The 51615-nt window shown below is 33.7% G+C and overlaps 1 protein-coding gene across 1 annotated transcript; it reads left to right on the top strand.

The window, feature by feature from the left end:
• Nucleotides 1-26086: 26086 nt before the first annotated feature.
• LOC134708585 (uncharacterized) lies at nt 26087-42756 on the top strand. Its single transcript, XM_063569234.1, has 7 exons — nt 26087-26229; nt 30459-30530; nt 31231-31467; nt 36442-36549; nt 37177-39566; nt 40957-41090; nt 42418-42756. Exons 2-7 carry the CDS (start codon nt 30473-30475, stop codon nt 42524-42526), a joined length of 3036 nt encoding a protein of 1011 aa, XP_063425304.1. The 5' UTR covers nt 26087-26229; nt 30459-30472; the 3' UTR covers nt 42527-42756.
• The last annotated feature ends 8859 nt before the right edge of the window (nt 42757-51615 follow it).

Here is a 51615-nt window from a genome sequence, read left to right as displayed (position 1 = left end):
TTAAAAATAGTCTTAAGGTGGCATGGTAGTATTTGCATTCCATAATTTAGGTTGCTCTTTTGTGTACAAATGCAACTTTGCATGGTACCTGATAGGACACAGAGGCATGATGATTTAATTTAATTTAATTTATTGTGGAAGCAGGAGAAACGACACACAAAATGAGGTCTTCTCATTTAATAGTATAGAAGATTACGATGTCAATGGAAGCAGTCCCCGCGCAAATGTCATATGTTAAACGGGATACACTGAAAAAGATATATGTTTACTACAGTTATCTATATTAGATACCAATTGAGATACTTTATCAAATAAATAATATACATTAACTCGACACTGAATCTGAACACTCCTAAAGCAAAACGATATATGCATTCTACCAAACAGATTTTCCTAATATTGATAAGGGTGAAATGCGTAGAATAAGAATCGTGCACACTGAAATATTTTTTCTTGCATAATAACCTTGAAGTTGAAACTAAAAACGATTACGTGTATCCTGTCAACCCCTGATAAAAATGATACTGCATGTCTCCTTGATTACTTCCGCGCGACACGGACTTATAAAATGATAAATTGTGATAGTGTATGTTAAAATACCTTGTAAACATCAAAAGAATGCTGATCCAATTCCATCATCAGGTGGAGTCCTCCTTCCTTGGCTGTTTCGGCGCTATTCCACAACAACCTCCAGAGGTGCGCCGGCTCAGGAGATCAATCTGAACCTGGAACTGGATGGCCTACACGGCTCTGATGTCTCAGCTGATGTCATTGCTGTTCTTCTGTAACTGAATGCTGTTCTGTATATCTATATCTGTCCATTATCTACACAATAAATGTTCATTGTTCTAACACTTTGTACTTTTCCACACTTCGTCTCTTTTCCTCCAAATCCACTGTGATGCCACTTCTGCTTCTCTACACATTTCTGTAATCAGTTTCTTCCTCTCTGCTCCTACCACTCCCAAGGTCCTAAGTTCCCGCCACATTGACTGTCCTGCAAAGCCCCTGCATCCGACTTCTATTGCCAAACACCACGTCCTCCATCCCCGCTGTTTGCAATCCTCTACTAGCTGCTGGTATTTTGCCATCTTTCTTTCATAAGCTTCCTCTATTCTGTCTTCCCATGGGACTGTCAGTTCCAGCAAGACCGCCTGCCTAGTTCCCTGTGACCAAATGACTATATCTGGTCTTTGCGATGTTGCTGCTATTTCTGCTGTGAAACTCATGCGTTGATGTACGTCTGCTGTCATCTGCCAGTCTGATGCTGTTCCAAGTATCCCTAAACCTTCTGCCTGGTTGTCTTTCTTTTCTCCAGCCCTCACAAAATTTACAAATATGATGTTCTTCTGCATCTTTCTCTTCTTTCTCCTGGTGGTATCCAACTTTGCTGCTATTGTTTTCAATACACTATCATGCCTCCATGTATATCTTCCATCTTTCAATGCGACTGGACATGCTGACAACACATGCTGTAGAGATGCTGGTTTGTCTTTGCATAAGGTGCATGTTGGGTCTTCTATCAACCCCCAGGTATAGAGGTTTGTTGGGCTTGGTAAAACATCATACACTGATCTTAGGAGAAAACTCAATCTGTATCCCTCCATACTCCAAATCTCGCTCCAGGTCAAAGCCCTGCTTCTAGCTCCTTGCCAATTCAACCAACTACCCTGCTGTTTCATTCCTACTGCCTTAACATTCCTACTCTCTTCTTCCATCTGTCGTATTTCCTGTTGCACCAGTTCCCTCCGTCCCTTCTCATTTGCTGTATCCCACCTTGGTTTTGTTGTCATACCAAATCCCTGTCTACCAACTGCGGTTACACCAACGATGACACTGTGCTTTAGTCTAGTCTCAGCTTCCTTAACTGCTTCCTCTGCTTTCCATTTCCTTCCTGTCCTGATCTTTACTTTGGCTCCTCTCACTTTAGCATCTTTGCTGTCTCTCAACGTCATAACCTGTCTTGTCTCTGTAACTTTATACTCTTCTGTCAATGCCTTCATTGGTAATTGTAGCTTTGTTCCTGTGCTGTACAATCCAATGCTGCTGAAACTTCTTGGCACACCCAACCATCTTCTTAGGCATGCACTGATCTTTCTCTCTAAGGCCTCCACTTTGGACAATGGGAACTCGTAAACTAGTAATGGCCACAATATCCTTGGTAAGACCCCATGTTGATATATCCAGGCCTTATATCTTCCTGGGAGCCCACTTTTGTCTATCTTCGTCAGCCATTCTACCAATTGCTCTTGAACTTCACCCATGTTTACCATATCTGCTAGTGTTGCATCAAACTTTTTACCTAGGCATTTCACTGGTTTCTCTCCAACTGTTGGTATCTTTTCACCTGCTAACAAAAATGTCTCATCTTGCACTTTGCCTTTCCTCACTATCAAACTTCTAGATTTACTTGGTTTGAACTTCATTCTGGCCCACTTAATCATCCTTTCCAATTCCTCTAAAGTCCATCTTCCCTCTATGACTGTTTTTGCTGTCACTGTCATATCATCCATAAAAGCTCTTATTGGTGGTTGCCTGACCCCTGATGACAATAATGGTCCTCTACTTGGTTTTTCTACTGATTTTACAATTAAGTTCATTGCTGCTGCAAACAGGACTACTGATACTGTACACCCCGTTAGTATTCCAACTTCAAGTCTCTGCCAAGCTGTGGTGAAGTCTCCAGCTGTGAACCTCATTTCAATCTTGTCAAAATACTCTCGCAGCATAGTTCTGATAGTTGATGGAACATGATACCTCTCCAATGTCAGGTCTACTAGTTTGTGAGGTATGGACCCATAAGCATTAGCCAGATCTAGCCAAAACACTGCTAAGTCACTTTTCTTCTCCTTTGCTTCTCTTAAAATCTGTGTAATAACGCTGGTGTGTTCGATGCAACCAGAAACTTCAGGCATGCCTCCTTTCTGGACTGCGATGTCTATATATTCATTGCCAAGCAGGTACCTCGTCGTTCTCCTTGCTAAAACTGCCAGGAATATCTTCCCCTCAATGTTCAATAGGGAGATGGTTCTAAACTGTTCAACTTTCTTGGAGTTCTCTTCTTTTGGTATAAAACATCCTTCTGCCTTGTACCATGACTCTGTCATCTTTCTCCTTCTCCAAATTACTTTTAATAGCTTCCACAACCTTCTGATCAGTCTGGGACAGTTCTTATATACCCTATATGAAATACCATTTGGTCCTGGTGCTGACCCTGCTCTTGCCTCTCTCACTACGTCCTGTACTTCTTGGAACTTGAAGTCTGACTCATCAAACTGTTCTTTTGGCTCCTCTGGTCTTAACAATTTCTCGCATTCTTCCAGGTCTTCTCCTCGTCTCTCATCACTGTGGGTCTTACTGAGATGTTCTTCCACTTCTTCCCTCGAGTTTTCCAGTTTACCAGATCCTCTCGCTCCAAATAATCGCTTCATATACTGAAATGGGTTTGCTGTAAATGTTGTTCTCTCCTTTGCCTTTTTCTTTCTATCTCTTCTATGAGTTTCTGCTCTTGTAAGTGTTTTAAGTTTCTCCCTAGTTTCCTTTCTTAACTGCTGTAATGGTAACCTTTCATTCTCGTTGGCGACTTTGTACCTCTTCTTTAACCTTCTCAAGTCTCCTCTCAATTCCTTGATCTTCTTCTGTCTTCGGTTACTATGGCCTTGTTTTGTTGGTTGTTTCCCCTGTGGTACCACTCCAAATCTGTCCTTTCCTACGCTGTAAATAATGGACGTCATTGCTGTTATCTTTCTGTCTACACTGCCTGCTAATGTTACCTCTAAGATGTTTTCCAAATCTTCATCAAGCGCTTTCCAAGCTGCTTTGTCTGCATTCGTTGGCCATTTGATCTTCTCTTTGCGTGGCTCATTCTCTTCTCTACAGGTTGTTGGTTCTATCCTGTCTTCTCTACGAACTGTTGTTTCTATCCCGTTTTCTCTATGGACTGTTGGTTCTATCCTCTCTACCTCTTCTGCCTCGTCAAGTTGTTCTACCTCTGTAGGCTGTTCCTCGTGCTCATCCTCACCCTGGGTCACAGGGAGGCTATCATCACTGTGGTTTGCTTCCTGGATGGTCTCCTCCTCCGTCTGACCAGATCTCTCTGTGCGTTGATTGCCAGAATGGGGTTGCACACATTTCATTCTACTTTGATGGATCTTCAAACCTCTAGAATTCTTACAGACTTTACCACAAAAACATTTACATCCGTTGTTCTTGTTCGTTGTCCTTGTCGGTTCCATAGTCGTTTCCTGGTCCTGTCCTATGGGCTGTTCATCCTCCCTCGCTCTCGCACAGCCCCGAGGGTGTCTTAGTATATATCGTTCCATAGCGTGTAAAATGGGTTCCCCTTCACAGGAAATGCACTTTGACTTGCCAAGCCTAATGCCTCGGTTACCAGTCTCTCCTGGCTGCCTCCTGTCTCTCCAGGTTGCCACTGTTCTCTTCACAGTCGTCAACCAGACTTTCCTGGTGGTCACTGGGTTTCCAGAAGTTGATTACCTTGTAAACATCAAAAGAATGCTGATCCAATTCCATCATCAGGTGGAGTCCTCCTTCCTTGGCTGTTTCGGCGCTATTCCACAACAACCTCCAGAGGTGCGCCGGCTCAGGTGATCAATCTGAACCTGGAACTGGATGGCCTACACGGCTCTGATGTCTCAGCTGATGTCATTGCTGTTCTTCTGTAACTGAATGCTGTTCTGTATATCTATATCTGTCCATTATCTACACAATAAATGTTCATTGTTCTAACACTTTGTACTTAATAGTAAATACATTAATAAAAAAACAAAACTTCAATGAAAATTGAAAAAGGAGATTACCATATCAAATGACGAAATCAAAGCTTCAAACACAACAAACGAATAGAAAGTACTCTCATACATGTACATTTCTGACTTGTTGATCGAAATAAATAATATTTTTACTTCCCCTTAAATCGTACCTCAAGCATATTCTTAAGTTTTGATGTCATGATTTATTTTTGTGTATAAATTAACTATTGCTGGGCCAGCTTTCCTGACTCCTTTACCCGCTATATTCGATCAGGGTTTACAGTTAGATGTTCAACGACTTACAACTTTAGATGACAGAAACCAATCCAAGCCGTACAGTAGACGTTGTAGTTGGCGTGCCCGCGTTAACATGCACTCCAAAACCATTGTATTATGGGGAGTGTTATGCCGATTAACGTCCGAGGGTTGTATCCTATGTGTTGGGTGATTGCCCTACAATTCACTGCCTCGCGGCTTTGGTCCTGATAACGCTTCCTGTCATCTATAATACTACGTCCGAGACTCATCTACCAGTACTCAATCATCGAGGTTAGCGGGCTACCAAGCTGACCAAACTGGCCCTGAAAGCAGCCGTTAGTGAAGAAATAACAACAAAATAGTAAACAAAGAAAAACATCTCACCAAAACCAAGATGGCAGCCTACATATGGCGTCCTCAACTACCTGTTCCTGACCCACAGCATAACATATGTTAAAGCTCAACAAACCGGCACCGAACAGACCGTGCGAGGGCTGAAAAGCCAGTCAAGGTCGTTAAACACTTCATTATATATATTTGGGCGAACGAACGTACGGTGCGGACGAATGGTTATGACGTTAAATTCACGTGATATCCCCGCACGTCTTATCATAAAAGATAAATTTGTGTTGGCCTTAATGTAAGGCTAATTTATACTGCCCAAATTTATATAGACTGTTTTGTGTTCTCCTAGTAAACGTATAACCGAAAGTCAAACTTATGTAATATTAAATATTTGGAAAACAAAAGAGCCTGGAATGGAGTGATTTCTTGTTAGTTCATCAATAGCTACCAACAGACCAAATTTCAAGAAAATCTGAGACTATGTGTGCCTCACCTTGGTTGGTGGTTACAGAGAATTGCTTTTAATCAAAATCATTGTCCCGTATTAGTTTTAAATTACGTTGAATTCTTCAATTCGCCGTTTTTTCGTCATGTCGGCTAACAAGTTGGAAAACTGTACCTTCGCCTTACTTTAATTCCTGATTTTCGTATTGTGATTTTAGAAAGTCATGCTACAATAAATAAGAAACAATGCAACGATGATTGAATTTAGTAGTGTCAACCCTTTCACTATGACCTGTGTATATATAGCAAATCCTTAATACACCGTTTGGTGATGCGCTTGACAGATGCGGAACGTACAGATAAGATATGTCAAGTGTGACATATATATGGCACGCCGTTTTTATATTTATTCAAATTTGAAGATATCTTATTTATTTAACAAGATATCTTATTAAGTATTAAGATATCTTTAATTTTTATAAGATATCTTATTTAATTTGAAAGTAAATAAGATATCTCTATTAGTTTATAAGATATCTCTATAAGTTAATAAGATATATCTATTAATAAATAAGATATCTTATAAAGTATATAAGATATTTTACTTCTTTATAAAGATATCTTTTAAATACATACTTTATAAGATATCTTATTAATTAATAGAGATATCTTATTAACTCTTTGAGATATCTTATTAACTTATGGAGATATCTTATATATTAAATAAGATATCTTTATAACCAATTAAATAAGATATCTCTATAAGTTAATAAGATATCTCTATAAGTTTATAAGATATCTACGGAAGCCTGGAGCTGCCTTGTGTAATTGTTTATAACTAAACCATATTTGATAATTATTGCGATAATGTTTTGTATATTGCAAAATGACGCCTTATTTATCGCAATAACTCGCTGTATCTAACAACAAGGCACTTTATTTAGCGCAATGATTTGTTAATTTTAACACTAAGAAGACTTAATTATCGCAATATTTGCTATATATATACCACAAGTCGCCTTATTTATGGCAATTTTTTGTTATATCTAACAACAAGACGTCTTTGTTATTGCGATGATTTTATTGTGTAAAAACAGTACCACTTATTTAACGCGATTTACAATTTTTTTCGCTTAAAATTTCGGAAGTTAAAGCTAAGTCATCATAATTATGGCGATAGCACATTTCAATTTACATATGTAGCGTGAGCAGCCATTCAGCGGCCATTTTCGTTATGATCAACACCCGATCAACCAGACCATTTTCTCCCGTATGAATCATTTGTTTAATAATTTCTTCATTTTACTAGAGAAGACTAAGTGGACCTACATTCAAAGGAAGCTACCCTCATTCTGAACAATGCTTTTGGTAAGTAAATATTTCATGGTATCAACATAATAGCTACTGTTTGTTCTTTTTATACCACCCACTTGAAACGTGGGGGTCATGATATAGTAATCGTTACCCCCGTCCGTCTTTCCGTCCGTTATGGTAGCCATGCAGGAGGTACCAATCTTTTATCTGCAACTCCGAGATCATCCTTGTCCATTGAACAAAACTTAATAAAACTTTCACAAATTCTTTATAATATAATGCCTCTGTGCACCTTTTATTTCATATATTGATTGAAATATATATTTTTTGGGGTTTGCCATAGCAAAACATGGACTTTGCCATCCCTTATCAACGGGTATTCATTTCTTATTCGCAACTGCAAGATCAACCTAAACCACTGAACAAAACGGACGGACAGACGACAAATTTTGACAGGCGTATAAAAAACAGTTCAACTTCTTTTACAAGGCGAAAAGGAAAATAGAATCGTGAAGCCATTAAACAATTCTTATTTTAATCTGAACATGCAAATTGAATATTATGTTATGTATTTTACATTAGACATATTCACAGAACAACACCATCTATTATGAGAGTCCGAGAAACTATAATAGTGGACAGTTTTCCTACTTATTCCACGTGTTTCCGAGTCATAGTAAACTCGAAGTAGCCTACAATGCATTGTAGTTCATTGACAAACTCCCCGGCAGTTCCAGTTCCGATCCGCATACGGGCCCGAATACTACTCTACACTAATGTCATATCAAAATGAGCAAAAATACAGTTTCTTTACATTTGAACTACTAAGAGCATGAATTATTTGAAATAGATTTGTATTGCTCATGACTTTCCGTGGTTTAATTTAAAATGTTTTTAATTATTACTTTTATGTCAAAAAACCTACCACAGAGAAAGTTGGAAATAAGCAAAAATAAAAAGGGGCGGATGTTAGTCTGGTCAACAAGGTAACTGTGATTAAGAAACGGTTGAAAGTACAATCCAAATTTTCCACACAAACCTTTCTTTAATCAACATTAACATCGTGATAGAATTTCAATATGATCTGTTTGGTAGAACAAATTAACCTCAAGTCATTTGAATATTTCAACATTCATACACATAGTCCAACATTAACCTCAAAATAAGCATTGAAGAAAAAAACAGTTTTTAGAAAGCTCGTACGAGTTCGCTAGCAACCCGTTGCGGGTTTTTAATTTGATAGGTGACTTTTGTTAAATATTTGTTTGTTTTGAGATTGTGACACAAGTATGACTGCTATACCCATATTGTGACTATTTGACCTATTATGTCTGTTTTGTTCATACATGTACATCGTTTTATATATAATGGAATTTGATACGACTGTCACACAAGTGAGAGGTTTGGCGCTATAAAACCAGGTTCAATCCTACATTTTCTTCATTTGAATATGCCTGTACCAAGTCAGGAATATGACAGTCGTTGTCCATCCGTTTGATTTGTTTTTTCATTTGATTTTGCCATTTGATAAGGGACTTTCCGTCTTGAATTTTCATCGGAGTTCAGTATTTTAGTTCCATTTGATAGGATAACGTCATTAATTTTCATGGCATCAATTGACAATTGATGTTATGATAATGTACACACAAGCGCATACGATGCATGGCAGATTTTATATTTATGATTTGAGTTTTCTCTCAGTTTCATAAGAATGAAGATAACAATATTTATTTTAAGCTCCACGGCATCAATTGGTGATTTGAAGATCGCAAATACCCGTTTACTGGCTCTGCAAACGCGTTGCCAGTAAAGTTAGTTTGCGACCATCCAATCGCGAATTGCTGCCGTCGCAGCTTAAAATATAATACAGTTATCTACTGATAGATATCTTTGCATACCTTCATTTTGATCCAATCTTTAAAGCTATCTGAACATCTTCCCCAAGTTTATTATACATCGGATAAGACCATTTCAGTGGAACAAATGCAATAAAATAACAGTCTAATGTTCTAAGTTGTACACTTTTATGTTTCAGATGGTACTTGCTCTTCTCCTGTTCTGCAAGGCCAGTGCTATTCCATATCCAGACATAGAAGCATCATTAGACGAACTAGTTGTATACTATACAAGTTTTTCATTTACAACAATAGAAGTACTCGGGTATTTACTAAACATTCATCATATAATGCTGAGCGAAAGATCATTTTATAGAATTAAAAAACGTTTGAGATTGCAAAAAAGAGGAGTTGAAAGTGCTATTGCTGATATTGTTACAAAAATTTTACAGTTAAGAAATGCAGGATATACCAATATAGGTTATCGATCTTTATGGAATGTACTTCGCTGCCTAGGCGTAAGAGCTTCACAACACATGGTTAGGCTAGTTTTGAAAGCTATTGACGGAGACGGCGTTTTAAGGAGACAAAGACATAGGCTTACAAGAAGACGATACACAAGTAACGGACCGAGCTTTTGCATCCACGTCGATGGATATGATAAGTTAAAGCCGTTTGGAATATCTGTCCATGGTGGAATCGACGGTTTTTCAAGAAAGATACTTTGGCTGAAAGCTACAAGTTCAAATAAAAATCCCCGTATAGTTGCAGGACATTTTCTTGAGTATTTGAAGACAAGCAAAAGGGTTCCAAGGGTAGTACGCATGGATGCAGGAACTGAAAATGTTATAGTTGAACGTACTCAAATAGCTCTGAGATCATTTCATACTGATAGCATGGCAGGACATAGAAGTGTTTCAATAGGAAGATCAACGGCCAACCAAAAGATCGAAATGCTATGGAGTTTTCTGATGCGAAATTTCACAACATTTTGGAGGAATTTGTTTAAAGATATGGTAGATGAAGGTATACTTAACAATGCCGACCCTGTGCATCTTTAATGCAGACGGTTTTGTTTCCTACCACTTATTCAGAGACATTTAGACATGTTTCTACAATCATTGAATTCACACAGAATAAGATCTCAAAGAAATGTTGAATGTCCACATGGTATACCTGACGTTATGTACTACCAACCTTTTATTTACGATAAATATGACTGCTCTTATGAATTGCCGTGCTACATAGTTGTATTGGATTACTTAACTGATATATACACGGATGCTGTTCTACCTAGAGGCACTAAAGAAGAATTTAGACAATTAATAAATACTCTCACGTTTTTAGATATCGGAGAATTCGATGTCATTGAAACGCCAACACAGGCCAAAGAATTGTTCAACTTATTATCTGGCGTAATATCACAACATTTGTTAAATCGATAGACATTTACAGATTTAACATTTATTATTCATGATAGTTATCTGTTATGTCACCATGTTGTCGAATATATGGACCCGAATATATACGCGCATAAGATGTTTGATCTGTTGATGCAAAGAACAACATTAGAGTGCATAATGTGTACATATTAATTTTCTTGTTTTTCGTTGATTATGCTTCTTTTTTGTCAGAATCGATGTAAGTATTGAATAAAAATGTTCTGTTGTATTTAGTATTATATTAATAGTAAAGAATAAATGCTTACTGTTTCTTTTAACAAGTCTTTCCTATGCCCGAGTCATCATTAAATTGATAACAGTTCGACACATTTAAATATGCCATATTGGTCTATTCCTTCATGATCATTCAGTCATTTTTCATATTTGTTACAAAAACCAAACACTTTTCCATAAAAATGACCATCGAGTTTAACGTGTCATACATTAACAAAATATTACGTACAATCAAATCTTATTTGCTGTCAACTCAACCAATCCGTTTCATTCGTAATGAACTGGACAGAGTGTAGCTAAATTATGATATAGTATGTCTCTCGCTCACGTCACTGAGTATAAAAGGGGGCATGGTTTCACATAAACCACGATATTTGGAAGGTATATAACGTCACAGTACCCAAATTGCACCGAGTACCAAAATTGCCTCTACTAGTATTCAACAAAAATACTGGGGAAAATTCAAATCTTACTTGTTTTCTTTGAGTCTAAACCCTTGGTATTTTTCGAGGTATTTATATGATCTGATACAATACACGTCATTTAACATTGCTGAACATATAAAAACCAGTAAAAATCAACAGATTTGTTTTTAACCGACCCTCATTGTCAATTAAAGATGTAAGTTATGATATAAGACAGACTTAATTGTATATATGTTTTATCCATTTATTTCCTGATCGATGGGATCAATGCGTTCAACGAAACATAGTCACCAAACTTTGACTTATTAAGTGAGATACAAATATCTGTATAGCTGCTTTTCATTCGTCTTTAGAAGCTAATGTAAACAGGTAAATGCATGAACAAGTCGAGAAGAAGAGAAACACGTTTGTTTCTCATTACAATGCCGATTGGTTACTGCAGTATTGAAAAACACATCTTTCGAACGTAACAAAAATTAAGAAACCTTTATAGCATCAGCCGTCTATAGACTTATTAAAGAAAACATGTCAAGTTTTACTAGGGAAACAAGTGTGGACACAGTTCAGAGTGGATAGATTGTTTGAATGTTTGCCTATGTTTTCTGAGAAAAAGAGTTCTCTCCTTTATTCACCATTAAACTGTTCTATGTTCAACTGTAGCAAAGCGACACTCTACCTTTGGCCTTTGTTAGTCTTGTATGATTTTAAATTTTAGTTTCTTGTGTATAATTTGGAGTTTAGTATGACGTCCATTATCACTGTACTACTATACATATTTTTTAAGGGGCCAGCTGAAGGACGCCTACAGGTGTGGAAGTTTCTCGCTACATTGAAGACCAATTGATGGCCTTCGGCTGGTGTCTGCTCTATGGTCGGGTTGTTAACACTTTGACACATTCCCCATTCCTTTCTCAATTTTACCTGTACCAAACCCAATAATGTATTAGTGTGTTTTTGTTTCTAATAGTAAGTTATACTGTTAAAGACTGTCACGTAGGAGACGCTAATGGCATGCATTACCAAATGATTCTTATAAAATACCTGAAATTAAATGTCAGTTAAAACAAAAAAAAGGAGGAGAGTAACACATTAGGTGCTTTTCAGAATGATATGGTTTAAATTTACGAGATGGTATCTGATAGTATCTGAGAACCTACATGCATGAACTATTTTTGGGAGAAATTTTATTTGCTTATACAGGAAATGAATGAATTATGACCGGAGCGGGCCCCCACTTAGGCATTCAATTGGCCGCCATTCATGAAAATTTCTGGATCTGCCACTGAGTTTGTCAAATTTTGTTTAAAAAAAAAAATACATTTGCATAATAATGGACTAATTATGAGCTTAAAGCAACGCACTTTACTAATACATTTACAGAAAGAACTCATGATCAATACAGTGATATACTAAGTACTGAAAATACACGACATTCATGTACATTAGTTCTTCCTATTTAAACCACAACTATGATTTAGGTAGCACTCCATAGTTCGGTGTGTAGATTCGCATTTTGGTCACTTTTCAAATATAACAGGTAGTGTTCAATAAGATTCTTTTTTGGATAGCTGATGATTAAGATGATTAAAAATGCCTTCATAGTGAGCATCAAGAGTATTTAATGTATGAAATATGGCTGTTTTCTGTATGAAAGTCTGTCTTTGCATATCCAAACCAGGCAATGGTTTGTCAATTATTGTAATATTTTTTACAACTTTTTGTTGCACGAACTTTGTGATTAATTTTGCCACAAAATTGGGGCGAGAGACACTCTTTTTTTATTTGATCATTGGGTAGATTATTGTCAATAGTTTGTGAAAAGGTATCACTCAAAGGCATTAAACTTCTAGTTTGATTCAAATTTCGGGGGAATGTGTGACATTTTCACCCTTCTTTTTGCAATTTAATACGTAAATTAATGCAAAATGTTCCCATGGATACACAAAACAGGAATTATATTTCACTCTTTTAACTTTTGAAAATAAAATCTATGAAAGATACATTTGAACGCGTATAACACAAACAGTTAGGTTGATGTATTTGAAAAATAGGAATAGAGGATGATGAAACATTTTGTGGTTCAATTTTAATTAATGTTTTTTTAACTGTACAGTGCTACCTTGACATAAATGTAAAACTACGTACATCAGAAGTCCAGCAAAAGACATGTACTTATCATATTATAGGTTCGTACTATGGATAAACATTCGATTCACAGCAAGTAATTGTTCAATAGGAAAAATACTGGTCAGTCCAATCGTACTAGTTAATGGGACTTGGTATGGTGACCTGTGTCCTTCTGCACGAAAACCTTTCGGAGTATCAAGTTACAATAAAGATCAGTGTTGCTTAGTTTCAAAGCGGGTTTAAATCACATCACATCATGCTCATGATTGTGTTCGCTGCCATATCGTATATACTTGATTGTAAATAGTAAACATATGAAAAGCAATAACTTTCCTTTGCATACCTTTAAAACTCAATCCTTGTCACTAAATAATTTACTATTACGTTTACCCTCCTCTTTTCCCCTTATACGATTTCAAAGTTGTAACACTTCATTGTTTTGGTCCCACTTGAGAGTTTGACTGTGTCATTGGCAATCATACCACATGTTCTACTTGTTTTTGTTATACGTAGACATTATCTAACAACAACATACATCATTTACGGAACGCATCTTGCAACCCAAGAAACCAAATACAGAGTGAGACTGTGCCTAATAACCACATACATCCTATACAGACCGTATCTAACACCACAGACACCATATACAGACTTCATCTAATAACCCAAAACACCATATACAGACTGTAACTAACAAACAGAGACACCATATATACACAGACTTCTAACTACCACAGAAACCATATAAAAACTGTATCCAACTACCACAGAAACCATATATAGACCACATCTAACAACAACAGATACCATAATTAGACTACATTTAACAACCACAGTTGGATGGAGAGTTGTCTCATTGGCACTCACACCAAATCTTCCTATATCTACATACACAATATATATATATATAGACTTTATCTACATACCACAGACACCATATCAATACAGACTTTATCTAACTACCACAGACACCATTTATAGGCTACATCTAACAACAATAGATGTATACCATGTAAAAACTACATCTAACAACAATAGATGTATACCATGTAAAAACTACATCTAACAACTACAGACATCATATAAAAACTAAATCTAACCGCAGACACCATATCTATACAGACTTTATCTAAATACAACAGACACCATATAAAAACTAAATCTAACAATCACAGACACCATATACAAATGTAAAGACTACATCTAACAACAACAGATACCATGTGAAGACTAAATCTAACAACCGCAGACGTCATATATATATATACAGACTTTAACTAACTGTCACATACATCATTATATATATATGAAGACTACATATTACAACCACAGACAACATGCATATATAGACAACATCTTATAACCACACACAACATCTTATAACCACAGACACCATATATACAGACTGCATAAATGTGTTAGTAGAATAGCCTGGTGGTTTAGGCAAACATGTACTTCTAGCGCCCCCATAGACTTTTTTTGAGCGAAGGGTGTCACCTAAGGTCACCTCTCATAATCCCCTTAAAACCCATGTGCATTCATGCGGAACCAATAATTTAATTCTTGAATTCTTGATATTTTTTTCGTTCTTTAGTTCTTTTCGCTGCAAGCAGTTCTTGGGAGACAAATGTCTTCCGCATCTTCCTTTTTAGCTCACCTTGCCCACAGGGCCAAGTGAGCTTTTCTTATCACTTGGCGTCGTCCGTCGTCCGAAAACTTTTACAAAAATCTTCTCCTCTGAAACTACTAGGCCAAATTTAACCAAACTAGGTCACAATCATCATAAGGGTATCTTGTTTAAAAAATGTGTCCAATGACCCAGCCAAACAACCAAGATGGCCGCCATGGATAAAAATAGAACATAGGGGTAAAATGTATATTTTGGCTTATATCTCTGAAACCAGAGAGTTAAATTGTTTATCAGGTGAAGATCTTTCTGCTCTTTATAGTCAATTTTTATCAATTTTCATATTTTTTTGTAAATTTTTACAAAATATCTTCCAATGTTATTAATGGGCCAAGTTCATTATAGATAGAGATAATTGTAGCACACAAATGTTCAGTAAAGTAAGATCTACAAACACATCACCATCACCAAACCAACAATTTTGTCATGCATTTATCTGTGTCCATTGTTTAATATGCACATAGACCAAGGTGAGCGACACAGGCTCTTGAGAGCCTCTAGTTTATTATGTCTACTTTTCAGCTCTTACAAGGCAACCATATATGAAATCTCCTATCTTCCAACCTAACAAATGAATAAATTTAAAATGGTTTTCCTCTTTATTAACAAAAGTGTATTTGATTGACTGTTTGTTTCAAAATTTACCCCCCAGTCAAAAATATGTCATGCTTGTTCAGGAAAACAAGACTTTAAAGTCAGATTTATAATTTAAAAACAAAGAGATGTGATATATGTTAATTTAAATATAGAGTGGATTCAAACAATAAACTTTCACAATGGCAAAACACGATACAGTAAAGTGACTAGTCGTCTATAAAAGGCTTGACATGAAAAGTGGGAAACAATTTACACACAAACAACTGGCCAAATTAAACATAAAAAAACATTTACAAAATATTAACTGTGGGTCGAGACATGAACCACCGACAACCACTAAACTACAGGTTCCTGGCTTGTGCCAATACATACAGATACATGATACAAGGGATTTATAAAAAAAAAAGTGAGAGAGAGGGAGAAAAAAAATCAATCTAAGAAATAAGAAATGTCTGGTATACGTTGTATACTTGCATATAGATCCATGATATACAATGAAAGATTTTATTCAAAGTATTGAAGTACTGAACATCGCATGTCATAGAAGACTATATCTCTATATTTGAAATTGAGGTTAATGTACACAGGAGTTGATAGACAGTCTGAAGTGTGGGAATATATATTAAAATCAAAATCTTGCGATAACTAAGTCGTCTTGTTAGTATGGCGATATATAAGGTGTCTAGATCAAATCATTGCGATAACTAAGTTGTCTTGTTGTTAGATATAGCGAAATATTGCGATAAATAAGGCGTCTTGTTATTTATAGCAAATAATAACGAGAAGTAAGGCTTCTTCTTTTCAAATATAGCAATGCATTGCTCTAAATATGGTGCCTTGTTGTTAGATATAGCGAAACTATTGCAATAAATAAGTCGTCTTATTACATAAAGCAAATTCTTGCGATAATTAAGTCTTCTTACTGTTTAATATAAAAAATCATTGCGCTAAATAAAGTGCCTTGTTGTTAAATATAGCGAAATATTGCGATAAATAAGGCGTCGTATTGCAATATTCAAAACATTATCGCGATGATTATCATATATGGTTTAGTTATAAACAATAATACAAGGCAGCTCCAGGCTTCCGTAGATATCTCTATTAGTTAATAAGATATCTCTATAAGTTAATAAGATATCTCTATTAATTAATAAGATATCTTATAAAGTATATAAGATATCTTATAAAGTATATAAGATATCTTATAAAGTATATAAGATATCTTATAAAGTATATAAGATATCTTACTTCTTTATAAAGATATCTTTGAAATACATATTTTATAAGATATGTTATTAATTAATAGAGATATCTTATAAACTAATAGAGATATTTTATTAATTAATAGAGATATCTTATAAACTAATAGAGATATCTTATTAACTGATGGAGATATCTTATTAAGTAAATAAGATATCTCTATTATGAACTATATAAAAGATATCTTATATAAATAATAAGATATGTTATAAATTAAAAGAGATATCTTATATTTTAAATAAGATATCTTATATATTTAATAAGATATCTTTATAAACATTTTAATAAGATATCTTATTTAATATACAACTACAGGTCACTTTACGGCCATAAACAATGAGCAAAGCCAATACCGCATGATCAGCTATAAAATGCCCTGAAATGACAATGTAAAACAATTCAAGCGAGAAAACAAATGGCCTTATTTTTATTGAAAAAAATAAACAAAAAACTAATATGTAACACATAAACAAACGACAACAACTGAATTACAGGGTCCTTATATCATGCTCTTAAAACTAGATATCATCTCCCATTAAGAAAAAAAAACACATGAAAAAAGAACCTAGTATGTGTTGCTCTCCTAGCTACAAAATGTATCCAACATCAAAGATGTAGAACATATTCTATCATAATCATTTGGTAACTAATGTAATTACTGTCTCCTCCGTGTTGTCTTGAACATAAAAAAATACAAAAATGTGTCCAAAGTACACGGATGCCCCACTCAATCCTTATCCATGTTCCATGGATGGTGAAATAGGGTAAAAATTTAATTGGCATTAAAATAAGGAGGATTATACTTTAGGGAACATGTGTATTAAGTTTCAAGATGATATGATTACAATTTCATCAAAAACTACCTTGACCAAAAACTTTAACCTGAAACTCCCACTTTCATTTTCTATGTTCAATGGACCGTGAAATTGGGGTCAAAAGTCTAATTTGGCTTTAAAATTAAAAAGATCATATCATAATGAACATGTGTACTAAGTTTCAAGTTGATTGGACTTCAGCTTCATCAAAAACTACCTTGACCAAAAACTTTAACCTAAAGCAGGACAAACGTACGAACGGACCCACAGACCAGAAAACATAATGCCCCTCTAATATCGTAGTTGGGGGTATAAACAATTTAATAAATAACACTCATAATGCTCAGATTGTTTGTCATCGTGCAACATAGTTAATGACACCATATAGGAAAAACATAGAACTCATTTTGTCATAAGACACTGTCAAACATCCATACATACTATCCACACTCATCTGTGTCCACACTTATTTAATAAATCAGATATCTCAATTAATATATAAGATATCTCATTTTGTTATTAAGATATCTCAATTAGTTTATAAGATATCTTATTTAACTAAAGAAGATATCTCGAAATTGAATAGATATAATAACGGCGTGCCATACATATAATGACATGACTAAAAGGAAATCGCATCGGATAGTTCCAGAACTTTTTAATTTGTCTAATTGCTTATTGCATTGTTTGAAACATTAATGGATGAAACGGGTAAAATTTTTAGTAAACCCTATCAAGTAAAGTTAAGTGGAGAGGGATTAATATAAGTTGCAAAACTTGTTTCCCAATCCACTATAAATAAATATGTTTAAACTAAGTAAAGTTACCCTACTATAAGTTTGACGTTTAGCTATCTTCGGTTATACGCTTATTAGGTAAACACAAAAACGGCCTTTTGATTTAGTGGTATAGATCCGGATTTTTAGTATTCGTAAATGTGGTTTTAGAAAGTTATGCTGATTAAAATACTACAATAGGAATAATAGTAATATTATTTCCAATATTCTATGTGTATATGTAATAACTTTAGATATATTTAGTTACTTTTCAAAGCTGTGTATGTAGTCAAAGAGGGTGGTAAAGGGGACCCTAAACACGGAAACACGCGAAATTAAAATTGCAAAAACGTAGCACGCAAAATAAAAATCGTGAAAAACGAAGCACGAGAAATAAAATCGTAAATTTTAATGGAAAAAGTAAAACAATTTATTAATCAGCCGTTATTGGAGATTATGTAGTCAATATATGATGGACATGATGACCCCTACGGTCAATCTTACGCGTCCGCTAGTTGCAACTGATTTGAAAGAAAAATATTATTCATAATAATTAATTTGATAACAATTTTAAATATTTTGGGAACACACAATTTAAAACGATCTCCGGACTGACTTTGAATTTAGTCCCGGTTTACTTTAAAAAAAATGCGGGACAAGCACGATAAATAAGGAGTACCGACACGAAACACGGAAAATAAATAAAGTAGAACATGTGCCCTACCAAACACGAGAAACGAGAAATAAAACGTCCAAACACGAAAACACGTGAAATAACGAAAACACGTGAAATATAAAGGCCCAAAACGTTGCACGAAAAGGTCCGAGACCACATTTATTTCGTAGCACTGCATTTCTTTTAGAACATAAATGAACATTTCAAAAATCCCACCAGCGCTTTCTCAATGAAATTTTTACAGTGTGTTGTACTACTTTTGTGACAAATTATAGAAAAATTATGAAAAAATTCATCGGCTCTAAATCAAAATATGGACAATTTTATGCTTAGGACGTCTTGAAATCTTTTGACAGCTTCCGAAGTGCTAATTTTCAACCTTTTTCAGCTGCACCAAATCACTACTTTCCTTTAAAATTCTCGACCCAAATTGCTTTACAGTGTAATTTCACCCCGAACCATATGGACAACGAAAATCAAGGGACGACAATTGTGGTCTCGGACCAAAATAACCCATTATCATCCTCGTCAAACTGTGTTTTTCGGGAAATAATTCAAAAACGCTTCCAAGAAACTTTTGTAATTTTTTTTTATCGCTATGGACGATACCTTCCTTTTGATGTTGATAAATTTGAGATTTTAAGTTCTCCAGATGTGGATACTTAAAAATTCCAAAGATCTTTTAGAGTACATACAATCTAACTCTCTTTCATCTTGTAACAGTATTAAAACATTTGACTTTTTTACTCTTTACACAAGTATTCCACATTCCAAACTAAAAGACAAATTTAAAGAGTTGGTATTACTTTGCTTCATAAAAAAGAATAGCCAACGTAGATACAAGTATCTTGTCTTAGGGAGGGATAAATCCTACTTTGTAAAGAATCCTTCTGATTCAAACAAAAAATTCTCTGAAACCGATATTATCAAGATGCTTGATTTCTCGATTGACAACATATTTGTTACGTTCAGATGGCGTGTTTTTCAACAGACTGTCGGCATCCCAATGAGAACAAACTGTGCCCCTCTACTTGCTGACTTGTTTCTTTATCATTATGAGGCTGACTTCATGCAGGACCTTCTTAGGAAGAAAGATAAGAAGTTAGTAATATCCTTTAACTCTACTTTCCGCTATAGATGACGTTCTTTCACTAAACAATTCAAAAAATTTGGTGACTATGTGGATCGCATCTATCCCATCGAATTGGAGATAAAGGATACTACAGATACAGTTAAGTCGGCTTCATATCTTGACTAACATCTAGAAATTGACAATGAGGGTCGGTTGAAGACAAAACTTTACGACAAAAGAGATGATTTCAGCTTTCTAATTGTGAACTTTCCATTTCTAAGTAGCAACATTCCAGCAGCACCTGCATACGGGGTATATATCTTCTTATTGATACGATATTCCCGTGCTTGCATTTCCTATCATGATTTTCTTGATAGAGGGTTACTGCTCACAAAGAAGCTATTAAACCAAGAGTTCCAAATGGTGAAGTTGAAATCATCCCTTCGTAAGTTTTACGGACGCCATCACGAGTTGGTTGACCGTTATGGAATAACCGTTTCACAAAAGATATCGGATATGTTCCTTACGTCGTAACTACAATCACCTTCCCTTTCATGAATTTGACCTACCGAATTAGACTATTTACCGGATTTGTAATCACATAAGCAACACGACGGGTGCCGCATGTGGAGCAGGATCTGCTTACCCTTCCGGAGCACCTGAGATCACCCCTGGTTTTTGGTGGGGTTCGTGTTGTTTATTCTTTAGTGTTCTACGTTGTGTCAAGTGTACTATTGTTTTTTCTCTTTGTCTTTTTCATTTTTAGCCATGGTGTTGTCAGTTTGTTTTAGATTTACGAATTTGACTGTCCCTTTGGTATCTTTCGTCCCTCTTTTATGGGTTTTTTTATTCATAAAGAAAGGGGGATTTCAAGTTTTATGACTTTAACTAAAAATATTTTCATGAACATTTTGTGACTTGATTATATATATTGATATAACTTCATATTCAATTTAAAACAAATAATGAACTTTTAAGAGTTATTGGATTGTTTTCTTAAAAAGGGACCTTTCAGTATTTTAGATAATATTTCAAAAACTCTCTTAGCATTTATCATGAAACTTTGGGGTCTTGTCCATGTCTATTAAAATAAGCTCCCTTTTGTTTTCATTATAAATTTTTGATATGACATTGGGAAGCAATGAAACTTTTTTAGATGAAAAATTGAAGTTTGATTCTAAACAATATACCTCTTGCCAGTGATTTTCCATACAACTGACACCCGTTTACCTGTTACTACAAAGTATTATACACTTTAAAGCGAAAACAAACAATATTTGAAGAAAATGTAAATTTTGTATTTATTCAACTGTAAAAAGAAATAAGATCCCACGCACCCGCAGCATAGTAACATCAGTGCATGGCATGTTATCATCATTATGTTGATGGAGTGCATGCTGATTAGGAAGAAGAAAGGAGACGAATAAACATATATCTTTGATGCAAAAAAACTTTTACTAAAAGCAAATGTATCACACAAAAAATCTATTTATCTAACTAATCAGTCTCTATCATACTTTAAACTAAAAACCTTTAATTAAAGGACTTGTATGCATGCATTGACTTTATAGTTTATGACCTACGAAATTAGATGTATTTTATGTACGTCTACATGTATAATAAATAAGATCGTTATATTTGGTGTATTGTTTTTTTAACTGATTGGGCAGAGTTTCGATTCTGATTTCCTTTGGGACAGTCTATTTAAGATGTGAATGATACGGATAATTCTCGTTATATTAATTTTTTCTTATTTCTATACACAATCCGTGTCATCAAATGAATTGTATAATAAGTATAAAACAGTTTGAGTTTAAAGTATTAATATTTACTATAGCTGTATTTTAAAGTATCGGCTATTATATATTGTTATTCAGTTTAAAACCTTTAAACTGTGCGATTGATATCTTAAACACGATTTTAAAAATTATAAATAAAAAATAGATTATCTACACCAAAAGTTTTCTTCCTTTATTATGATCATATTATATTAAACAGCTTTAAAAATATCATTCTCTATTTACCCGTGTATGCTTTATCGCTTATAATATCAATTATTTAAGAACATCTGCTAGTTCGAGTAAATCATTCTGTATCACGAATAATGACAAAATGTAAGAAGGTACTTTCGTCTCAGTCAAACGGAATACTAGTAGTTTAAAATTCATAGGTTGGTTCGAGTCGCATATTCATCAACCGACGGTCACTCTAGTAAACTCAACTGCAGAGAAAGCTGCAGAAGATCATACCTTGATTTGCGCGGCTACTTAACGGATAACCCCCCTAAAAAAAAATACTGAACAATCTCCTTGTTTGTGCAGTAAAACTACCATAATGATTACAGATATATCCTATCGAATGCTGTAGACATGGTATTCATTATAACATCGATAGTGCAATAAATCAGATTTTGGATTTTAAAAAAAAGCATTCGGAATAAAAGGAAGAAAAATCTACATGGACATGTTTTAGAGTAACGACATGCATATTTTGCAACAACCGTCGTCAAAGTAGTACTTACAAATTCACAATCTCGGTTTTTAAAAAAGTTCAACGTCTGTGCCTCACTAGACACTATTTATTTTGCGAATACACGGATACAGTTTACATGATAACCGGATCAAAGACAATAAATGGACACGTTATTGATGAGGTTATCCCTAAACACCTTTCTAAAGATGGACTAGTCTACATTAGCAAACATGTTAAACCCCACCTATAATGTGAAAATAAACCAAGTAGTACATATATCTGCTGTTGTTTTTTTTATATGGTCGGGTTGTTCTCTCTTTGACACGTTGCCCATTTCCATTCTCAATTGTATTTAATTAAACTCTAACAAAGTCTTGTGTACAATTTGGAAATTAGTATGACGTTTATTATCACTGAACTAGTATATATTTGTTTAGGGGTCAGCTGAAGGACGCCTCCGAGTGCGGGAATTTCTCGCTACATTGAAGACCTATTTGGTGACCTTCTGCTGTTGTTTTTTTCTATGGTCGGGTTGTTGTCTCTTTGACACATTCCCCATTTCCATTCTCAATTTCAATAATGTTAGTACAACTCTATCCGATACTTTTGTTTACCTCAAGCATACATTGTCTCATTGGCACTCACACCACATCTTCCTATATCTATGTTAAAAAAAGCATAAAATTTTTAGTTTTGTTATTGATTGTGCTTTGATTCAAAGGGCGGTGATGAGTCAGACTTTGCGTATATAAAACGTACATTACGCAAGCATACAAACTGACTGTGATGATTTTATCTACAATTTGGTTTAAGTCCTTTTACTTTAAATTCCTTCTTATTTTTCCAACAGTGGCTGAAAAAATATACGATCTTCACGTATTTAGTGAAATTTAAGCAAAACTTCACATAGAGTGTTTTTTTTTTATAAAAATCACTAGTAATACAAGTTTGCGCACTAAACATACCAAAAACATATTCATCTATCTGTGATACTATATAAAAAGGCAACAGTTGAGGCAACAGTAGTATACCGATGTTCAATAGTTATATAAATATGCGATAATAATTTTTTTAGCAGCCATCTGCAATTTGTAATATTTCAGTTGTGTTGATTTTGTCTTTTAAATTGTCTCAACTTTAAAGAAACAAACAGAAACATAAACATAATTGAAGTAAAATACATCGCTTATCGTAATATTCATTATTAATTTTGAGAAAAAATCAATAGAAATCGACTCTAACATTATTTCAAAATCTTTGACGAGCTTCTATTTTACACCGTCGTTGATTTTTATATTGCTGAGTAGAATATGTTCAACAACGGCATATTTGTTTGTGTGTGGATTTTTTATGACCCTAAAAAGAGAGAAAAACTGAAAAATATATATGTACTGATAGAATTTTACAACTATTCTTCTAGTAAATAAAAAACCAAGACCACACATTTCTAATGTCAGGAGTTGCATCTTTACACGATTAAATAAAAAGTTGAAGGCAAATGTACTTTCAAGTGTATCATTCAGTTGTATATACCTAACTTCTGAGCGTTTGTTCCCAAATCTCTGACCTTTTGGGGTTCGTTCGATTCACTCAGTTTTTGTTACCTTGATATGTACATCCCTAGATGATGTGTGACATTGACACATTAGTAAGCTTCTGTTGCCTCAAAATTCAATCAGTTATGGACAGGTTAAATAAGTCTTTAAACACAAGGAACGGAGTGGAAATCTAGTAATTAAGTTAATTATGTAGATCGCTCTTCAAAAAAAGATCTTTTCATTTCATTTTTAAGCTAGAGATATCAACTCACGAATACTGTATAATAAATTGTAATTGTTTAAATTGTATAAAAAATGTGTCTTTTTTTTTTCAATCATTAATGAAAGTGAGAAAGTGAGATAACATTTCGCTTTGAAAAGCAAGCTTGTTTCTATTTTGTCAAAATAAGCTACGAAACAGCGCTGATGAATTATCCACTTGCAAGTGAGTTAGTCGACTCTTTGAATCCGTATTCATATGAACTTCAATTCAACTTTTTAGCTAGAAATGGGTTAACCTTGTTTTTGACATTTTTGCAGATCATGACTGTTTGTTTTGTAAACACATCGTTGTTAATATAATGAAATTTTATGAGAATGTCATACAAGTGAGAGGTTAAGCTAACTATAAAAGAAGGTTTGCTCCACCATTTTCTATATAAGATCATGTTTGTACCAAGTCAGGAATAAGACAGTTGTTATCCAATCGTTTGATGTGGTTGGGCTTTTGAATTTTGCCATTTGATAATGGACTTTCCGTTTTTTAATTTTGCTCAGATTCGGTATTTTTATTATCTTACTTTTACGCAAGAAATAGGCGTTTTTAGTTATAAAATGAAAAGAATTTCAACATTGAAAGTTGTAAAAGGGTAAACAATTTATTTGAATGATTCCATCTTCAAAAACTAATTCTAATACAAGTCAAACGATGATTAAGATATATTTTGTACCTATACTAGAAAAATTCAATTGCATGACTTTGCTATCTATTTATATCCGCGTGGAAGGTTATACTTATGTGGTTATATGACCATTGACATTCTTCGGAGGTCACAACAATAGTAAGATGGCGTCTAGACTAAAATACACATGAAATATTGATTCATATTATCGAGTCCGTGCATCTAAGATTTAAGACTTTCTATAAATTGGATATACATTTTAGAATTGAGAATGAAAATAGGGAATGTGCCAAAGAGGCAAACATTCGATTAAAGAGTAGATTATAGGTGATGGCCACCATGGGTCTTCAATAGTATGTTATAAACTAAATATGAGTATATGAGTCATATCAGCTGTGAACATGAATTTGACAGCTAGTGCTTCTTCATTGATTTCTTTTGTATAATGTGAACGTTATACTTCGTTGGCAGTTAAATGTAAGAAATATACCCGTTTTAAATACTAGTTTAATAGATACTTCTTTTAGTTCATTTTAACAGCGAAAAATGATAACGACATGCAACATGCCTTATTATAATGGAAATGAAATGAAATCAAATCACAGTAGTATACAATTTGTTATGAAATATGAATCATTTCAGTTTTTCAATTTTTTCTTGGAGTTTTTTTTTCATTTTTATTTATAACGTGACTAATATATTTATTGCACAGTATTGCTGCTAAAAATTTACTTTGTGGGCAGCACTATGCCGAAAGCTGATTGACTCACCCTCTTTAAATACAGTCATTACTTACTTACTTACTTTCTTGGAATCCAGGGAGAATATCTTATAAAAGTAAATTGATATTATATTATAATATTACACTTTGTTACATGATTTCATGTTTACCAAAATAATAGATATAATAAAAATAAGAAGATGTGGTATGGCTGCCAATGAGACAAATATCCACGAAAAAAAGGACAATGGTGTGCACAAGTTATCTTATACTCTATACACATTTATACATTTCATCATTCTTATTGTCCGTAGCCCGTAACCGAGTTATCGATATAAATAATTTTGTATTGAAAAAAGTAATCGAAACCTTATAGATAAAGTATGACGTAAATGAAAATTCCCACAAACTTAAATTTAGGTATGAAAAAATAAAAGTAAGTTGGATTTAAAAACGTATGGTAAATAAACTCATCAATATGTACCAGGAATAAGATTGTGTATGTCTACAAAGGATACAGGTAAGTTTTTTAATTAGAATTAAAATTAATGTGAATTTACATATGCATATTTTATATATGTATGTGTTTGTCCGTGTGTGTGTGTGTGTGTGTATGTTTGGACAGGCTGTCATATTAAAAGTAATACTAGAAACATACATTTATTCATTAATAGATGTTTATGCTATCCTATTCTTGAACGGTAACTATTGAATGCACATTATTGTTGTGATTTCTCTCTTCTCAAAAGTATTTCTAAACACCTAACCTGTTTGTTTGCTTGCATCCACGTCGTATGTCAATAGTGAACAGTTGCCTAACAATCCATGTCCTAACTTTTTTAATTGGTGTAATCGCGTATTGCTGCAACAATATAAATATTTACTTGATAAACTAGAAGTGAAGAGAAATTAAGTAGTATGCAGAGGAAGTAGCAGTTTAACTATTCAAAGCTCGTAAATTCATTTTTGAAAGAAAGAAAAAACAACAAAAAAACCTAATAAATTTAAAATCACATCATGCACATGATGATGAAGAAATAACTGTAAAGCACAAATTGCATGACAATTGATTTATTAATACAATAATTGTATTGTTTGGTAATATTCCAAAAATTCAAACGGAAAGTCCCTTAACAAATAGCATAAACATATCTAAAACACATAAATCGAATGAAAAACAACCGTCTGCATACTACTGACTAGGGACAGGCATTTTCTTATGTACAAAATAGTGGTCCGGATTAAACCTGGTTCTATAGGTGGCTTAACATCTTACTAGTATGAAAGTTTGCTATTATAAAGCAGACTCTAGAGTATGATTTTATAATTAAATTCTTAATACTTATTAGAACGAATGGAAATGCACTCAAATGAAATTGTGACAAAGCTTTATTTTTAAGGAAAACGTTTAATGTTTTTTGTTCTTTCTCCATGAATTCTGTGCCTTGCTCCATCATTTAAATAAAAAGGGTAAACTGTGCTAATGTAAACAAATATTTTGTTTCTATTATTTGGTATGTTCTAAATGAAGTTATAATTTAGAATTTATTCACATTAGATTACTTGTAACTTATCAAGTTGTGATACGTTCATTCTACACAGCGATTGATTTTTGGATCCTTATTATAATGTTTGATAATGATATCACACATGTATAAACCATGTATATTGTCATTGATTTTGCTTTTTATAACGTTGTCAGAACAAATTAGTCTCCTCGTCATCTGTTTGAAAATGCTTAATTTGAAAAAAAACTACCTAAATAGTTTGATTTTGCTTTCTAAAAACTTTATAAGTAAAATTTAGCGCAGCAATTATTGAGATATTTTAAATCTTTCATTTCAATATGTTTTGCTTCGGATGGCATATTTAATACGCCCTAAATTGCATGAGTAATATGATTCAAATATGTGTATTGTAAAATGTGTTTAAAATATAATTATTAAAATAGACCAAGGTAAACTTTTTACTGATATTAATAAACAACAATATGACCTACAAACCGAAATTTGGTTTTTAAAGGCAAGTCAAAAGAATCATGTGTACGTAATTTGAAATTACACAATACAGGCTCCTCAATCTAAACCATTTGTTTAATAAATTAACTTAAGAGAATATATTGATGATACATCTCAAAATCGGCTTGTATATGCTCTTTGGTCAGGTTGTTGTCTCTTTGAAATACAATCCATTTCCATTCTTAATTTTAAAACGCATTTTCAATCTATAGAATGTATAAAATTTTAAATGAATAGACTGTATTACCTTTAACTTTTGAGAGGTTCTTTGGTGCAATAAAATTTTTGAATTTTTGAAATAATAAAATGAAGAACAGATATCAATTATTTTTGTATCGTATATAATGTATAATAGAGAAAGGCTTCACGAAAATATAAGTTTGAACTTTTTGCACCAGTAGTAATTGATCTAAAAGTCAAATGATAAAGGTAGTTTTATATCTACCGCAAACACAGTTTTGGATATTATAGAAATCAACATGCCTGTCTGTCTGTCTAAGTCATGTCCGCCCGTCCAGCATCATGTCTGGTGCATAATTTGTATACTAAACTAGTCGACAAAAAAAGCGATACCCGAAGATGAAGTTTTCATTATATATGACCAATATTGAAGATGGTAATACCAAATGACCACGGAATTATAAATCCGTTTACAAAAAACATTTTTTTTGCGTCCATGACGTCATTTGACGAAATATTTTTATAATATACGTAATATGATGTGGACCTTCAATCACCCCAATAGATATACATTTATAGATCAATATAGTGGCTTCTGTTCTGTTTGGTTGTCAACGTAAATACTTCTTAAACTTATATTTCGGCAATAAATTTGACATAAAAAACCAATATCAGGTAACACCAATTGTTGAAATTGCGATGGAAGTCATGTAGTTGATATATCAGATAGTATATGTTTTGTGGTTTTATATTCGAAACAATAATTATGTATTCATTGTGTTTCATTGTTAAGGAAAAAGGCTTGATACATTCTGATCAAACTTTTTAAAGTTTTGTGAAATATTTTACCGTCTTTGGTAAGTCATATTCAAATGTATTTTAATTTTCATCACAACATAGTACATTGAAGTAATAATAAAAACTACTGATTGACTGGAGTGGTTTTTTTTTGTCATGTTCACTGCAGTTTGTTTTTATAATTTTTGTATCGCATGAGAGAGTAATCGTAGAATGTGACACATGTGGCGATGGAGATTGCAAACAGTTATTTAAAAAAAAAAGATATGTTTAAGCAGTTTAAAGTTCTTGGTGCTACTTACCTTTTTGCAAAATTTATCACAGCTGTGAACATGGTGTTTGACCTCTTTTTCATGGTTCAGCGATTGCTTAGATAACAAGAGTAAATTTTGTTACTTGCATATCTTTCGAATAAGTAAATGGATAACTATGTATACGATAAAGGAGAACATTGGAAGGTCTTCGTGTCAGTCAGCGATCTTTCACCGGATCTTGATCTCGTTTTATAAATACGTGATCAAGGGTAAGCTTCCTTAATACATTTGTTTCTCAAATACTAAAAGCATAAACCCAACTATATTTGATGCGCTGGATGTTTTTAGGGTTTAAATTTTAAGGTGTCAGGTTTAATCTGATTTCATGTTAATGGCTTTTTTCATGATTATATATGTTTCTAGGAAGGTTACCAAAAGTAGTCTGTCAACTATATTTGGTGTTGAATAATTTAAATTTGTATATGTCTAGATCATTGACTATTGAACAACAGCGGTATACTACGATGTTGCCCTTAATTTATAGGGTTAATCTCCACCTGACCTCATTGTCATAGTTCATTAATGTAAGTTAGATTTTTCTCAGACACTATAAGGATAAGGTCATTGTTTCTATGAAATGAAAACAACGAATTATAATTTTCATGCTTCCAAATCGCTTTTCTGGATTTGCAGTCCTCAGCAATTACATATTTGATAGCAACGAATGTTTGAGAACCGAAAAAGTTCAAGATCTATATAACCAAAAAGGACATCAACGACTTTAAATATAAGATGTAACTGTCTTTCTTGCAGGGTTCATAGTACGTAGATCCCATTGCCAGCAAGAATTGGTCAGTTTTGGTACGTTTATCCGTGTCCCAAATATAAAAAGCAGTAAGTCGACCATATTCAATGTATTGGACGATTATAATGTGCACATGTCTGTAACAAATGGTTCATATCACCTTTATTTTGATTTCATTGATCTTATTATGTTAACTCTATGGGATAAACATAATAAAACCTTGATCTTCGAGATTTTTTAACATAAAATGTAAGCATGCCCAGTACAGCACGCTAGACTTCTCTGAAAGTAAATAACGATCAATACGTCATTTGTATTATTTTAATTTTTTTAACTTATTTTTAATACAAAATGCAAATCAGATCATAATTTGATATAAATACGCAATATACTGACACATGATTTCAAGTATCCTGTCAGATATACAACAATACAAAAATGGGAATTATCTTCAGTTGACTAATTTGGTTGTTGATCTGTTTAAAAACAGATAAGAACATCTTTTTCTTGAATTTGACTTTTATACAAATTCGATGTTTTTATGTACCCACGCATCAATTGCCAGCTATTACATTCTCGGTCAAGGTAAATGAATATTTGATTTTAATTTCAATTTAAATGATACGATATACACCTTATTATTTATTAGAATAGCAAAGAATAATAAATGTCAAACTTAGTATTTTCCCTTTAGGTTGAAGAACGAACATGGATTTCGACAGCTATGATAACGTTATGAAAGGGGTTGCAGATAGTCTTGATGCAGGTATATTCTATTTCTGTTCTGAAACATTTTGTACGATACATAAAAAATAACAAGTGAAATCTTAAATATTGATTACATTGAAACATGGCGTAAATAAAACTAGAGGCTCCGAGGAGCCTGTGTCGTTCACTTGATGTTTTTGTGTACATTTGATGCATGATAAAGTGGAACCGTTACATTTTGGTTTAGTTTCAGAAATATAAGTCAAAAACTACATCCACCCCTTAGTTCTATTTTTTGGCCATTTCTTCCATGCTGGGTGGCAGACACGGTCGTTGGACACATTTTATTAAAGTAAATACCCTAATGCTGAGTGTGGCCAAGTTTGGTTATATTTGTCTCAGTTGTTTCATAAGAAAACTTTTGTAAAAAATTGAAGATTGATTTTTTTAATTTGACTCTAAAGTGCAATAACTCCTTAAACATGTTTTAAAAGGGTCAATTGACCTTTAAACAAATATTGTTGTTCACGAAATAACTTGATTGATGATTTACGACAAATTCAATGGATATAATTCCTAATGGTCTGTTGAAAGTTGAAAAGGAAATTAGAAAGGTAAGGCAAAAAATGGCATTAACAATTATAGAATTTAACATTTTTTCCCAATTTCTTTGTTTTTAAACTCCTGCAATTCTTTTTATTATATGTAGTATTTTATATAGTTGAATTAAATCCTATGATTTTTTCCATGTTGTAAAGGAAATATAAGAGGTCTGAAGTTCCTTTTGAGGGACAAGCCGAATATTTCCCAAAAGGAACTTGTCAACGTAAATGAAGGCAGTGATTTGATACAACTACTTGAGAGGAAAGAACTGTTATCAAGAACAAAGGTTTTGGAATTCATAAACTTACTGCAGTTAGAGGGTAGAATAGACCTGTCTAAGAAAGTCCAAATATACATGGAAACCAATCTTCCTGTGAACCTATCTAATCATGGTTAGTAGATAATATTGATATTATTTACCCCAAATGAAGATTATGTACATATCAAAGTACAAAGAATAGAACCAACTGATTCTCTCTCTTTCTAAGACAAGTTTAAAGTTAACATCATATGAATAAACGGAACAAGTCGGCAAGAAGATGAGCAAATTAAATTGATTGTGTGAATTGCAACAATTAGGAATCTATGAAAATTGTTTGACTTTTAATAATTATAATCGAAACAAAGCAGAACATGCTTATTTCTGAAATAACTCTAAAATTAGATTTGTGTATTCAAATCTATCTTGTTTATTCGCCACCTTCATTTGATCTCTCGTGGAAAGGTATTTGATCGGAAATCATATAACTTCCAAATTCTTATATTAGCTGTGATGAAAAAGAGAGGCGAAGGTGGCTTAGAATATCTAACTTTATTCGTCAAACACAAACTCAAAACTCCATAAAAAAAACGAACAACACCGAAAAGGAATATAACAATCTACAAAAAACCCATAGAAAACTAAAGACAGAACAACAAAACATCTGCCGTTAGGTACTCCCAAAAGGAGAGCGAATCCTTCTTGTGAAACACATCTGTCATAAAACATTTATATGACAGAACTGTCATCTAACAAATTGTTTGAAAAGTTTAAGTATGATTATTTCATTTTGTAACTTTTCACAACTTTTCAAAACTTGTTATACATGTAATTAGTTTTTGGCGATATCAATATGTTTTTTTTGGTTTTTTTTTTGTAATATAGATTTTATATTACATTATAGTACACGCGATAGCTTTAGAAATAGAAACAAATGTATACAGTAAATCTGTTAAGCCTTGGTCACTTATTAAAACAGGGACGAAAGATACCAAAGGGTCAGTCAAACTCATCTATACTATTAAACGAGAAGACCTCATTTTTGGTGTCGCTTCTCCTCCTTCCACAATACATTGATCATTGTGACTGTATGTTCTATAGGTACCATGCATAGTCGCATTTGTCATCCATTCTTATGATTATTCAGTTTCGGTTATTTTGGGAGAAAAACGGAAAAAAAGAAGTCCGGATATGTGTCCGTCATCACCCCGGCTTTTATTCATAGACAACTTCCTCTTCCGTTTATTTTTTCCAGAAGTTTTGTAAATTTACATTACATACCATATATTATCATGTTTTATTTAAGATTCATTGACTGAATCGTTATATTAGAATGTTGTCCCAAGTAGAACAACAACCCAGGCCGTGTGAAAATAAACACAATCATTTGTGTAATTCACTTATCGTCACGGAAATAACGACACATGCATAGCCTATATTATCATGTTTTATTTAAGATTCATGCAAGCCATTTTCACATTGACGTTGTCCCAAGTGTAAGGCTGTGTGAAAATAAACACAATCATTTTTTTCATTCACTTATCGTCACGTAAATAACGACACAGGCATAGCCTAAATTATCATGTTTTATTTGTCACGTAAATAACGACACAGGCCAAGGATTTGTATAGTGAGACTATACAAATCCTTGCACAGGCATAGCCTATATTATCATGTTTTATTTAAGATTCATGAAGGCCATTTTCACATTGCCTGAATGGTTATATGTTGTCCCAAGTGTAAGCAACGACCCAGGCCGTGTGGAAATAGACACAATCATTTTTGTCATTCACTTATCGTCACGTAAATAACGACACAGGCATATTATCATGTTTTGTTTAAGATTTAACGACACAGGCCCTATGAAAAACAAGAATGTGTCCATAGTAAACAGATGCCACATCCGATCGGCACTATCATTTGCTATGTATCGACCGTGAAATGGGGTAAAATCTCTAATTTGGCATTAAAATAAGAAAGATCATATCATAGAGAACATATTTACTAAGTTTCGAGTTGGTTGAACTTCAACTTCATTATAAACTACCTCGACAAAAACTTTAACCTGAAGCGGGACAGACGGACGGAAGAACAAACTAGAAAATATAATTCCCATAAATGGAGCATAAAAATTTATTGTTTAAAGTAAAAACTTTAACCTGAAGCCGGACAGAAGGACAGACTTACGGAGGAATGGGGCATACACATTTATTGTTGAAAGTGAAAGTAGTGATTTGGTCAAAATGAAGGTAGGGTAGAGATTAGCGGAAGGCAAGACTTATTAGGAACGTCGGGATCTGGTGCTTTTAAGCTCCGGATTTCGGAACTGATTTTTACGGGATGCGGGAATATTTTTTTTTATTTCGGGATGTAGGGATATGAATTTCGTTAAAATACGCATCTCGGAATTTCATGTTTTAAGCCCGAGATTTCAGAATCAGGGCCCCTCAGACAACCCCTCAAATGAGCGTTAGTCACTTATACGAGATTCAAATCCTACCATTGGCATGTTAATAGGGCTTTCAAATGGAAAAGCACTCATGAATTGTTCTACAAGCACATGTTATTATCTTATTATAATGGTATATAAGCAATTTCATTTGTTTCATGTTTGAAGCGGTGCAAATTTTTAATTTAATTTGACTTTTACCAAAAAATGCATTGTACCAAAGAGGAAGAATAATTGTGGCATAAGGTCAGAAACACAAAAAAATAATCGAACAGAAAGGAAACACATAACGGAGGGCTTTTTGATACCTTATATGGAATTCTCCAGTCAAAATGTCTTTTACAAAAAATCATCGTACAACAGTTTACAAGCTGTATATACCCGCGATTTCGCGGGTGTGTTCTAGTAAATCTAAAACGAACTGACAACGCCGTGGCTAAAAATACAAAAGACAAACAGACCAACAATAGTAAAAAGTAAAATCACAAAAATACTGAACTCAGAGGAAAATCAATTTGGAAAGTCCATAATCACATGGCAAAATCAAAAAACAAAACGCATCAAAAACGAATGGACAAGAACTGTCATATTCCTGACTTGGTATAGGCATTTTCAAATGTAGAAAATGGTGGATTAAACCTGGTTCTATAGCGCTAACCCTCTCACTTTAATAAGTCACGGTCACACCTTAATGTCTAGGTCAAATCTGAACGGATAGCTCAAACGGATGGCTAACGGATAACTTTTTTTTAATCCGTTCATGTCCGTTGGACGTTCATTCTTATCCCTTAGACATCCGTCCATATCCGTTGCATGTCCGTTTAGCGTATGTTTTATCCGTCGAAGTCCGCTCTGTCCGGTCGAAAATTGTGAGCATGTTCAAAACATTAAACGGACGTCCAACGGATGAAATGTCGTCCCTTTTGTACAGTACTCGTCCGTTTCGTTTCCATTTTGTATCAGTTACGTGTCCGTTGTACAACTTTTACCGGACGTTGAACGAATATGGAGTTGAACGAATGCGAAACTGGCTTCTACAGGACGTATACAGATAAAACGGATGATGAACGGACCTGAAACGGATAAATGCCTATTGAAAATTTCGTGTCAGAAATGCTAATTATTGGTATGTCAGATATCTCAAGGTTCATGAATTCTTATCATTCATAATCGATACGTCTAGTACGTTTCCGTTTATCGTACGTTGCATACCCGGTGTGTGTTCGTTATGCATTCGTTACGCATCGGTTTTATTCGGTCAGTACATCAATGGACTCCCAACGGATATTAATTTTGTCAACGGACAACTTTTATTTTCATCCGTTAGACTCCGTTCGTGCTATCCGGTAAGGTATGACCGAGGCTTTAAATATCTACTCTGAAATAAATTTATAGTCAAGGAAGTCGACATGTTTTACCTAATTGGGAAAAATATCAACATCGTCGTTAGGCTATTATCTACTTATAGACATTTTATTATTTTAAAACTTCACATTCCTAAACTTCTACAATAAAAGGTTTTAAAAAACATTAAAAAGTATACTTCCTGATCATAGGTAAAGGTAAGCCCTTATGTTTTGTGACAATATCAGAAATCATTTACCTGGGACTTTCTTACCCCCGCAATGGATTACTTTAATAGAGGTTTTTGTCAAAAGTTTTCGGAACTTTTTTTGAGCGTCACGGATTACGAAGTGCACGTATGGCGTAAGCCTGGTATCTTTAATGAGTTATTCTGACTAGAATGAAACAGTTCTACGAAATATTCTCCCCTTTCTGAAAAATAAGAAACAACTTGCAGTTCTTTGTAATTGCTAATTCAACTTGTTGTCATTTATTGCGGTATATATAATTTCTCCGTTGTAGAACATATAGTTCAATACAAATGCAGCACTAAAGTTGCTGATTTCTATATCTTGATAGATGTAAACAGATTGAGTTGAAATAATATTATATCAATAGTTTTTATTTTCTCCTAAAAAATGATCTTATCAAGGTTTTAATAGCTTTAATTAATTAAACACACTCGTCTGTTAGATAACAACCCATTAGTCAACACTTCGGTGTTTACATGAAAATCAATAATGTGGTCGTTTTTACAAATTTCCTGCTGTTTACATAGCCTTCAATTTTTCGAGAGGCTAAATGTTTTCTTATCCCAGGCATAGATTACAATACTTTTCTATCCCAAATTCATGTATTTGGTTTTGATGTTATATTTGTTATTCTCATCGGATTTTGTCTGATGCTTGGTCCGTTTCTGTGTGTGTAGTACATTTTAATGTTGTGTCGTTGTTCTCCTCTTATATTTAATGCGTTTCCCTCAGTTTTAGTTTGTTATCCCGATTTTGTTTTTGTCCATCGATTTACCAGTTTTGAATAACGGTATACTACTGTTGCCTTTATTTACCTTAGCCGTATTTGGCACAACATTTTTGAATTTTTGTTTCTCATTTCTTTTCGGTTTTTTACTTGTTTGGCTTTAAAAATATTTTGACATGGGCGTCACTGATGAGTTTTGTGTGGATGATACGTGGTCTAGCGCTCTAAATTATAATTCTAGTACATTTGATAACTATATACTTAGAAATCAAGATTCATATGCAGTTTGTTTTGAATTGTGAATTGATATGCCAAACAAAACATTTCTCAATGTAGATTATTATGGAATAAACGGTATGCCAGTAGTTGAGAATTATATTGAAACAGATGAGTACAGATTATTTGAGAAGAAAATTAACACTTGTAAAGCTGCTCTTATTAAAGGTAAGATTAAATTACACATTAATCGGTGTACTCTTTATTTGTCTTTATAACGATATCACATGCAAATGATCAAATGTAAATCATTCAAAATGTTTAAATCCGTAGATTTGATAAATAAAGGCAGCAGTAATATACCACTGTTTAATAGTCATAATTCGATAAGACAAAACAATATCCAGGTAGCAATCTATTGATAGTCATTTGTTGGCTCATTGAATTAGTAAATCAATTTTGACAAAAGGAAGACAACTTTAATGCTTTAATTAAAATAAAGGTGCGAACGATACCAGAGGGACAGTCCATACATACACAAAAAAATGCATTTCAGACAATTCGCATTTGTAATTGTCAGTGCAAACTCTCATCCAGACTTTTTTGACACTTATTGTCGTCAAAAAAGAAAATACCCTTAATAAATTGAATAAGTCCTCAGCGCTTTTTTGGATTTATCCTCATCAGCAACGCTCTATGTCGAGTATTTAAAAGCCAAGGATATAGAAGAACCGAAACCGTTAAAGTGCTTTATGAGGGGCGAAAGGTATCAGAGGGTAAATGTATAATGTTTTGAAATCTTAATGAATCACATGCAAAGAGTATGTATAAATTCTGTAAAGAATGATATTTTAGGTCACCATGGATCTGGAAAAACTCAACATGCCTACTCTTATGCCAGACGGTTTCCTGGTAGAAGTAAACAGTCCCTAATTTGGAGAATAGACTGTAAAACATTATCACAGATATATAGATCCCTATCAGCAATGGTGACCTATCTTAAACTTCAATGTATATTTTTTGATCACGTGACATATACACAGTCTGATCGCCAATTGAAGGCGTCGATAGATAAGATGACAAAGCGAATCCAGCAGAAGTTGCGTTGTGATGGTATAAATAACGTAAACCATTTGGTTCTGCTTGATGGCGTGGAGGATACGCACGACGATACTTTTAAGACCATGTTAAAGGATTTCCTAGATACCGAAAATATATATGTTATTGCCACATCAAGGGTAACTTATCCACACGAATTCCACAACCTGTGTATAGAAGTTACAGGAATGACAGAAGAAGAAGCTGTTCTTTACTTTAAAGTGGAAAATAATGACGAACTTGGACAGGTCAAAGAACTGGCAAGACAACTAAGTTATCTTCCCCTTGCTTTATCGTTTGCTTTTGCTTTTATTTCAAACACGGGATCTAGCATCGAAACCTATGTTAAAAGTTTAGCAGAAACCGAGGCAAATGACCAGTTAAGATCCCTTACCGTTTCATGCGAAGTTGCACTAGAGATAGTGAAGAAGGATCTCACAGAACATGGTAGAAATCTACTGGCATATATTCCATACCTGCATCCAGAAAACATTCCAGATTTTTTGCTGAAAAGTTTACTGCCAGTAAACATGACGGAGGACTTTAAAAAAAGAGAGATAAATAAGCTTATTCTTTGTCTGAGAAATAATTCTTTGGCAACTTTGAAATCAAGAGGTAATAACCGTGTAATTGCTGTACATCGATTTACTTTCAGAGTCATGATGAATATGAAGACCGAACAGGAGAAGAAAACTGAAGCAAACACGCTCCTCCGACATTTTTGTAATAACATTTATCTTGATACTAGTCTAATTGAAGCCGTTAAACAAAATGTTCTGTTTCTGGATCATGCAGTTGAACTGCTTAAGTTATATGAGAACTGTAATCGTCGACCAGAACTAGAGGATAAAGTGCTGTGTAGTGTACTTTTATGTGGTGTAGCCGTTACCTACCGACTTTACGGAAACACAGAGTTGTCCGCTAATGAGTATTTTGAAAAAGCAAAAGATGCAGTTTGCGAACTTGTATCTATCGACAAAGCAGATTTTGCTGTAACTGTCTGTGGATTTACTGCAATGAATGACATACATATCTCAATAAACGGCATTGAATTAATCCAAGAAAATTCAAAAAATCTGTTCAAAAAGCTTATTCTCAAGGGAACGAGTCTTAGTGACTCCTTTAGTCTGACAACTATAACCAATACCATAAGAAACAAAGAACAGCTTTGTTATTTACATGAAGTGACAAGTGGCATATGTTATACCAATAACCAAATACCGAAAGTTTCGATTGGAGAATTAATTGAAAAACAAATTATTATCCCTGTTCAGGAGTTTAAGGAATCTTTCTTGGTGGAACTAATGATACACATACTTTATAACAGTAGTAAAAACAAACGTCTTATGAAATTAGCCACTGACGACTTTACTATACAGAACCCAGAAAGAAGAAACAATTTTATGGCACGTTTGTCAAGTGATAATCTTTGTCCTACAGATGAGAGTCTTGTTGAGTTACAGTACTCCATCAATCTAGCGGAATTACTGGATAACCATTATAAACATAACTGTCCAACGTTTCGCCTTGGATTAAAAATAGCAGCAAAACGGGGAGCCATTTCATACTTTATCAGTTCACTGGAGTCAAACAAATCTACTAAATGCATTGAAGAGGCGGTTAAGATTCTAGAAGAAAATTCTGTTTCAAATATCCGATTTGTAGAATTTGGTGTTGTTAAGCACGATTCTAGGCCGATAAATTATCAAATGGTATCCAATAAGAAACTCCTAATGGAATGTTACATCATGCTTTCAAAGGAAGATACTAACTATCTGATTAGAGCGTTAACACTCGCACAAGAGTTGGAGTCCCTTATTCCAAGATTACATCACTGGAAGGTCATATCTGATATCCATATAAAGATCGCACATGTATTCGAGCTTCAAAATACTGAACCATTCATTACAAAAGCAAAGCAACATTACAAGGAGGCATACCGTCGTGAATATGAAAGTAACAATATTCGACTTACAAGGTATCACTTACGTGCACTTCTACAGTATGTTAATTGCTGTATTAATCATTCGACAAAGGAAGATCTAGAGATGGCTAAGACTATATGCAACGACATAAAAGAAAGATTTCAGCACAAAAGTACTGATGAGATGTTTGATGCCGCCCTTCAAACAATAGAAGAACAACTGGTATTTACTTTTGTATATATTTGTATTTCAAAAACATCAAATCAGAAATATTACCACAAGGTGCTCCAGTGTTGTACTCTTCCTGAAAAAGTTTTAAAAAAAAAAAATCCGAGGAAAATTCAAAACAAAAATCCCTAATCAAATGACAAAATAAAATATGCCCAAACACATCAAACGAATAGATAAAAACTCATATTCCTTGCTAGCTGGTACAGACATTTTTCATTAAGAAAGTGTATTCTTGATAATAGCACATTTTTACACCTTAGCAAACTAAAACAAAAAAACAAAATATAAAAGTTTGTTAGAAAACATACACACAAAAATAAATCATCACTATTTAAGTGCTTAATAAAACCGAGCGCAAACCCCAATTTTTTTTTTAAGAAATAATTCATGGAGGCTTGAATGTATCGTGATTTTACCACGGGTTGGTCTTTTATGAAAAATATTTTACCCTGAGCGTTAGCGAGTGGAAAAATATCGGCAAAAATGGACGAACCGTTGTAAAATCTTGATATGTTCAAGCCCCCATGTATTATTTCGATTTAATAGGACAAATACGGCAATTCTTTTGGATAGAAGCGCTCTAGGTGGATGACAATATTTGCCGTTCCCGTATATAAACGCACACTTAAATTGACGAAAAAGAACGAAGCAAGTTGAAGTAGTGACATGATGCTTAATCTATTTTCAATAACGTATTTAGATAGTTTTGGATGAATTTAATGATAATTTACTCAAATGTATTATATTATATGTATAAAAAAAATTGGCTTGTACGGTGTACCAGATTTTAGCATCGTTTGTCTACGTTTCTTTGTTGTGATAATTTTCAGTCGCACAAGCGTGTATTTTCTCGTAAATTGCTTATACTCTTACGTCATTCTTCTATGGCGTCGGGTATTTCATTCATAAAAAAACATATGACGTGGGAGTACAATCGGACCAGCCCTGGCAATATATTCATATTTTACCACGGTTGTGTACTCAAAGCGTTTGAATGCGTCATGTTAGAATAAGTTACAACTAGTTCATTAACTTATTAACACTATAAGCAGTAAAAAAAAACTTGATGAAGGAATTTTTCATTAAAAGATACAATTGGTTTTTATACTTGTATGGTTTCATTCAGGTCTTAACGTGACCATAACACGCATAATAGGTGTATTTCAGAAAGAGAAAAAAAAACAAATGTCAATCTTGACTTTATTTACACAAATGTGTTGAACGTCATATTTGTTAAGAGCTGGTGTGATTCATATAAAGATTAAGGTTTATCGAAACGACAGTTATCTCTCTTTGCATGTAAAGATAATGGCACATGATTCAGAAAGCCTCAGTTACATCCCAATACTAAATTTAATAATCTAGATCTGCAACCTTTCAGAACTCATTGACTACTCCAAAAGAGGTCAACGATAGCTTGCTAATTGTTCACTGCAGCGGTGTAGATATTGGCACACAAACAGACAACGTATTCACACATCCGTTAACTGAAAGCCATGCAAGAAACCATCAAAGGTTTGTTTTCTTCTCTCAGTGTCCCTTAAGTGTTACCAATTTCTCATTTTGTATAAAATAAGCTTAAATATTTAAGAAAATCTTAATACACGATATTTTTTTATCTGTTATTGAGTAAGCCAAAAAAAAGCCACATTCATGCATAAGAAATGTTGAATCTCACATAATTGTTTTTACAGTGGAATCATGAATCATGGATTCGTTGTCAGAAAGGAAATGTTTTTCTCTTAAATAATGTAGCAGAAAAAAAAATTAAGAATATTTATATAAAAACAATAATGATTTTTGATTTTAACATTTCTCCAATACAAGATTATTTGTATAAGAGAAAGACGAAAGGAACAATCAAACTGATAAGTCAAAAATAAACTGACAGTCAACGCCATAAACGTTCTTAATAAACTGACAACGCCATAAACGTTCTTAATAAACTGACAACGCCATAAACGTTCTTAATAAACTGACAACGCCATAAACGTTCTTATTCCTATATAACTAAGAGAAAAGAAACTTTTCTTTTCTGAAAATAAAAATATCTCTTTATTAGTTAATTGCGTCCGATTCTGTTTTCTTCATTTAAAAAGTAAAAGCTATGTTAAGAAATTGAAAACAACACGTCAAATTGGCATTGTAACCATGAATTGAATCATGTTGTTATACACTTATTCATTCAGGACAATTGTGTGATACATCGAGAGAGACTTCTTAGTTTATATCTTAGTCTTTGTATCAAAATATGTGGTATGAGTGCCAATGAAACAACTTTCGATCCAATTCACAATTTGTAAAAGTAAACAATTATAGGTCAAAGTACGATTTTCAACATGGATCCTTAGCTTAAACAGAAAAGCAAGCTATGAAGGGCCCCAAAATGAGATTCAAACGGCAAATACAACTGTCTGTTCTATAATATAAAAAAACCTATATCATGATTTCATCTTAATATAAAGTATTCTCCATACTTGAATAGTAGATTTTTATGCGTACATAACGTGTCGTTAAACTGTTTCAATAACTTTTCTGAACAATAGCATGTGTTAAACTGTTGCGCACACGTACTTTACTCAAAATATTATAATCCAAATACAGTATTTATAATGCTGTAATGTTGGGTATTTTCGCGACCGATTTAATTTAACTAATTTCAGGTTTAAGATTAAAAACGACAAACAATTCCTGCGCATCAAAACAATAATAGATAATCAGAGACATTGAAAAGGTTAAAGGCATAATATGTAACCTCGCAATATGGTTGTATCAGAAAATGAAGAAATTCAGATTCACACGATTCGTTAGAGTATCTTTTAGTTATTCTTTAATTTTTCAGTGGAATTTTACCATCAAAGAAGGAGCTTCAGAGGCAAAAGCTTCATCTGCAGATTGAACTAAACGAAATTGACAATGAAATGATGCGTTTAGAATTGAACAACATGTAGGAAATAATGCATATAATTGATATTTGTGTAACTGTTAAAATTTGAAAACAATATTATTTTGATGGCAGTAGATTTTAAATTCGATCTTTGTCGTATTGTTTAAGACTTGGATATGTCGCATATAATGTGTTACAAAAAAATACAAAGATTATATATCAATATTCATATTTAGAATTTTTCTGATATAGTAGGTCGAAATGTTTCGCATGTAATAAAAGGCTGAAGACAAATTTCGACGTTCATGTTTTAATATATGAGCCACAGCCATACTAAAAAAACCACAAGCTGTCCTACATAGAAATATGAGTAAGGATAAAATATTTTTTGTTATTTTATTGGTCATATTTCATTTTACCAAAATACTATATATAAAAAATAGTATGTCGAATATGTCGTTTGATACTCTGACATGGTAACGACGATACAGTGATATCTTTAAGTACCAAAATATTACAATAATTTTAAAGTAAAAAAATAGTGCTAAACATTAAAAGTAAATTTCCAGTACTACATATTCTTAGTACAGAAATAGTACCTATGCAAAAGTAGCTGTGTATCAAAGGAAAGGTAAAATTGATTTTAACTAAACACTTCGAAAATATTGGTTCGCATTGCACCTCATCTCCTTGTTTGTTTTTTCCGTTTATCTTTTTTAATTCGAGCGTCCCTGGTGAGTCTTTTAAAGACGAAACGCGCGTCAGGTGTAAATCAGTATAGTTGATGAGCTTTTTTAACATGTATTAAATAACTCTTTGATTATTTTGGATAAAGAAACTAAAAAACAAAAAAATCCTCAGAATAAGATTATTCTGGTGTTTTTAGTGATATGACCGTGAAAATGTGTCTAGTGAGTTAAGCCGATGACAAAGTCACATTAGTGATGATTTACTAGCTCAATCAATTACTGTCAAATTTATAATACAATATCTCCCTCTGATTTCTTTAACGGATTTTGCTATACTTTTTGGACCTTTTGGATTATAGCTCTTCATCTTTTATATCAGCTTTGGATTTCAAATATTTTGGCCACCAGCATCACTGGAGAGAAAAAAGTAAAAACACAAAAATACTGAACTCCGAGGAAAATTCAAAAAGGAAAATCAAAAATCAAAAGGCAAAATCAAAAGTCCAAACACATCAAACGAATGGATAACAACTGTCATATTCCTGACTTGGTACAGGCATTTATTGTCGAAATGTGCATCTGGTGCAAGAAAATTGGTACCGTTAATTTTATGACAATATCTGTAGCGATATTAACCCAAAATACTGGGTAACTCAATATTCATGTTATTGTTATTTACCATTTAACAATGTTGATACCATTAGATTATTGGTTGTCCGTTTTGAAATTCATATAAAGGTTTATTTTCTATTGTACTATTGATTACCTTGATCACTGAACGGGTCTTTGCCCATAGTTGCCCACTATATATCGTTTTGCTATTTGGTCCGAGTAAACAGTTATCGTCCCTTAACGAATATAGTCCCTAGTGTGGACAGTGTGTTACTTGCCAATCTTTTTTATACCCTTCAAAATGTATTTCTTCATGTTTTATGCCTCAAATAACAAGATGGGGATAAAATTACACTGTGAAAAAAATTGATTCATCAATTTCAAAGTAAAGTAGTGATTTAGTCCAGCTGAAAAAAGTTAAATAGAAATCAAAGGTACCAGGATTATAATTTTGTACGCCAGACGCGCGTTTCGTCTACATAAGACTCATCAATGACGCTCATATCAAAATATTTATAAAGCCAAACAAGTACAGAGTTGAAAAACATTGCGGATTCAAAATTCCGAAAAGTTGTGCCAAATACGGCTAAGGTAATCTATGCCTGGGATAAGAAAATCCTTAGTTTTTCGGTAAATTAAAAATCTTGTAAACAGGAAATTTATAAAAATGACCACATTATTGATATTCGTGTCAACACCGAAGTGTTGACTACTGGGCTGGTGATAAAATTAACGGTACCAATTTTCTTGCACCAGATGAGCATTTCGACAATACATGACTCTTCAGTGATGCTCGTGGCCAAAATATTTGAAATCCAAAGCTTATAAAAAAGCTGAAGAGCTATATCCAAAAGGTCCAAAAAGTATAGCCAAATATGTGATACCCTCGGGGACGAAACATCCACCAGCAGTGGCATCGACCCAGTTGTGTAAATAGTTATCAAAGGTACAAGGATTATAATTTAGTACGTCAGATGCTCGTTTCGTCTACATAAGACTCATCAGTGACGCTCATATCAAAATATTCATAAAGCCAAACAAGTAAAAAGTTAAAGATATAAAAAAGAAGATGTGGTATGATTGTCAATGAGACAACTATCCACAAAAGACCAAAATGACACAAACATTAACAATTATAGGTCACCGTACTGCCTTCAACAATGAGCAAAGCCCATACCGCATATAGTCAGCTATAAAAGGCCCCGATAAGACAATGTAAAACAATTTTAAAGAGAAATCTAACGGCCTTATTTATGTAAAAAAAAAATGAACGAAAAACAAATATGTAACACATAAACAAACGACAACCACTGAATTACAGGCTCCTGACTTGGGACAGGCACATACATGAATAATGTGGCGGGGTTAAACATGTAAGCGGGATCTCAACCCTCCCCCTAACGGCATTGAGGATCCAAAATTTCGAAAAGATTTGCCAAATACGGCTGATATAATCTATGCATAGGATAAGAAAATCCTTAGTTTTTCGGTAAATTAAAAATTTTGTAAACAGGAAGTTTATAAAAATGACCACATTATTGATGTTCATGTGAACACCGAAGTGTTGACTACTGGGCTGGTGGTACCCTCGGGAATGAAACGTCCACCAGCAGTGGCATCGACCCAGTGGTGTAAATAGTTATCCAAGGTACCAGACTCATAAGACTCATCAGTGACGCTCATATCAAAACTCATATCGCTCATATCATATAACTGTGTACTCGGATTATATGTTGTTATTGAATAGTTGCATTATTGTCAATCATAACACGTTTTGTACATACATACATACTATAAATGTGTTAACTCAATAGCTTAATCCGAATGAACATGATATGGCAGCTATTATTCACTAAAACATGTTTTATTTTAATTATAGGTTTGCTTATTGTTTGTGTTATGAAAATAAATGCATACATACTTTTTTTGGTCGTTGCATCCCGTCATTGCGTTGTTTGAATTATTTTTCATTTTTACTTGTGGGCTTTGTCCGTTTGATTTTTTTAGTTTCTTTGATACATATTACGTGTCTCTGTACTTTAAACATCCCGCCATTGTGCTATTTTTTCTACTATAATTTTTGCATACTTTAAACGAAAAAAATTATTATATATCTCTTCTGACGTCAACACACAATCTAAGCCAGAGTTAATGTTAAGATTACGATTCGTGCCCTGTGCTTAAAATCTCTCGATCCTTAATAGATTAATTTGGCATACTTCAATAAAAAACAAAAATAAGTAAGCAATGAACGTGGTTGTTAAATGTTTGTTAAATAATTGTTTTTTTTTTGTGGTAATTAAGATTGTGGTACGGTGTTAACTGCTGTACCCCCATTTTTGACATATTTACCTATCATGTCTGTTTGTTTCATTCACGCATCGTTGTCAATATAATGTGATGCGACTGTCATACACGTAAGAGATTTATCGCTATAATAGTTATCTAAGGTACCAGGATTATAATTTAGTACGCCAGACGCGCATTTTGTCTTCAAGAGTCTCATCAGTGACGCTCATATCAAAATATTTATAAGCACAAAGTTGAAGAGCATTATGATACAAAATTCCAAAAAAATTGCCAAATATAGCTAAGGTAATCTATGCCTGGGATAAGAAAATACTTAGTTTTTCGAAAAATTCAAAGTTTGGTAAACAGGAAATTTATAAAAATTACCAGATTATTGATATTCATGTCAACACCGAAGTGTTAACTACTGGGCTGGTGATACCATCGAGGACGAAACGTTCACCAGCAGTGGCATCGACCCAGTGGTGTAAACAGTTATCAAAAGTACCGGAATTATAATTTAGTACGCCAGACGCGCGTTTCGTCTTCATAAGACTCATCAGTGACGCTCATATCAAAATATTTATAAAGCCGAACAAGTACAAAGTTGAAGAGCATTATGATCCAAAATTCCAAAAAAAAATGTGCCAAATACGGCTCAGGTAATCTATGCCTGGGATAAGAAAATCCTACGTTTTTCAAAAAATTCAAAGTTTTTGAAACGGGAATTTTTTAAGAATTACCACATTATTGATATTCATGTCAACACCGAAGTGTTAACTACATGGCTGGTGATACCCTCGGGGACGAAAAGTCCATATAAAACCAGGTTCAATCCACCATTTTCTACTTAAGAAAATGCGTGTACCAAGTCAGGAATAAGACAGTACTGTTGTTTTCCATTCGTTTGATGTGTTTGTGTTTTAGATAATGACCTTGATTTGGGACTTTCCGTTTTGGATTTTCCTCAGAGTTCAGTATTTTTGTGATTTAACTTTTTTCGACGTATTTAAAGCATTTGTTTTTTGCATGACCTTTGAAAATGAGTCATGGAAAAGTGCCAAAGGAAAAGTCATACTCATATGTCGAAACCAAATCGACAATGCCATGATAAATGACCAAAAAATAGCAACAAAAGAAAAAGAACAAATAGAACAACTAAAAGACTGAGCAAGCATAAAAGGTGTCCCGGTAGGGTTAGCAGAGTCTGTTTCATATGTGTCACCCACTGTCAAAGCTTCTTCCATTACTAAAAATTTGTAAATGCTTTGTTTTTAACATCATTAAAATATAAAACTGCCAAAATGAAAGTATTGAATTGATGTAAAAAAATCTACACAAAGTATGTTGAGTTAACCAGTTAAAATAAAGATTCGTTAATACAGTCGTATAATTGATGATTTACCTCATATGAGGTCACTTGATCACGAGGCATACCGGAGAACTAGACACCTCTTGGTCCTAATCCACGCACAACTTTCATGGTATTGACCAATAACCAACTATTACAATAAATAAATTCTAACTGTTATAAGTACGGTTAAATTAACCTCTACTAAGTGTTGCAGACGGTGATAAAGTCTGTTCAAACTAAATTCGAGTAAATCGTATGCTTTGAATGATAGCTTGATCCTCTTTGTGGTCGTTTACGTCAAACCAAAATGACTACCAATCTCCAAAATATCTTGAAACGTGATCAATATTTTAAAATGACATCCCTGAAAACACTAATCATTCACTAATGTGTAAATGTTCTCATCAGTTGGTTTAATCAAATCATTTAACTTCAATACACATAGTAATCATCATTACAACAATATTTGTCTAACTCAGCTCATCTCTCTTTTAATCGTCTGTAAAATCCTTCCAAATGTGCCATTTTGATCAATGTCATAAGGGGCATACGCAGCTAAAATTTGCGATATATCTCGCGTTAATTAGAGTGTTTATTGATTTTCGAGTACAAAATGTAAGAATTTGGAAATTATAAGATCATTAATAATTTGGTGTTGTTGAACAATTAATTGACTGATTGGGTTTAAACGAGCAGTTCTCATCAATGTTGACTATATTTACAACGCCTGATTGAGATCGATGTCGGAATGGATAGGAATGAAACATGATTTGAGGGTTTGTGTCTACAATTATTTACTATAGATCTTGAAAAGTAAAATTATTTTCTAATACAAGAACGTTTTTGCAATCAATCACGTGCTACAGAGGCGTTAAATAGTTAAAAATAGTTTACTTTGTGAACATTTATTGAAGCTAACATAATGTTAAATCATGGAACCGTACCATACTTCGGCATGAATCATAAATAGTTATATTTTCGCAACTGCTAGCGGACTTACAGTAGAAGAAAATTCGCATATTTCAAAATGGGTGAAAACAAACATCCTGTTTAGTAAAAAAAAAAATATTTCTTGCTCAGTTTTCATTTAATGTATGAAAGTCCATGCGGTTGTCTGCAAGCTATTTCACGATGTTGTGATAAGATTGGTTAAAAGTAACTTCATGCAAAGTGCAGGTAAAATATAGAAAAACTGTGTTCGACAATTTATCATATTTAATAGGTGTAAAAGGAGGAAGACAGATACCAGAGGGACAAACCAACAGATAGAAAATAAACTGACAGCACCATGGTTCAAAAGTGGAAAAGACAAACAGACAAATCATAATGCAGAAGACACAACATCAAAAACAGAGAACGTAAGCAAGACGAACCCCACCAAAAACTGGAGGAGATCTTATGTGCTCTGGGCGGGTAAGCAGGTTCTGCTCCACATGTGGCAATCGTCGTGTTGCTTATGTTATTACAAACCCAGTACATGTCTTATTCGGTAGGTCACTTTCGTGAAAAGAGCAGGTGATTGGAGTATTGGAACATATTCGATATCATCTGTGAAACGGTTATTTCATAACCGTCAACAAACTCGTGATGGCGTCTGTAAAATTTACTTCACCATTTGGAACTCTTGGTTTAATAGTTTTCTTGTGAGCAGCAATTCTCTTTGACGGAAATAATGATCAGAAAATCCAAGCCCGGGAATATCGTATCAATTTGGAATTCTAATGCAACAACGTTTGTAACGTTCATTTTGATTGGATAACGTCACTTATTTACATGGCATCAATTAACAATTGATGCTATGGGACGTACCCGCAAGCGCAGACGGCATATGACTGATTTTAAATACATGTTTTAACGTTGTTTTCTGTCAGTTTCATTAGAATAGAGATAACAATATTGTATTTTAAGCTCCGACGGCATCAATTGGGGATTTGATGGTCGCAAATACCCGTTTACTGTCTCCGCTAACGCGTCGCCAGTAAACTTAATTTGCGACCATCAAATCCCCAATTGATGCCGTCGGAGCTTAAAATACAATACAGTTATCTCCTAAATATAAACTCCGTTTGCAGGCGCTGCTGAAATGTTGCTACATAGAAATGTCATCCCTTTATCCGTATTTTTAACGTCAGAATTTGATGTCCGTATAACAATTATATATGTAACACTCCCAAACGTGTCCTTCCCCTCAAACGTGTCCGATTCTCCCAAACGTGTCTTTTCTGCCTAAACGTGTCCGAAATGTACAATATTCCCCAAACGTGTCCGACTTGACAACCCCCAAACGTGTCCGATAATTGTTATTCGTCAAAACGTGTCCAATATTTAACGCCAAAACGTCACACGTCTTTAAGTGCTAATACATGTATTTCCTAAATAAAATTCCTGATAACGTTTACGGCAATTCTATGATGGGAGACACTCGTGATGAAGTTGTCATTTATCAGATTAAGTTAGTTCGATGTAGGTTTTTCATGATTATCATAATTGCAAAATAATCTGTTATTAGTAAGTAACTTTGACTGCAGTTGCTTATTGTCCAGTTGCAAGTATTTCATATTCATTAAGAACAAACATACATATAGTTCTGGAGTTGAATTAATCGTTCACTTTGTTAATTATTTTGTACCTTCAAACTCCGATAATGCCTTTTATATTGATCCGAATATTGCATGGCGGGCTTTCAACAGCGTTTTTTTTTTCTTCACTTTTGTCAATAGTTTATGTGTATTTCAAAAGCTCATCAAATCATAAACTGGTTATCCTGTATTTTAATAAATTTTAGGTTTCCACCATCACTAAAGACACACAATAAAAACATAACGTTCAGTGCCAAATATTTTATAAATATAACTGTTATGTGATCAACGCCGGTTTTAATTGCAAATTTATTTTGTAGTGTATAAATTAACTTTAGACTGTTGATTATGCATTGTCCAGTTGCAAGTACTTTATGCATATTTAGAGCGCACAATAGTTTTGCCAGTTTTAATGGTTTTACAGTTGTACTGTACAAATTTACTTTAAACTAACTTTAAACTGATGATCGCGTATTGTCCAGTTACAAGTATGTCATAGATATAGGAAGATGTGGTGTGAGTGCCAATGAGACAACTCTCCATCCAAATAACAATTTAAAAAGTAAACCATTATAGGTTAAAGTACGGCCTTCAACACGGAGCCTTGGCTCACACCGAACAACAAGCTATAAAGGGCCCCAAAATTACTAGTGTAAAACCATTCAAACGGGAAATATTTAGAGAGAACATACAAGTTTTAATGTTTTTGCAGTTCTATTTAGAGAGAACATGGACTACTTGTTTTTATTTTTTTTTACATTTGAACATACACGTTTTAATGTTTTTACTGAACATTATATTAGTGTTAAGATAAACTTTAGACTGCTGGTTGCGTTTTGTCCAGTTGCAAGTATTTCATGCCAAGTTTGAATGGTTTTTTTCAGTTCTACTGAATAAATTTACTTTAGACTGTTGATTGCGAATCATGCATAATTAGAGAGAACATTAAAGTTTAAACGCGGAGAGAAAGGGACACTTTGACCCGTTAACTGTACAGTTTAACTCAACATGTCTGCTTACAATTTACATACGATATAGTCGAAATGACACCCCCACTTTAACCCAGTTTAACTCTTCCGGTTTGAAAAAGTACTCACGTGCCTTATGTATATTTTTAATGAAATGATAAAATTAGTATACGTTAATGAAATAGCAATAACCAAATAATGCTTGATATGAACACGTTTGGGGGTTGGTTGAGAAATGGACACGTTTGGGCGTTTATACAAATGACACGCTTTGGCGCAGTTTTCAACTAGACATGTTTGGGGGAATCGGACACGTTTGGGGGGAAGGACACGTTTCTGAGTGTTACATATATATTCACAATATTGCACGTTACTGTTTACAACTTATACAGGTAAAAAATATAGAAAGTCGTTGAAAAACACACTAGTAAGAGTAGGTGTTTTCCCTTTAGACCGATCGTTTGGGTATGTTAGATTATTCAAAATAAGAACGTTTGATATCCATTGAGCCGTTTCTATTATTTTTTTTGTGTATAAATATTATAATAACAATAGCTGTGATTTATAAAACTTTTATAGAAAATTTTGAAACATATTTCAGCCTAAAGTTTTGATGAATTAGAACATTGTTGTGTCTTTTTTAAATATTAACATCTGTATCG

This window comes from Mytilus trossulus, chromosome 2 (assembly GCF_036588685.1).
Source record: "Mytilus trossulus isolate FHL-02 chromosome 2, PNRI_Mtr1.1.1.hap1, whole genome shotgun sequence".
Classification (NCBI taxonomy): domain Eukaryota; kingdom Metazoa; phylum Mollusca; class Bivalvia; order Mytilida; family Mytilidae; genus Mytilus; species Mytilus trossulus.
Note: the sequence above shows the minus strand (reverse complement) of the source record. Positions and strands in the feature narration are given on the sequence as shown.

What these genes read in the sequence shown, in the direction of transcription:
- LOC134708585 (XM_063569234.1), top strand. Translation starts at nt 30,473, where the DNA reads ATGGATTTCGACAGCTATGATAACGTTATGAAAGGGGTTGCAGATAGT. An exon ending in TGCAGATAGTCTTGATGCAG is followed by an intron (nt 30,531 to 31,230) that starts GTATATTCTATT and finishes CATGTTGTAAAG; the next exon opens with GAAATATAAGAGGTCTGAAG. An exon ending in CATGCAAGAAACCATCAAAG is followed by an intron (nt 41,091 to 42,417) that starts GTTTGTTTTCTT and finishes TTAATTTTTCAG; the next exon opens with TGGAATTTTACCATCAAAGA.